General features: G+C 34.3%; 4 protein-coding genes and 2 pseudogenes across 4 annotated transcripts; 4 read left to right on the forward strand and 2 right to left on the reverse strand.

Moving 5' to 3' along the window:
• On the forward strand, positions 19,447-34,129 carry LOC104789060 (annotated as a pseudogene).
• Positions 37,997-40,853, forward strand: LOC104786314 (annotated as a pseudogene).
• On the forward strand, positions 43,937-45,742 carry LOC104789061 (probable leucine-rich repeat receptor-like protein kinase At1g35710). The gene has a single exon (XM_019245249.1). The coding sequence runs from the start codon at positions 43,937-43,939 to the stop codon at positions 45,740-45,742; it is 1,806 nt and encodes a 601-aa protein (XP_019100794.1).
• Positions 45,905-46,591, forward strand: LOC109132829 (receptor-like protein 12). The gene has a single exon (XM_019245250.1). The coding sequence runs from the start codon at positions 45,914-45,916 to the stop codon at positions 46,589-46,591; it is 678 nt and encodes a 225-aa protein (XP_019100795.1). The 5' UTR covers positions 45,905-45,913.
• On the reverse strand, positions 47,208-48,716 carry LOC104789062 (vesicle-associated membrane protein 725). The gene is made up of 5 exons (XM_019245802.1): positions 48,435-48,716; positions 48,031-48,172; positions 47,825-47,945; positions 47,610-47,672; positions 47,208-47,488 (listed from the first exon to the last, which is right to left on the reverse strand). The coding sequence occupies exons 1-5, from the start codon at positions 48,622-48,624 to the stop codon at positions 47,342-47,344; spliced, it is 663 nt and encodes a 220-aa protein (XP_019101347.1). The 5' UTR covers positions 48,625-48,716; the 3' UTR covers positions 47,208-47,341.
• Positions 54,821-55,936, reverse strand: LOC104789063. Its single transcript, XM_010514814.1, has one exon. The coding sequence runs from the start codon at positions 55,934-55,936 to the stop codon at positions 54,821-54,823; it is 1,116 nt and encodes a 371-aa protein (XP_010513116.1).

Below are 69,158 nucleotides of genomic sequence, written 5' to 3' on the forward strand. Positions count from 1 at the left end.
CTCAAAAAATATTATAATATTTAAAATTTTTAAAAGTTTAAATATTATAGATATTGAAACTTTTAAAAGTTCTTAACTTTTAAAAAGATTTAAATATTATAATTTTTTAAATTTTAATAGTTTAAAATATTATAAATATTGAAACTTTTAAAAAGATTCAAATATTATATTTGAAAACCTTTTAAAAGTTTAAAATATTATAAATATTGAAATTTCTAAAAGTCTTAGCTTTAGAAAGGTTTCAAAATATTATAATTTATAAATTTTTAAAATTTCTTAGCTTTTAAAAGGTTTTAAGAGAATTATAATTTATAAATTTTAAAAGTTTAAAATATTATAAATATTGAAACTTTTAAAAGTTTAAAATATTATAAATATTGAAACTTTTAAAAGTTTCAAATATTAAAAATATTTAAACTTCACAGAATATTTTAAAATATTATAATTACTTATCTTCCATAGAAATTTTAAAATATTATATCTATACTAATAAAAAGTTGAAGCTATAAACTCCTAAAGGTGTCCATATAGTAGTAATCTATATTATTAAGATGTTTTAGAAAAAAAAGTAAAAGTAAAATCTATATAAATAAAAGAAATATGTACAAGAATTTTAGTTTGACAAGTTTCAATATATGTGGATCTAAAACCGAATAAGTATATGGATGAAATTATCAATAATTGGGTGCATGTGTTGACTATTTTGGTCTTTATGAATTGCACAAATTTTATGAGAAAATAAATGATTTTGGTCTTAGAGTTTTATGGGTTAATAAGTTGTGTGGTAGTCTAAAAAAAAACTTTTTCAGTAGAAGAATGTGAAGAAGTTAACAAAGAAGAAGAAGAAGAGTATAACACAGAACCTGACGGTAAAAGTAACGATGACAATTACCATAAAATTTGACAATGAAAATGACAAGAAAGAATATGAAAAATAAGAAAACATTGAATAAAAAACATGAAAACATAGGTGGTAGCAATCAATTAAATATGAAAACGAGATAAATTTATGATTATAAAATTGTTTCGTTTTTCTGGTGGTCAAAGAAATGGTTTAGGATATGTGAGATCACAATTTTGATCCGTCTCACCTGGACGTCGAGTTAGATTCATGATTTTTTTGATCAGATTTGATTTTATAATACAACTGATTTTTATATTTTTCAAACTTGTGTATCTGAAATTTGTTTTTTTCCTTAATACTAATTAAAATTTTTATAAAATAATATTTCATCAAAGGTCATCAATCATATATAAGTTCATCAAAATATATCAAATAAACCCACGCGTTGCGTGGGTTCAAAACCTAGTATATTAGTACATATTCTATATTTTTAAAATTAGTCTATCATAAATGAACTTGGTTTCAATTTTTACTTTACAAGTATGAAAACTTTTTTTGTTTTAATTGGTTTGATCAGTAGTTTTATTTTTAAGTTATATGGTATATGCTTTCATTAGGAAATATATTATATGTTAGAACAAAAAGGTTGGAAGAAATATATTTTTGTAGCAATGTAAATTTTGTTTTTAAAGCGAACTATACACCATATAATATAGAAATAAAATAAAGTATACTAGGAGAGTTACCCGCACACTTGTGCGGGCAAGAATTAAATAAAAAAAATGTCAAATAAATATCCTATTTTCAAATTAGATTTGTGTTCTTTTTAAATATGTTCAAAATTGTAATTATTTTTGTATTTTAATCTTTTAATCTCACATTTCTAAATGGACAATTAAAAAGAGTATTTAATAAAATCTTAATTAAAGTCTTCAATATATGTAATCTTCTTAAAATAATTTTGAAGCCCATTTGCAAAATTTCAAGAATTTAATGAGCCCAATCCATATTATGTGGTTAATTTTAATTAGGTAGAATCTGGGTCAAAATAATTTATAATTTCGTTTAGACCAATAAGAAATCTTAGAAAGCAACCCATAAAAGGGTTTATAGTACTTGATCATACAAACTTTCAAAATAATTAAAAATTTAGCATATACAAAAAGTTTGTTAACTAATGTGCCTTCAGCTTAAACTCCTCCAGTTTACCCTTCATGCTGCATTATGTGCTTAATGTAATAACGTCCAGCAAATTCCGAGCTAAAAAATTAGAAAACACATTCATAAGTTAGACCTTAACATGATACACCACTTGATATTTATGAACATTAAAAACTTACATAGCCTTGTGATTCTCAAGTCCTTCAAACTCCGGTTTTATAAAGATCTTGGAGGAGGCCAATGTGTTTACATACACGGTTCACCTAGGGATGTTTTAAGTATTAAAAAGATTGCTAAATGAGTATACAACCTAGTCTTCAGCATTTGTTCAATCTAGCAAATTCTATTAATAGTAAATACCTTCATACTCTCCAACCCTCCAGAAACGCAGTACACAAAACACCGGTTCAGTTTGATATGTGAGATGGCATCCAGATGACTCCCATGAAGACATAAAAAGGTTAGCATAGTAATTCATTGCACGACACTTTACAGTTTCATTCCTACAGATGAATATACTTGTTACACTCTACAAAATAAAGACAAACTTATATATCTTAAAATCAGTAAAGATGGAATAAATGTGACTTACCTGCCATTTAATGTGTGACAACCCGTCCGTGGACCCCACTAGCCTCACTGCTAGTTGCCCCCATAGGCTGGCGCTGCAGGGCAACGATCCTAACCCATCACTGTAGACTAACTCACATAATCCACCAGTAGGTTATTGGTGCATCAGGCGTTCCTCGAACCCTGGTCCCTCACCCTTTAACAACCTTCCCACAGACAAGTTGCCACCAATTGACCTGCAGATCAATTGGTGGCAACTTGTCTGTGGGAAGGTTGTTAAAGGGTGAGGGATCAGGGTTCGAGGAACGCCTGATGCACCAATAACCTACTGGTGGATTGGGATATTCACAGTGATGGGTTAGGATCGATGCCCTGCAGGGCCAGCCTATGGGGGCAACTAGCAGTGAGGCTAGTGGGGTCCACGGACGGGTTGTCACATAATGTGTCAAAACAACTTCATTAACACCATTTCGATTTCCATGATTTCTTCTGTCCTCAACAGCTACTACACATCCGCAAACATCTATTTTTGGAAAAAGTCAGGAATTTTCTCTCCAAAGCTTTTAAACATTCACATGAAACTATTTTGGTAAAAGTTCAATTTGTACTTTTCTATTGGAGGGACCAATAAACAAAGTTCCAAAATTCTTTTAAAGTTTCTAGATAACTCAACACAAAGCTAGTAAACAATCCAATCCAATTTATTTATCCTATGATAACCAAAATAAATTACAAATAAATTTAGAAAAATGTACCGAAAGATATGTGATGATTGATCCTTCCATGATATATATCATCCAAATCTTTGAATCGGAAGTAATTTTTGGAGTTGATTGATTCGAGCAGGAACATGGTTGAATCATCCGTAAACTTGATCTGAAAAGGATGATGAGTATTCATCTCCCTGAGGGTTGGATTGATGATTTGAAAATTCCGAATTTCATACCATTCGCCCTCGTAAATATACTTCCGGAGCTTTTTAAGTATAGTTGGGACAAAGGCGACCTCAATCGTGTCACCCTTCAAAGTTTGTTAAAATCGTGTAAGTAATCTAATATATAAACACTACTAAAATAAAGATTTATGTAAAATCGATTTTCGATTAACTTCTCTAACCTTCGTATCCACAAGAAGAAAAACACGTTTTGTGAAGAACTCGGTGACATGCCAAGAATTCAAGACTTTAGCGTGAATAATACCATTTAGGCAACACTTCAACAGAGCAGATTGTCGCGATTGTTACACATGTTCGCGCCTGTAAAGAACAAATCAAACGTTTGTTTTCAGATAGATAAGTCAGAAGAATTTAAGGTTCACAATATCAATTTTACTTTAGAAACATTATCTCAAGTGCATAAACAATTTGGTCCATAGTACTCTTTTCGTTCACAATGAAAAACTCCTCATATAATGTCACTTTTGGTTTCTGAGGGCTTGTGTCATCATCAAGTTGTATTAAATCAACAGCATCCGTGGGCAACCTGTATAGTTATGATAATAATAAGAATATATATATAAATATATATAACATGTCTTGCAGAATAATATGGAAGGGATATATATATATATATTCATATATATATATATATACTTACTTATTTCGAAACGCGTCTACTTCAGACATAGCTGGATTTATCTGAATGTCAGTAGAGTTGAACGCATTGGAAATACTATAATTCCCTGTAACGTGGATTTAATTGGCAACGTTAGAGTTGACAATCATAAGCTTTAAGTTTTTTTCCGAAAGTCAGATATTACCTTTCCATTCCTTTAGGCATGCAAATCTTATTACACAAACAACAACAGTATCTTGATGTTCTTTTATTTGTGTATCAAAATCCTTTGCAAGTTCACCCCACACTGTGCAATTTAACCGGGTTCCACTATTTTACGAATGCATGAAATAAGAATAAAAATTAGTTATGATATTTTAAATTAATTAAAAAAAAAAAAATAAGGATCCTTACGTTAAATCTTGCAAATCCAAACTCAATTTGACATTATCCTTTCCTTTCGTTTTAACGCTGTCAAGATTTCCGACACCAACAATCTGGCCGATTACATCTACAAAAAAACATATAAATTATTATTTTTTATCGTAAAATTAACTTTTTTAAAAAAAAATTAACAACTTACCAAACAATACATTCTTGTCTAATTCTCCAGCCAAGATAGAAGTAAAAGTCTGAAAATATTTTTCTGGAACACGAACTGGAAATTCATCACATAGTTTCACAACCGTGGTTCTATAAAAGATGATTTTAAATCCCAAAGAACTTGTCTTATAATTACTATCATAATCTACTAAGTTGAATGTATCAAATATTTTAGATTCGCCGACAACGAGTTGGTTCTGAAATCTGCTGACCAAACCATCTTCAATAGATGCATGTATCCTTGTACCCTATATATAACGATTTGAAGTTATTAAGCTATTTTCGAGATTTACTGAAAATTCATAGAGAAGTCAAATAAATATCACGTTTAATTTTTTTTAAAAACTTCCATCACTGTCAATGAAGACCATCTGTAGGGACTTAAATGACTTCCAAAGTCTTATGATACAGACTCTAATCTTTTGATGGTCTAACGCAGGGTTGAGATTGCCTAACTGAACAAAAGGTCGAACATTCATATTTTTAGAAGTCATATTGAGTTGCGCATACGACTCTTTAACACATTATAGAATCAATATTTATAGAGATGTTATACAACCGTCTTGATTTTATTTTTATTTTAGAATATTTTCTTACTTTTTTTTAAAGACGATAATGATGAGGAATGTAAACATATCATTTTTGAATATTCTCGATATGCTTAATATCATTATTCAAAAAGTAAATTTACATAATTTTACTCTTTCAGATTTAATGAAAATCATCAAGCAGTTGTAAGTTACCATATGTCGATCTTTAAAATAAACGTTATTTTGTAAATTATAATAATGGTCTTAAATATTTTTAATTAAACAGATCTCTATATGTTATAATTTGCAACTATTTAAATTTATAAATAATCCGGAAAAATAATATTTTAATTAATTTATAAAATCCCAACAAATATTCAAATACAAATTCACAAAAATGTTTATCAATAATATTCAAAAAATACGGAACATCGAAGTTCGGATTTGAGCATAGTTATCAATAAGGATTTCGATGCTTCTCAAAGGAGTCCTCAACAGCAATATGAATATAAGAGTCAAGTGAATCTCTGTATTTTGCAGAAGGATAAATTCTAATCAGTATTTTTCATATTGCAGAAGGATAAATTGTAATCAGTATTTTTTCATATCAATTAATCATTAATCAAATAAAGTTAGATTTGATTATTACCTTAGGTCCATAACAAACCTATAGTCGGTATCATCCAAATCTTTGATTCTTGACTCACCATGATCAACGTAATTGTACCTAAATATTTAATGTTAGTCAGATACATCCACATATTTTTAAAATATATAATCGAAAGATGATCCAAAGTAAAACTCTGACTTACATGAACATGTAGTCTGCAAATTCTGCACTCTTTGGGTTCTCGACAATCTCCGTGCATCCATCGCCGTTGGTTAGGAGAACATTATCATCTAGCATCACCAATTTTAAATAAATAAATTATTCATTATCATAATAAACTGTATTGAACTTCTAAACTAATATTCTATAAACAAATGTAATCACCTCCGAATATTACTGCTTTCCACATCTTGAACAGACAGACCCTCTTCCTGTTACGCAGTTTGAAAGTTTTGAACATATGATTGGCATAGACCCCTGTTGCGAAGCAAGTCAAGTACATATCCCCTTTGGAAAAAGGTTTGTTGATATAATAATGTCAACCAACGTATTTTATCAAGTACTTTAAACAGTTTCTAAAAATATTACTATTCATATATAAACTTACTCAATCGACTCGATAGTGAATTTTATGTAGCGATCCATAAAGCTCCAACGATAGACACCATCTTCTTTTTTGAAACTCTTGATTTCACCCATATTGGTGATGCATCCAATCAAATTAACTGCCATTAATATGTATTAAAAATAACAAATTAATGTTTTCTAAAACAATCCATTATAAAGTCTGATTTACCGTAAGGCCATCTTCCATGAAACGCATTATCATAAACACGTTTAAAATCTAGATTATTAAAAGATTTGCAAATGATAGGATCTCTTGCAAAACTGATTACAGTTTTGTCTGTGAAGAAGATCCGATAACCGTTTTTAGTTTTCTGGATCTGTTCTTTGTCATCCTTAACTTCGAACTTCTCTATAACATAAGTTCGATCCTCCGACAAATTAAATTCCGGAACACCATTGAGTGATGCCAGGATAGTAGCATGTCCAAATGTACCCTAATTCAGAGTATGATTATCTAAAGTATTTAGACACACGAATACATATGAAGAAACAACGAAATAAATCTGTATAACATACCTCTTCGTCTACCAAGATTAGTTCTGTCGACACATCATTCGAACGATCTCTCACTCTCCATGAACGAAAAACCTTGGCACGAATCATCCATCCCATTGTCCAAGGACACAATTTGTTGAGCATCACAAATCTCGCCATTTTTTTTTTCTTAAAAAATAAAAGTATTTGAGTTAGAGAGAAGTTTCAAAAGAGAGTGAAATGTAGAAGTTGAAAAGACAATAGTTTAGTTTTAAGTTTTAAAACTCGACTATAAGAATTTATAAGGTCTTAATGGTTGCATAAAAAGTATCGACTCGAAGGGATGTTACCACTCACACCTTTTAACTAAATAACTGAAAGGTTCATGAATATGTAGACATCAGAGGGGACGACTATTTTGAATACAAAAGGGAATTAATATAATATAGATTTCGTTTTATGTATTATATAATAATTTAATAATATTATAAATCAATTTAAAATCCAATCACATTATCATAGGGGATTAAGTATCATTTTTTTTTATAAATATGAAGTATAAAAGTCATACACTTTAAAATTAAATTCAAATTTCCATATCAGCAAAGGCATCCAACATCTGTGTGACTTGAGGACATGGAGGATTGATCATGACACTGGTACAATTGTGCACCGTGGTAGCCATCCATGTATCTACATTAATAAAATTTGATAATTAGTTATCTTTTTATAAAGAAAGCAATTATAAATATATCAGCAAGAAATGGTTCGAACTTTTATTACTTTCGAGCTTGGCAAAACGTAATACACATATGATAATATCATTGTCACAATGTATCCAATGGTCATAGAAGCCGTTCGCGTAGTCTTTTGGTAAACGACATGAGAAACGTTCACCCCTACAAATTATCATCATTGAGTACTTCTCAAATCATTGAAATTTAAAATAGAAAGCTCAATAATTTAGAACAACTTACTCAATATTTTCAAGAACAACAAATAACTCATTCCATTCTTTGTATGGTGGACCTTGTTCCATGCTATTTCTAACACTAAAGACTCTTCCGATAAGATCTACTAAATTTTTTACAATAATTTAACTAATCAAGCACTTCAAACTTAACATATACTATAATAATAAATTGTTACCCTTACCTACATAATGATCAGAATCAAAATATCCACTTTTAATATTACTGAATGATACAAAAGAGTAAAATTGATCTGAAGACAAAGGAAGTATTTTCTTAAACCATGTCCCATCTCTCCAATGTATTCTGAAACGATGGTCAGTTGGCCTAAAACCGCCATCAACATTGCTTAATGAGAAACTTGATAACATAATCCATTCAACTTCTTCCAAATCGTTTAGAAAGATGTCACGATAAGGAGAACCCATCAATACATGGATTTTTGTACCCTACATAAACGTTTTACATAAGTACATAAAACTAAATTAAATTTTTAATAAAACATTATATAATGAAAATATACCTTCTCAGCTACTATGATTAAGTCTGTTGATTTGAAAAGAGGATGACGACACTCATATTTCCTCAGAATTTTTACGTTAATTTTCCACTCATGAACGAAGGGGTTTAGGTCATCCACATCGAAAAAATAGTCTCTCTTCACTATCCTTTTTTATAGCATTGGATAGGAGGTTAGCCATAATAAACTTATTTTCAAATAATTCTCAAAGAGATCTGTCTTTTAAACGTATTTATATATACATAATACAGAAATCTGTTTTGGAATATTTACATCTAAAGATATTGTCAAATATTCATTATATTTATCATCGTCAAAACTTTAATGGTATTTGTAAAAAAATCATAAATTAGTAAATCATTATTATCATGTTTCCCGTCATTTTTGTAAAATTTCTGTTTTGTATCAGTATTCAATATTTTTTAGATATCTACATTCCAAATTATGTTATCACCACAAACATTTCCGGTTAGTAAAAATTAAAATATTCTTTATTTTATACTGATTGCAAAGCTTATTAACAAAATATATTTATTTTCATAGTTATATTTTATATTATCTTCATATTTTTATGTAATTACCATAATTAGTTATCCGTATATACCATAATTAGATATTCGTATATATATATATATATATATATATATATCTAATACAATAGAATTCTTTGATTAGATCATACTATAATTATATTGCTTAGTTTAAAATTATTTAAATTAAATTCAATCAATCTTAAAGTCAATTAATCTATTAATACAAAACTCGCTGAGAATTTCCTCAAAATAAGTTCTTTATATGATAATCACCAAAACGGTTATTTCGTAAATTTAAAAATCATTGTAAAGGCCAAACTCAAATATAATAGATATTTTATGATATATCAAATTACACTTTAAATATTATCAATATCAGTTCTCCATTAAGGCAAAATCCTCAAACATCTGCGTGACTTGAGAACATTCAGGATTGATCATGACCATTGTACAATTGTGTACCGTTGTTGCCATCCATGTATCTACATTAACAATAAGTAATTAATTAACATATTTTTAATTATAAACAATAATATTTTCAACGTGTATAAATAATACAAACCTTTGATAGTCTCAAGTTTGGCAAAATGATATCAAAATCACAATTTATCCAATTATTGAAAAAGACATTCGCGTAGTCTTTTGGTAAACGACATGATAATCGTTCAAACCTACAATTATACGTTGTGTACAATTAGAGACATTAATGAATACGATTGTATTATTACTTCAAATTTCGATAATAGAACGACTTACTCAATATTTTCCAAAAGGACGTACAACTCATCCCATTCTTTATATGGTGGACCTTCATCAAAACGATTTCCAACAGTGTACACTCTTCCAATAATGTCTGTTCATAAAAATTGCATTAGAAATTATTTAACAGGTATTTTTAAAATTTTTAATATAGTTATTTTAATCTCACCTACACAATGATCATGGTCTAATTTCCCTCTTTTGATATCATTAAATGATAAAAAAGAATAAAACTGCTTGGAAGACAAAGGATGAATTTTTTTAAACCATGTTTTGTCTCCCCAATGTATCATAAAACGATGATCAGTTAACTTTAAAACCCCATCAACAATGGTTAGTGAGAAACTTGATAACGTTATCCAGTCACCTTCTTCCAGATCGTTTAAAAAGATGTCACGATAAGGAGGATGCATCATCACTTGAATTTTTTTACCCTACATTATTAAAAAATATATAAGCAACATAATATTTTTTTTTTTTGAAATTTATCATACGGGATACATACTGTAAAATTACCTTATCATCGACTACAATCAAGTCTGATGATTTGAAATTAGGATGCCAGACCTCAAACTTCCTCAGTATTTTGACGTTAATCGTCCACTCATGAATAAAAGGGTTTAGGTCATCCACATCGTAAAAATAGTCTCTCTTTCCGTTTTTTTAATAGGATCGAACAGAAGACATGCCATGCTTATAAAAGAGAAAAAAATCTTATGGTAAAACTAAACCTAAGATCTCGATTTTATAAAGTTGTTATCAGAAATATATATATATATACATTATCCTTTTTTTTGTTGGAAATCGTACATTTACGATATTGTCAAAACTCAATATTCCTTATCATTAGATAAATTCGATGGTATATATTCATTCTCAGTAATCACCAATATATTTTTATATTTACATAAACTTTAAATATTTACCTAATCTTTTAAGAAACTTACGATTTTAAAAAGTTTTAAATATTTGTATAAATATCTCATTCAATGAATATAGGAACTATATAACATGAACATTTATGGAAATATTAAAGTCCAAGACTAAATTATGTTTATTTACGATTTATGAGAATAACTTTAAACTAATTTTAGAATTCGTAATTAGGTCAATATCTCTATTTTATATTATCGCTTTAACGAATTATCGGGTTTTAGAATAATAAAATAAAGCATCGATTATATTTTACGTCAGATAATAAAAAATTTAAAATTCAAGAACAACAAACGATTAAGATAAAATTCTTAACATTGTTAACCACTAATAAAGGGAACACGAAGTTTATCCCAATCAATATTAGGAATAACACATTCTTTTTCATCTTTCTCAATAACAACCCTAACATCTTCTAGCCTGTTTCGTTCTTCAACCAAGTCGATTGGCCCCTCCAAGATATTGTTTATTAGCGAGATCTGAGCATCGATTGTTTCAAGCTGACAGCTTAAGCCGACAGATTCTTCCTTTTTGTTGATATACTCTTTCAACATATCAATAATCGCAGTGAAATGTTTCGTCGTTTCCTTTAGAACCACGTCTCTCGATTTTCTGAACGCTTGTTTAACCATGTCGATTGCTCCATCTTCCCATCCGAAAGCTGACATGGGCTCTTTCCGTTTCCTAGAACTTTCACCTTCCATCTATAATTCTGAAAAGAAAAATATAAAAATATTTAAACTTTCAAACTAAGAACTGCTGAGACGAAAAAATTAATCTAATATCGTTTGGGATCTTACCACAAGGTTATGGATGATAATAAGCTTTTATTTTTCTCTCTCTTTCTTGACAGGGGAAAACAAATGGTCACGATAATAATATAAAGACGTAAAATGCTTAAATATTAGTTCTAATAGTTGCGAAGGTTCTCAAATTGGCGTCTATTAAGGCCAGGCGCATATAGATTAACCAAGAAAAACCTTCGATCCTCTCTGTCAAATTTTATATTTAAATTTAATTAAAATCACGTGAGAATTTTGTAAAGATATTTATTATTTTAGTAAAATACTTAATAAAAGTTAAATAATCATTCCAAAACATAATTAAATAAATAAAAACAAATATTCATGCCCAAAGTTTTAACAAACTATACAAATCATTCTTCATCTTCATTATCTTCATCACTGGAATCAACATCTAGCCAGCGTCTGTAAAAATAAAACAATTCAGGATTAAACTTCCCACATAATTTTGTTTATACTATTTTTTTCAATTTATTTAAATTATGAAATTACAGCATATCGCCAGTATTAATTCCATCTACTTCATCTTCAAGAATGACCTTTGAGCATTGCAACTGAGACATCAACATTGCATACCTAGCAAAGTAGAATTTAAGTAAAATGATATTTTGGGTGGTATATGAGACTTAATATTGAACAGTACCTTCGTAAACAGAGATCCTCCAAAACAGAAGAGTACACATTATTGGTTGATTAGTAGTATAGGTAGGCGAAGACATAATTTTTTTCCGTTTCTCAAGAAATGCAGTACAAACCGAACCAACAGCAACACATTCAATCTCTTGGCCACTTTCAGAAAAAAAAAATGATTGTATATAATTTAATCAAGAACTGTTTAAAATAAAATTTGTATGTATTTATAACGTTATAGAAAGTTTTAAAAAATCTCTTACTTGTGTTCAAGGATAGTGAAGGTCATAACTTCATTCTCTGAAATGTAGCCATTTTGATTATCAAGGAAATCAATCATCTGCGGCTCGTTTATATGTATCACCATTCCTAAGACATCTAATATAGAAAATAATTCTAATGTTAAAAAAATATAGTAAAAATAAGATGCATGTATGAACATGAATTGAGTATAATAACTTACCTACACAACAATTCTTCTCGTCAGGCGTCGCATTTTGCATTCTCGGTGCATCATACATAAGAATAAAATTGTCAATACTTCGGGGATTTATTAGAACCATTTTTGTTTTTTCTTGGATCTGTATAAATGATCTCAAACGGATGGTTTGAATTTCGGAATGATTGTTGACCTTCAATCACCATAAATCTAGAAATCCCGTACCAGTCTCCTTCATTGAGCTTTCCATAGTAACGGTCTACATAAAGTCCTGCATCTATCTTGGCATCAATCCTATTTCCCTATAATATAAACATAATATAGCATTCCATTGATTTATTTTGTTGTAAATCTTGTTTGATATTTGTAAAAACGGCAAAATGGGATGAGGAAGAAAATTTACCCTTTCGTCTACCAAAATCAAACTTTGATAAAAAGGCTGTCCTTGAATAAAATGCGGTGGCCATTCTCGAAGTATTTTCACAGCAACTTTTGGGTTACGTAAAGTAGGTTTCAGATCTTTCAAGTACAGCACCATCCCGATTGGTCTTTTTTTTTTGCGTGTATTTAGAAGCAAAAAAAAAGTTTCTGAGAGAACTTACAATTTGTTGTACTTCAAATATTCATAGACAAAAAAGATAAGAATTATAAAATTACAGTTAAATATTTGTGTGGATTGTATTAAAACCCGTGCTCTACACAGGGAAAGCTGCATGAGTCTCTGTTCGATATGAATGATCAATGTTTTCGTATTTTCAGAATACTTTATTTTTTAAAAATTAAACTGGATGGTTGAAACTCTAAATTTCAGATTGCATGCCTACCTTTTTTTTTTCAACTTGCATGCTGACATCTTTTAATTATCATGCATTGGGCTATCGTTTTTTTGTTAAGATTTTGGTTGATACTTCATTGGAAACCTAAAAGTCTTCCTCTTCATATTTCTTTATAAGTAATTTATATGTAGTTAATTTTTATATTTTTGTTTAAAGGTAAAATTAATGGTTTTTTAAACCATAATTCGTCATATGTAAATAAATTAATTAGCTAATTAAATGTAAATAAATTAAAACATTCACTTTTATATCAAAGCAAGAATTTTTTTAAAATCCAACTACTAATTAAATATAAAATAATTTAAATCCCATAAAATCCCTAGAAAGCCATAAAAAATGTGGAAGTCAGTCTTCTATCCGCGAGTCCTCTTCCTCGATCTCCTATAATTCAATTAAGTAGAACATGAAAGAAGTTTATAAACAAAATTCGTTTTCATCTATTTTATAGCATGAACAGAGATGATATTCTTACAATTCCATCATTTTCGCAACCTCAGAATTGCGAGGATTGAGTGTTATTCGCGTACAAACTGTAGAAGATATACTTCTTTTTTCTACAAAGTTATAACAGAATTTATTCCTTTAAATACCCGATCAACATAAATATGCAATAATTATAATTAAATTAATTGTATACCTTGGAAATCTTCAATAACACCCCAACGAATAACACAAATTAAACGTTCATCCTGGAATGATTTTAAAGCATCGTAGAATTTTGCAGCCGTTTTTTCGAATAATTCACACCTTAGTAGGGTTCCACTAAAATTAAAAATTTAAAATTTGTATATTTCAAAATAATGGCTAAAGTTTATGATTATGTATAATATATAAATATATATATGAGTATTATAATTTACCTGAAATCACGAAGATCAAATGAGATTTTGTGGTTAATTGAGATATCCTCTCCTCATTTTTTAATTTTAAGATTATCTTCAGTACTTTGCAGCTCATCATCTTTTTCATCCTCTTCTAAATCTTGGGCATAATGTTCGTCATCTTGATCATCGTTACCACTGTTATCTGATTGGTATTCGCCATCATCATCAGTTTCTTCCTCAGTATCATCCTCTTCTTCATCCGTTGTATCATTGTAAATAAAATCTTCCTTATAATCATCATGTCCTGATCTCCAACATCACTGTCATCATCAGAGTCTTCAAAGATTGTGCAATCTGTTTCATATTGATCATGAAAAGTAATGTTTTTCTTTTGATCTGAACCATATCGAGTACAGTACTTAAATAACATACGAATATTATCACTTTGTGTGACGTCCACATGTTTCTTATTATTTTCCACCCCTTTGATTTCCTCTTTTTGTTGTAATTCTCTAAAATTACATATGATTTCGCCAACATTTACAACCTCACCAATAATGATTGTATAAAATTTTAATTAGTTCAAATATAAAGAATTACAAATAATATTTGAGATTAAATTTAAAATAACTAAAATAATCCCTCACCGACTAAGTAATCTTCACATTGGGTACCATCATGAATGAGTTTGAAATCGACGAAATCATAGAAATCTTCCCCTCCAACAATTGAATTATCTCTGATCTTGGTATTGTACAAAATAACAATTTTGTAACGATGTGTAGTAGCTAAACATGAACCATTCTGTTCAACAACCTTAAAGTCTTCGAAATCAAGCCAATCACCAACCTTGAACTTTGAGACAAAACGATCATAAACATCTCCACGAAATGAGCATTGGACCTTTACACCCTAGTAAAACATAGTATTATTAATTATCGCATAATACGATTTTATATGTCTTAACAATATTTTTAAAACCTTGTAATTTTTAACTTTCAGGTATAATTGCATATAAGCTTGTTGTTTGAAATATATAATGTGCTTATAATTAAAATAAAGTAAATACCTTAACATCAGTTAAAACCATCTCCAAACTTGGACCTTTCTCTTCCCACAGACACAAAACCTTCACACGAATTTTCCATTCATATTTTGAAGAGTTCAAACGCGAAACATCATCGAAAAGGCTATACCTAACCATAGTTTTTTGCTTTTTTTTTTTGATATTTGTTTTCTTCTTTGATTTAAGTTAAAATCAAAAGAGTCGAATAGACGTATATATATATATATGCAATTTTATATATTCACAATTTACATTTTTTTTATCGAAAGTGATATGTTTAAATTTGTGTTTAGCAATTCATTTAACTAATCTGTATAGATCTCCAGTCATTAATATCTTTATATTTCCCTTTATTTTAGAGATAAATAGTAATCTTCTTAATGTTTATCATTACGGCTTTTAATGCGTATTTACATTTTATTTTTTTAAATAAATCGTGATCTTACACTATATTCTATTCTGTTTTAAATATAGAATATCTCTTAAGATTATCCACCCTACTTTACATAATGTAAAATAACAACATTAGATTTTTCTAACAATAATCTTCAAAATTTTGAACATAATAATTATCACATTTTAAAGAATATTAGCTATCTTTATGTCATTTCATTATTTTTTCCATATTTAAATAATAATCAAGAACTTTAGTAACTGGTCGATTAGATATCATAACATTCATCATACTATTCTCTAAATATCATGCTTATCTTCTCATCACGCCTGAATATGAGCTACGACACCAAGTATTATTCTTCTATATGCAGATTATTTTCATTAATTAACAATATTATTCAAAATTTTAAACATAATATTAAATGCTTTTTGTTTTCTTAATAATAGTTATGAATATAGCATTTCATTGTTTTATTTAGTTCTTATATAATCATCAAGAACCATGGTATCCGGTCGTTTGTATTGTTTATAATTGTATTTCACGATTATTATATTTGATCATCATTTATAAAGTACAATTTTTTATTATTAAAATAAATAGTCATTGGAATATTTCTATTTCATAAAATATTCATCCATCTAAAACAATATCAATAAAAATACGATTATAAGATCTCATAACATTCATCCTACTATTCTCTAAATTTCGTCTTCCTCCTCTCTTCACGCCTGGATTTTTTCAACGACACCAATCATATCTTCTTCCAAAGCGCTTTCTATTTTTAAAATAATATTTGAAGATAATTACCGTGTAGTTTAAATGGAAAGGAAACGACTCTGATTTTTTGCGATCAATAGCTTCTTTGCAGATATTAACAAAAATAGGGTTACAATCAAAATTTACGGAAAAACGCTAGTAAAATGTTTCATTAAAATTTTAGTATCAGGATGACTTTTAAACACATATTGTTTCCGTGTTAATACCAAATAATAAAATTATTAACAAACATTAGAAGATGATCCAAACAAAGAATTAGTGTCAAAACCGCCTTTTAACATAGAATTACTACCGAACAATAGCCGAAAGACGTTGTATTGCTGACTCTGCATCTCTAATCTGTTGTTTAGTCACACTAAATGATGTTATATCCGAGAAAATAAGAGTAATTAATTTAAAACAATAAAAAAATAATTTATTTAAAAATATACCATAACTTCTGGGATTTTATTAGCACCATTCACAGTCTTTCTATAATAATAGTCAGTAACTACAAATGTTAATATGATTTTCTGAATCAAATATATATATAAATAATTTTCCTTTAAAATGTAAAATAATACCTGTTTTTCACCATACGATCATTGGTAGATTCATCTAAACAATGTTTAAATTTAATTAAATCATTAGAAATATATTAATAAAAGGAATTTTAATTTTAGTAACATACCTTTTAGCATGGATGAAGATGCAGAATTCAAATAAGAAATTTCGATAGTCCTCGCCACCTCCACCTATTCATTTATATTTATTTATTAGAGCCACAAACACATGAATAAAATTTAAGAACGATGATAGAGTAGTTTACTATTAAAATTACCAAACATCTCTCATAAATATGATCATCTTCGGAAGCTTTCCTGCAACTATAGAAATAAGCCTTTCTATTTAGCATCATCAAACTATAAAGAATAAAGTTTTAAGTATTCACAAATAAAAGACCTAGATCTCTTGTGCGGGAACATAGAACAAAGATCACGACCATTTACTAACTCACCTGAAACATAAGAATTAGTATAATCGTTTTTACAAAACGTTTAATAAATCAAAATAATATAAGAAGTAATGAAACCATACACAAAGTTTTGGTAATGCTCGAACCTGCGTTCCAAACAAATACTACAGAAAGAGGACATGAATCATTAGAACACGAACACGAGTACGAAGAACCATATAAGGGATCATCAAAACTATAATACATATATAATTTGAAGAACATGGGAGAAAATTAGGGTTTTCTCTGTTTTAAAGATTTCGGATTTTGGAGAATGATTAGGGTTGTACCTATATATATATTAGTTAACAACCTATAATTTTAGGGTTTCGAATAGGTCGGTATATTTTGGTTGGCTTTTTTATAAAGCCCATTATTTTAGGTTTTAGCGTTTTAAAATTTATAAAATCATGTTTTAACGATTATATAGATTAGATATTTAATAATTTAGACTTTTAATAATTTTCTAAATTAATTTGAAGGGTACAAACGTCCAGTTTGGATTCTCATTAATGGCAAATTAGTAATCTTAAATCTGAGGATGAATGTGGTGCGTTTCAGCAACCTAAATAGAGAACAAAAGCTTGTCCGAAAATTTTTCAGGGGCATTTTTCATTAAGGGCAAGAAAGGTCAAATTTTGTGAGATTGGCTGTGAGCCCTCTCGACTTCTCCTTTAATATATTAGATAAAAAATGTTTAGTTTAAGATTAGTGATAAAGACATGTGTCACAAATATAGAGCGCCAACTGTTGCATTGGCAGGCAAAGTTAGAAAAAAACCTTCTCATATTATATAAGATTTGGGCATTTTCGTATTCTAGTAATGAAATTTTTAGAGTGGTGACTAGAAATTTTTTAGTTCAAGAATAAAAAATCATCATGCATTGAGATTCTCATGCTTGACTCAGGGAAGGAAAGAGGTGTGTAAAGAAAAAGTGTCAATGCAAAAGTCTCTGTTCTTGAAATTTGACCAAATCTTCTCCAATTCCACAAACACGATTAATCCCATATTCTTTAATGTTTATACCACTACCAAAATTAAAGATAGGCTGTGTTTTCTTTAGTCCACCCATTAAAAAAATTAATGCCATTTCACTGTAAGGCCACAATTTCTAAAACCTAATACAATGGTATAAGGAATTTCAGTGAGGAAATAGAGTTTCAACAAAAATATAGCTAAATATATGCGGTACGTGCTTTATAAGCTGTGTATGATGATCTTCTTGTCTTTGATCATTTTAAAAAAATTATTTGATGCCAAAGTTTTATTTATCAGTTCATGTCTCACAAGTCACAACGAAGTATAATATTGCTCTGTTCTATTTCCGTTTGCAACAAGGATTACGAATGATTAAAGTTACCTTTCTGTTATGATTCAGAAATGAATCCAATAGTATCTGCTAAAGTATTTTCAAACTGATGATGTTATACGTTAGAAAAATAAACTAATTTAGGCGCACTTTTCTCCTTCCCACACAAATACTTCACTTAGCTTTAACTGATTCCAACTCAACTTGTGTTTCTGTCACATAGCACCAATGAAAAACCACATGTATCTTTGTTTATACCAATCTTCTCTCTCACAATTTTTTATCAAGCAAACTCATTCTTCTTATCTAATTTTCATGACAACCATGTCAGAATCGCATCTGCGTTTGTATTTTCTCTCGGCTCTCGCTACTCTTACTCTGTTTTGTCTCCCCTTCAAGCTTCTTCATATTATAATAATTCTATTGTTGGTCTTGTTGCTTGTCGCCCCCGCCAGATTCACGCTTTTACGCAGTTCAAGAACGAGTTTGATACTCTTAATTGCAACCATAGTGACTACTCTAATGGAGTCTTGTGCAATAACTCTACGGGTGAGGTCACAAAGATACGGCTCAACGTCCTCTCGGATTTCCCGAGCTGCGGATATTTGGGATAGCTGATAATAAGTTTACTGGAAGCTTGCCACCAAGATACTTTATCAATTGGAAAGCATCATCACTCACCATGAATGAGTATGGGGGTCTATATATAGTATATGATAAAAATTCTTTTGGTAAAGTTCACTATACCTATGGATGCTATAGATTTGCAATACAAAGGTCTATCTATGGAGCAAGAGAGGGTCCTTACTTCCTACGCCGCCATTGATTTCTCTGGGAACAGACTTGAAGGACAGATTCCTGAATCTATCGGTCTCTTGGAGGCATTGATTGCACTCAACTTATCGAACAACGCCTTCACAGGCCATATTCCTCTGTCTTTCGCCAATCTTATGAAACTCGAGTCACTTGATATGTCAAGGAATACTCTCTCTAAAACTATCCCCAATGGAATAGGGAGCCTCTCATTTTTGGCGTACATAAACGTGTCTCACAACCAACTCAAGGGTGAAATACCACAAGGACCACAAATTATTGGGCAATCTAAATCTTCCTTTGAAGGGAATTGTAATGACCCTCACCAAGGGTAAAAATCCCAAAATAAAAATTCAAGGAAATGACTCGGGAAGAACTTAAAAAGAAAGAAGATGTAAAACAAAGAAGAACGACTAGAAGAAGTCCGAGAAAATATTTGTGAGTCGGAGAATGGCCGAGCCAAGATTGGAGTTACCGGAGGTACGATCGAGGCCTTAAGATCGATCAAAAAAAAATTAACGGTTTATGTGGAAACGGCATTCGCGGAAGAATCGGGTAAATACCGAGGAAGGAAACCGAGACGTCCAAGAGATATCCGGGTAATGTCCGAGAAAAGATCAAGATGACCAAGGAAAATCAAGAAGTTCGAGGATGGTCGACAAAATTAACCGAGAGTGCCGAGAAAATTGTCCGAGACGTATCGTCGAAGCATCCGAGACATGCTGCTGAGCGAGACTGATAGCATCCGAAGGTGTTGCGCGATGACCGAGAAAAGTCGAGTTTTTGCCGGAGGAATCAAGAGATCGTTTTCTCTTGTAAAATCGACTATGTAAAGATGGAGAAGTGGAGAATTAAATTAATCAAAGGAGAGGTCGTGGAGGATTAATTTATTCAAGAAAAGTTAGTGGAATTAGTGGAATAATTAAATAAATCAAGAAGAGTTAGTGGGAGTTAGTGGAGGATTAAAGAAATCAAATGGAGTTAGTGGAGTTTAGTGGCCAAGTGTTGAAGTTAAACACAACCAAGTGTTTAAACACATGCACTAAGAAGAAAAAATTGTGCTTCATGCATTGGCTATCTCCACCGCCCAAGTTCTCTATAAATAGAGCTTCACTTCTCTCATTTTCGCACAAGACATAAAGGGGTAAGGAGAGAAAATTGAGAGAAAAGGTGAGCGAGAGAGAAAAGAAAGAAAAATGGGCGAGTTCGCAAGAGAGAAGAAGAGAGGGAGATCGTCGAGAAATATTACTTGCGCCGAGAGAAAAATGAGGGAGAGATCATCGAGAAAAGACAGAGTTCCTGTCGAAGAAGCCATCGAGAATAGACGGCGATCGTGTCAAGAGAGATCATCGATAAAAGAAGGCGGTTTTCGATTGAAGAAGATCGAGATTAGATGCGTTTTGTGATCGAAGATAACCGAGAGCGAGAAGCGGTTTACGGTTGAATAAAGCTGAGAAAGAGACGGAGTTGATGTCGAGCCGAGAAAGGAAGTTGGTGGCGGATCAAAAGCAGACGAAGAAGCGGGAAGCTGTTTGACGCAAAGAGAGAGGAAATTGTCTTATCGAGTGGTGCGGTGAAGTCTGGTAATCATCGACGCGTGAAAAGGTGAGTTCTGCGGTAATGCATGTAGGATAGATGCATGTAAAAATCGGTTTAAATTGGATGCATGCGTAATATGGTAGGATTCATACTAGTGAAATGTTTAAATGCACATCTAACATGAATCACCATGCGAATGAATTTTGATGCATTTTAAGTAAGATGGAACACTTAAAATTTGGTTAAGAGGATTGCATGCATGTTTAACTTGGTAAAGTTCATTTGAAATATTATCGCATAAATTCGTGTGAGGTTAGATTAAATGCTTAAACAAATTTTAAAGGATTTAAATGGTTAACTCAAATGAACTTGCATGCTTAATTGGACTAAGATGATTTAAGAGTTTAAATCAAATGGCCTTGCATGCGTAATTTGGACTTAAGGATTCAAAACGGTTAAATCAAATTGGTTGCATGCATATTAGAACTTGTTGCATTAATTTTGCTTAAGGTGCTTAATTTGATTGCATGCATGTAGAATAATCTTACATTGCTTGAATTGTATTTCTTGTTGTTTGTTGATTATTGCATGTCGTATTCTTGCTTGATTTTATGCATGTTTGCTTGATTAGCATTGCTTGAATTATTGTGTATTTTATTTTAGCTTAGTCTCTTGAATTTGTTTCTCGAGTCTTAGCTAGAATAGTAAAGTCGATCTCTGTTCCAAAAGCGGTTGTCACGCGTGAGTTCCCGACGACCACTCACGCGGGACACTGTCACGGCTAGCTAGCTACTAGCGTGACCGCTACATGACGATGTAGCATAATTGCGGGCTCATTGCTGGTGACCTTTGTGGTCTCGGCATGGGGGACAGTATGGAACGGAACAGATTATCGAGGGCCCTTAGGTGAAAAGAGTCTAGGGTATTCCAAGCGATCCTTGTAGTATTCTAGATGTCTTTGTTTGGTTGATAGGCGAAGGAGTCTAGGGTATTTCAAGTGTCCCTTGTTTTATTCTAGATTGTCCTTGCGAGTCGCGTATGAGTCAAGAGTCTAAAGTGTTCTTTAGTCGTCTTGTAATGCGTATAGCGAGTCTAGATCGTTGAGTCGAGTCGTCTTGATCTAACCTTTCTTGCTTGTTTGTGGTTTAAATTGCTTCCGCTATTGTTTTCGTTGAGTTGCTTTGATTACTTGCTAGTTTGTTTTACTTGCTTGTTTTCTTTGCTTGTCGGGTAGTCGGGTTGGGGAAAGTAGAATCCTGTTTAGGAGAAAGGGGTACCCAGGCTCACTGAGTAGATTACTCATGATATTATTTTGTCTTGCAGGGAAACCTAAGTGAGTCTAGAGCCGGAGCAAACATTAGGGTACCGGATAGGGTTTTCTTGTGTTCTTTGTAAAACCCTATATTTTTATAAACGATTATGTAAAATTACCCAACTATTTTTATAAACAATGTAATATTTTGTTAAAGTAATATATTCGGTTTTCGGGAAAACATGGCAAGTTGCAAATGATACTCGGCCTTGTCCGGGCTAACACAACGCACCAGGCCGCAAGGGTTGCAAAGCCTAAGTAACCTCAGTTGCGGGTGGAGTTGTGCCAGGGAGGACCGGTCGGGAAGTCTGCAGCTTCAGTCCCTCGACCGGATCACCTCGGTGCAATTCCGCAAGTAGCGTTCTGTGGCTGTCCGATGGCCTTCGTGGTCATAGAACGGTTCGGGGGCGTTACAAAGGTGGTATCAGAGCGGTGTTTTTGAACCCGCGAGCACTTGTGCATTTCAAGGTTTTATCGAGTAAATGTGTCGCAAAAACACAAAACTTTTATCCGATTGTTTGCTTGTCTAGTTTTAAGTTGAACCTTAGAGTGGACTAAGCATCTTACCATGTTTCTTGTGGGTTTTAGATGTCTTCAGGTGATTCAGGTCGCGGGGATGGTTCAGGAGATGAGGGGCCGAGACATGAGGATTGTGGGCATCACAATGGGTTCTTGTCGACGGAATCAGAAAACAGCCAAGGGCCAAATGATTCGAATGATTGGGATGAGGACGGGGTGTTTGACGCTGATGACACCAACTTGTCTATTGAGACCGATCCGTCCGAGTGTTTAGAGGAAACGGAGGAGTTGGAAGCTGATTAAGATGACCAGACAATTGTGTTGGAGATTGGAGAGCCAAGTCGTCTTCAAGTGCGAATGGATGCGCAAGGAAAGTTTGAGACTATTCCTGTTGGAGATTATGGAGACGCGGAGGTGGAGCTCGCCGACAAGTTACAGAAGTTGCTGTTGGATCTTGTGGAGGATCAGGACAAGGATATCAGTCCTGAGAATTATATGAGGGAGTACCCGGAGGTAATTGATAAAATCCTGGATTTCTTGACAGATGTGTACTTGCCGGAAGAAGAAGGAGCTGCGAGTGGTGCAAGAGTTGTACCCGAGACCGGAGGCCCTAGTGGAGAGCAACCTGCAGAGGAGAGGCCAGAGACGGTTGCGAGGATCCTTCTCATGCTGAATGAGATGCGTTCACCGGAGAGAGCGGACGAAGGCGATGGGGAAGTCGTTGTACCGGAGGCCAAGAGAGAAGAGAATCCAGCCGATGGAGACTCTAGGATCAGGGAACCCACGATGAAGAGAGAACGGTGTGTGGAGGTGATTGATCTATTGTCGAGTGATGATGAAGGGATTCCAACTTTTGTAGTGGAGCCAATGGATGACCAAGACCCGATACCAAGAGATCAAGACCAAGAAGCTGATGCGAGAATGGAGCATGGAGAGGATGCAAGATCGAGAGCTAGTACGAGTCGAGTTGCGAGAGACCAAGGAGGACCAAGTCATGTTGTGAGAGAACAAGGTGAACCAAGTCAAGTGAGACCATACCCTGTGGAGCCGAACCAGATGGTGCTGAGGCGCGACAGCCCTATTCGAGCCATACCATTGCGAATGGTGTTACCGCGGCAAGAAGAGGAACCAATAGACCCAGATTTGGAGAAGATTGCTAGGATGTATGAGTTAAGGAATTTGAACCGAGAGCGAGTAAGACTGGAGATAGGAGAGAGTAGTTCGAGTTTGAAGAGGCCGAGGATGTCGTATCACAAGTTTCAGGCAAGAGAGCAGCCAGAGACGCGGCTAGTGACCTTTCAACCGAGAGGCAGGCTGAGAGTGAGAGCCACTGCTAGGAAAAGGGTGGTTTATCCGAACCAAGTCCATATGAGGAACCAGCCTTATTGCAAGCTGTGCGAGGGCATTGGACATTGGACAAGGCATTGTTGGAGGATGGAGTTGAGGCGCATGTGTGACCCGACGAACGTGGAGTGCGAGTGGTGCGGGATGCGAGGGAACTTTGCCTATCGCTGCCCAAACCCGGATCTTATGCGATATACAAGGCCGTGTGATACGTGTGGGATGCCGGGACATCTCAACAATCATTGTTGGAGGACCAAACCACAACATCTGCCATTCCCAGAGCGTGTTGGGTGTACTGAGTGTGGAAGCGTGGAACATTACACTTACAACTGCCCATATCGAGCTGTGCGAGAGACAATGATCTCATCTAGTCAACGTGTGGAGACGGGGGAGAACCCGATAGGACGAGTTGAACGAGTGGAAGAGAACCCGACGAACCAAGCTGGAACCTCGATGTCTGCTGCCTCTACCTCAACCGAGTCTCCCGCTGAACCGCCACCTGATGAGCCAGCTAGGGAGTGCATGAGCATGTGCGAAGCGTGTACTAGGCTCAGGAACCAGTAGGACTCTGGGGAGTAAGGGAAGTTCTTTTTGGGGTGTATGTGTAAGGATTGGATAGTATTCTTTTTGTTGTTGTTTCTAGACCTAACCTTTATTGTGTTTGTCTAGGATCCGAACCCTTAGAATTATCGGCTAATTGGTGTAGAACCTTTGTATCTTTTGGAAAAGTACTTTGCGTTCTTTAGCCGTGTTTGTGTTGTTTGTTTGCTATTTAACTACTTACTAATCTTTGCTTGTTTGAATTACTTGCTTTGATTGTTGCTTGAGTTTTATAGGATGCATAGTTAATTATTTGCATAATTAACTCTCACGCAATCGATGAGGATTCACGTAATGCACCACAAAACGCGATCAGACAAAAGAGAAGAAGCTCAGGAAAGTCCAAGAGAGTTCGATCAGGACAGGGCAGCCAGTTCGGGTTAAGAATCAAAAGAAGGAGAAGAGAAAAGAAGAAGAATGATGGAGAAGGTTGAGGCAAACTCAAAGAAATCGAAAGAACGAAAGAGTAGTGCAAATAATTGACAGTGGAAAATTAAAAAGGTCAAACCAGACATGACCAAAGAGGTGCGGAAAATAGTGTGTGGACCAAGGAGTAGGACAAAGAGGATGCAAGAAGATAATGCATAAAAGAAGAAAATGGTCTGCGAATAGATAAAGAAGGTGCAAGAAAATAATAGACGGCAACGGAGAAGCATTATTATGCTAAGAGGCGAGAGTCGAGAGAAGTTACCAAATCCAATTTCATTGGTATGGAAGTTGAAGAAGGAATTCAAAGTAATTTTAAGAGAAGCTATACGAAGCCGAAGAAATCGAAGGAGGGTGAAACCTTAAGGCATGTAAGGATAAAGGAGTCGGAGGAACCAGAGAAGCAAAGTATTGTTGCTAACGAAGGAGAAAATACAAGTTGTATGAGGAGCATATCAAGATGATGGGGGTGAATCAAGATGTAAATTGGAGGAGGAGAGAAGAGTCAGGAACAAGCTGAAGAAAGAGGAGCATTGAGTCAAAGAAGTTAAGTGGTGGACAAGTCATGGTGCAACAAGGCAAAAGCCTTAGTATTTGAAAATCGTAAAGATTATGAGGAGCCAAGTGAATGCTGGAGATGAGTAAGCTTTTCAAAAACATCGCCAACGGTGGTATAAGTGTGAAGTGAGATTATGGAGACGAAACTACCAAGGAAAGGGAGGTTCCAATAAAGATATTGACGTGATAGTAATTGCAAGGCAATGGCATTTAAGATAAGGAGTAACGACATCACAAGGAGAGAAGGAGAAGGCGTGAGAATTCGGGGACGAATTCTTATAAGGGGGGGAGAATGTAATGGCCCTCACCAAGGGTAAAAATCCCAAAATAAAAATTCAAGGAAATGACTCGGGAAGGACTTAAAAAGAAAGAAGATGTAAAACAAAGAAGAACGACCAGAAGAAGTCCGAGAAAATATTCGTGAGTCGGAGAATGGCCGAGCCAAGACTGGAGTGACCGGAGGTACGATCGAGGTCTTAAGATCGATAAAAAAAAGAATTAACGGTTTATGCAGAAACGGCATCTGTGGAAGAGTCGGGTAAATACCAAGGAAGAAAACCGAGACGTCCAAGAGATATCCGGGTAATGTCCGAGAAAATATGAAGATGACCGAGGAAAATCAAGAAGTTCGAGGATGGTCGACAAAATTAACCGAGAGTGCCGATAAAATTGTCCGAGACGTATCGTCGAAGCATCCGAGACATGCTGCTGAGCGAGACCGATAGCATCCGAAGGTGTTGCGTGATGACCGAAAAAGTTGAGTTTTTGCCGGAGGAATCAAGAGATCGTTTTCTCTTGTAAAATCGACTATGTAAAGATGGAGAAGTGGAGAATTAAATTAATCAAAGGAGAGGTCGTGGAGGATTAATTTATTCAAGAAAAATTAGTGGAATTAGTGGAATAATTAAATAAATCAAGAAGAGTTAGTGGGAGTTAGTGGAGGATTAAAGAAATCAAATGGAGTTAGTGGAGTTTAGTGGCCAAGTGTTGAAGTTAAACACAACCAAGTGTTTAAACACATGCACTAAGAAGAAAAAATTGTGCTTCATACATTGGCTATCTCCACCGCCCAAGTTCTCTATAAATAGAGCTTCACTTCTCTCATTTTCGCACAAGACATAAAGGGGTAAGGAGAGAAAATTGAGAGAAAAGGTGAGCGAGAGAGAAAAGAAAGAAAAATGGGCAAGTTCGCAAGAGAGAAGAAGAGAGGGAGATCGTCGAGAAATATTACTTGCGCCGAGAAAAAAATGAGGTAGAGATCATCGAGAAAAGACGGAGTTCCTGTCGAAGAAGCCATCGAGAATAGACGGCGATCGTGTCAAGAGAGATCATTGATAAAAGAAGGCGATTTCGATCGAAGAAGATAGATATCAAGACGCGTTTTGTGATCGAAGATAACCGAGAGCGAGACGCGGTTTACGGTTGAGTAAAGCCGAGAAAGAGACAGAGTTGATGTCGAGCCGAGAAAGGAAGTTGGTGGCAGATCAAAAGCAGACGAAGAAGCGGGAAGCTGTTTGACGCAAAGAGAGAGGAAATTGTCTTATCGAGTGGTGCGGTGAAGTCTGGTAATCATCGACGCGTGAAAAGGTGAGTTCTGCGGTAATGCATGTAGGATAGATGCATGTAAAAATCGGTTTAAATTGGATGCATGCGTAATATGGTAGGATTCATACTAGTGAAATGTTTAAATGCACATCTAACATGAATCACCATGCGAATGAATTTTGATGCATTTTAAGTAAGATGGAACACTTAAAATTTGGTTCAGAGGATTGCATGCATGTTTAACTTGGTAAAGTTCATTTGAAATATTATCGCATAAATTCGTGTGAGGTTAGTTTAAATGCTTAAACGAATTTTAAAGGATTTAAATGGTTAACTCAAATGAACTTGCATGCTTAATTGGACTAAGATGATTTAAGAGTTTAAATCAAATGGCCTTGCATGCGTAATTTGGACTTAAGGATTCAAAACGATTAAATCAAATTGGTTGCATGCATATTAGAACTTGTTGCATTAATTTTGCTTAAGTTGCTTAATTTGATTGCATTAATGTAGAAGAATCTTAAGTTGCTTGAATTGTATTTCTTGTTGCTTGTTGATTATTGCATGTCGTATTCTTGCTTGATTTCATGCATGTTTTCTTGATTATCATTGCTTGAATTATTGTGTGTTTTATTTTAGCTTAGTCTCTTGAATTTGTTTCTCGAGTCTTAGCTAGAATAGTAAAGTCGATCTCTGTTCCAAAAGCAGTTGTCACGCATGAGTTCCTGACGACCACTCACGCGGGACACTGTCACGACTAGCTAGCTACTAGCGTGACCGCTACATGACGATGTAGCATAATTGCGGGCTCATTGCTGGTGACCTTTGTGGTCTCGGCATGGGGGACAGTATGGAACGGAACAGATTATCGAGGGCCCTTAGGTGAAAAGAGTCTAGGGTATTCCAAGCGATCCTTGTAGTATTCTAGATGTCTTTGTTTGGTTGATAGGCGAAGGAGTCTAGGGTATTTCAAGTGTCCCTTGTTTTATTCTAGATTGTCCTTGCGAGTCGCATATGAGTCAAGAGTCTAAAGTGTTCTTTAGTCGTCTTGTAATGCGTATAGCGAGTCTAGATCGTTGAGTCGAGTCGTCTTGATCTAACCTTTCTCGCTTGTTTGTGGTTTAAATTGCTTCCGCTATTGTTTTCGTTGCGTTGCTTTGATTACTTGCTAGTTTGTTTTACTTGCTTGTTTTCTTTGCTTGCCGGGTAGTCGGGTTGGGGAAAGTAGAATCCTGTTTAGGAGAAAGGGGTACCCAGGCTCACTGAGTAATCTTAGATTACTCATGATATTATTTTGTCTTGCAGGGAAGCCTAAGTGAGTCTAGAGCCGGAGCAAACATTGGGGTACCAGATAGGGTTTTCTTGTGTTCTTTGTAAAACCCTATATTTTTATAAACGATTATGTAAATTACCCGACTATTTTTATATATTGCTTTAATGATTTATTTACAATGTAATATTTTGTTAAAGTAATATATTCGGTTTTCGGGAAAACATGGCAAGTTGCAAATGATACTCGGCCTTGTCCGGGCTAACACAACGCACCAGGCCGCAAGGGTTGCAAAGCCTAAGTAACCTCGGTTGCGGGTGGAGTTGTGCCAGGGGGGACCGGTCGGGAAGTCTGCAGCTTTCATCCCTCGACCGAATCACGTCGGTGCAATTTCGCAAGTAACGTTCCGTGGCTGTCCGATGGCCTTCGTGGTCATAGAACGGTTCGGGGGCGTTACAGGAATGCTGGTCTTTGTGGTCTTACTTTGGAGGAGACTTGCTTTGGGAGTATTACTAATACGCCACCAACAGAACAGCCTAAAGAAGAAAACGAGGAAGAGGAACAAGTGCTGAGCTGGAAAGCAGTGGCCATAGGATATGGACTTTTTGTAAACAAAGACTTAAAGAACACAAGAAATTAAAAGAATCACTCTCTTTTATTGATCTTTAGGAAACTCTCTCAAAACCTAAAGCTTATTCTTGTTCTCTCTAAAACCTCCTAAGTTATGCCACACATTGGCATCTCCTTATATAGAGAACTCCAAACACCAAAACCTATTCCTATTAGACTTTGTATATATTTAGATAACTCCTAAATATAACATGTCATTATCCTAATCCTTTAGAACCACAACTTGGTAGGATTAGGATTCCTTATGACTCAAGCTTTCTTCAAGCTTAAGTCAACAATCTCCCTCCTAAGCTTGAAGTCATTCTCCTCCAAGTCTTGAACTCCAATTAGCTCCCTCATTTCCTTGAATTTTATTCTTCCTAAAGCCTTAGTCAAAATGTCAGCCTTTTGCTCATGTCCAGGGACATGTTCAACCTCTATTTGACCATTCTCCACACACTCTCTTATAAAGTGATACCTTGTGTGGATATGCTTGCTCCTACCATGAAAGACCGGATTCTTTGTCAAGGCAGTTGCTGATTTGTTGTCAACTCTAATTGTGACTTTCTCACTAGACACGCCTGTAACTTCTTCGTGTAAGTCTTGAAGCCATATAGCCTGTCGAGCTGCTTCTGTTTCGGCCATAAACTCGGCCTCGCAAGACAAAAATGCCACGGTATCTTGCTTTTGTGAACACCACGTGATTGGGCTTCCTCCAAGATAAAACAATATGACCGGTGGTGCTTCTTCCATCATCTGGATCTACATTAAGACTACTGTCACTATAGCCTATCAACCTTGGCACTTTTGTATCGGATCGTGTAAACACCAATCCATAATTCGTAGTACCCTGCAAATAACGCAACACCTCCTTCATCGCAGCACCATGAGAGACTTTAGGGGTCTGCATATACTTTCTTAGCACTCCTACACAGTACATTAAGTCCGGTCGAGTGTGGAGTAGATATCGAAGGCATCCAACATTTTTCCTAAAGCTTGTAGCATCAATATCCTCTTCCTCCTCTGCTTTTGCTAGCTTTAAATCGGACTCCATCGGCGTGAGAGTTCGATTGCAGTCTTTCATGCCCGCTTGCTGTAGTATTTTCTTAGCATATCGTTGTTGAGTTAGTATTATCCCACCTTCAAACTGACACACTTCGATACCTAAGTAATAGGTTAGCCTTCCTAGATAACTCGTGTCAAACTTGGTCGCCATCTCTGTTTTAAACTCATTTATAACATGACTGCTTGTTCTAGACACAAACAAATCATCTACATATACTGCAACAACAAGTAGATTCCCTTTTACTTCTTTGCGATAGATTGATGGTTCTCTAAAGCACTTTTTAAACTGCAACTCAACCAGAGTCTGATTTAACTTGTTGTTCCATGCTCTCGGGGCCTGTCTTAATCCATATAAAGCCTTGTTGAGTTTGTAAACCTTGTCCTCACTCCCTTTCACCTCAAAGCCTTCTGGTTGTGTAACATAAACTGTTTCTCTTAACTCACCATGTAAGAACGCAGTCTTAACATCAAGGTGATGGATCTCCCAACCGTTAGAAGCTGCTAGGTTAAGCAATAATCTTATAGTTTCTATCCTAGCCACTGGAGCAAATACCCCGTCGAAGTCGACTCCATACTGTTGAACATAACCTTTTGCCACTAAGCGTGCCTTGTATTTGTTGATAGTCCCATCTGAGTTCCTCTTGAGTTTAAATATCCATTTTAGACCTATGGGTTTAACTCCCGCTGGTAGGTCTACAAGGTTCCATATTTCATTTTTCTTGATCGATAGCAGCTCATCCTCACAAGCACATATCCATTCTTTAGTCTCTCTTGCTTCATAGTCTAGTCTCATGTTCAAACACATGAGCAGGAATTCTCCTTCTTCTTCAGCTAACAAGACATAATCTTGTAGATACTTTGGTTTTACTACCTGCCGTGTTGTTCGTCGTAGCACTGGTTGCTCTTGATTCTGCATCTCTTCAATTTCTTGGTCACTTAGAGAACCATCTGATACATTATCTTCGTTTTCCTCATTGTTTTCCTAATTTCGTTCCATGTTATCACCATGATCTCCAACAGAGTCTTCTTCGTCCTCTTGTTGAATGCCTCGGTTTCCAAAATCACCAAATACAACACTGAAACTTCCACTATGCTCTGTGTTTTGACTGTTAGTGCTCCAATTCCATCCCTTTGTCTCATCAAACACCACATCCCTGCTTACAATTATTCTCTGAGTATGTTGTTCTAGGAGTCTATAGGCCTGAGAGCCATGTTCTGTCCCGAGATGAACTGTGTTCTTTGATCTATCATCGAGTTTTCGGAGATGAGGTTTGTCCACCATGGCTTATCCAATGCAGCCAAATACTCGGAGGTGATCAATATTTGGCCTCTTGTTTCGCAGTGCCTCATATGGTGTTTTGTTTTCAAGCGATCTTGTTGCAATTCTGTTCAACAAGTAGGTTGAATGTCTGATTGCTTCACCCCAAAGATAGTTTGGTATCTTCATATGTTTCATGATGCTTCTTGTCATCTCTAGCAATGTCCTGTTTCTCCTTTCAACCACTCCATTTTGTTGTCGAGTGTATGGAGCTGTGAGATGTCTCTTGATTCCAAATCTTTCACAAAACGAGTTGAACTCATGAGACACAAATTCTCTCCCTCTATCTGTTCTGAAAGTTTGTATCGTAGCCCCTGTTTCTTGTTCCACATGTTGTTTAAATATCTTAAGCTTCTCGAAAGCTTCACTTTTTTCTTTGAGTAGGATTGTCCACATATATCGTGAATGATCATCTATGAGGACAAAAATACATTTGTTACCGGCAGCAGAATTTGGTGAGATGGGTCCGCATAGATCACCGTGAATGAGCTCTAACACCGTATCTGCTCTGTACGAAGTAGCTTTGGGGAGCACCCTACGTGTTTGTTTTCCAAGCAAGCATGATGAACACACCTCAGAGTTAACAATGAACCGTGGTAATCCTTGAGTTAGCTTGTTCTGCATCATTGACTTCAGAGTCTCAGAGTTTATATGTCCCAACCTTGCATGCCACTTACTTGATTCACTCATAGTCTTAGTGAATAAGCATGTAGTGTTCTTTATTCCCATGATCACCTTGTATAGCCTGTTCTTGGACCTCTCAGATTGAACAAGTAACTTTCCTTGTTGATCATGCATTGTTACATGTTTTCCTCTTATCCTTATGTCACATCCTGCTTCTGCTGCTTGTCCGAGACTGATGATGTTATTCTTGAGCTCCGGAATAAAGTATACATCTAACATTCTTCTTGGTTCTCCATTAATGTCTATGAACGAGATAGTTCTTTTTCCTTTGATGTCAATCCTGGAATCATCACCAAATCTTACCTTTCCTGTGATGGTCTCATCAATATTCTCGAAATATCGCTTATCACCTGTCATGTGGTTACTGGCTCTGTTGTCAAGGTACCACACATTCTCTCCGCTTAGCTTTGTTTCGAATTAGCTGTGTTTTCAGTGTTTCTCATTCAAATAAGCAACCTCGTGTATCATAAAGGCATCTACATCTTGTGTTTCACTATTGTTATCATCTTCATGAATCTCTTGTAATTTCAACAAACGGTCTGGACAGCTTGAGGCGTAGTGACCAGCTTGTAAGTCTCTTCCACCATTAGACCTTCCACGACCTCTTCCTCTAAAACCAAAACGTCCTCCTCATCCTCTGTTTTGAAAATCTCCACTGTAGTCACGGTTTTGTTGAGCTTCCAGGGTTGCATACATTAGCTTGTTTTGATCTTCCTGTATTGCCTCCTCCTTAGAGATTCTCTCCTCATATGCTTTCATTCGACCAACAATTTCTTCAAAGCTGGTCTTGTTAAGATCAAGAACTTGTTCTAACGATGCCACCATGTGAATAAACTTCGACCGAGGAAGACACTTGAGAAATTTCTTCATGATCTTGGATTCCTCAATGCTTTCTCCGAGTGCTGCGACCTTTGAAGATATTTCAGATAGTTTCCAGCAAGATCATCAACTTTATCTGTATCCTTCATTCTAAGTCGATCGAATTCAGACATTAAGGTCTGCAACCTTGCTTCCTTGACTCGCTCGGCTCCGACGTACCGTGCTTGAATTGCGTCCCACACCTTTTACCGTGTCTAGTTCTCCGACTTGTAGGATGAGAGATTCTGGGATTGATTGAAACAACAGAGCTGTCACCATATTATTCATGTCATTGTCATCACCAGGAGCTTCAATGATCGGCCAGACTTTATGTATTTTGAGGAGGATCCACATCTTCATAGACCAAACAGTGTAGTTTGTCGAATTCAACATTGGACACTTGAGGGAAGAAGAACCTCCTCCATCGATTGGTTTTATTGCAGTAGCTTCAACAATTTCTCCCGTAGGTTTGATATCTCCCATCGCTCTGATACCAAATATTGTAAACAAAGACTTAAAGAAAACAAGAAATTAAAAGAATCACTCTCTTTTATTGATCTTTAGGAAACTCTCTCAAAACCTAAAGCTTATTCTTGTTCTCTCTAAAACCTATTAAGTTATGCCACACATTGGCATCTCCTAATATAGATAACTCCAAACACCAAAACCTATTCCTATTAAACTTTGCATATATTTAGATAACTCCTAAATATAACATGTCATTATCCTAATCCTTTAGAACCACAACTTGGTAGGATTAGGATTCCTTATGACTCAAGCTTTCTTCAAGCTTAAGTCATGGACCTGGAGTGTTGGTTGGATTGGCAATAGCACAACTCATTGCTTCATACAAGCCCGAGTGGCTTGCAAAGATAATTGGTCCGACTAAGCGCAGAAGCCGTTAGAACTGTTTCAGTTTGAGTTTGATCCTATAATGTTGGTTAAGTAATTGTTGATGTGTTGAAGCATTTCCTTGTGTTTGTTGTGAAATCTTTATCTAATGCTTGTGTCATTTATTTTTCTATGGAGTTAAAAATGAAAAAAAAAGAATGGTTCAGTCTCTGGAGTCATCATTTGCTTTTGACATACGTTTTGTCGAGATTTAAATCAACTTCACCGTTCATCTCTTCTTTAAACAACAATCTCTTACCAACTTTTACTCAACGGTTTCTAATTAACATCCTTCAACAATCTCATATATACCAACTTTTACATTCACATTCTGTTCTGCTTCAGATTTTTTCTTCCCATAGAATTTGTGAGTGTTGTTTTGGGCTGGCATAAAAAATCCAGTTTAATGATCTTTTGTTAACTAAACCATAACATGATCACTTTACCATGCACGTCACCAACCTAGTTGGCCGGAGACTCAACATTAGATTTTAGATTACAAATTTAAGGAACAAGGTCATCACCACGAGCACAAAGACCTAGTCTTATATATGCATACCCACCAACAGCTTGATTAATTCTGAAAAATTAAAGGTTCTATTTGAAAGAGTTTGATCATCACGATTTTATCTCATACTCTGATCAAACTTATGAAATGATCATGCAAAGACTTGTTAAAACGAGATTAGCTAAATTTTATGAGTAGAAAATATGGTAACATTACAAGAAAACACGCCTATTGCGATGAAAAGATTCCTCGTTAATCCCTCGCAAAACGATAATAGTAAGAGATTTGCGAGAGAAGTGAATTCCTCGAAATACGCATCTCGCAAATTTAAAAAACGTTGCACATCCCTCGCAAATCTTGTGACGGATATTTTCTCTCGCAAATTGCGATGTACATTATTTCTGGCAAATATCTTGCAATATATGCCATACTAAATCCCTCTCTGTTTTGCAAGACTTTTGCGAAAATTTTTGTCGTTGCAATATATGAACAATATCATAAACCACGTGATATGTACTCCTCGCAAATTGGTAGCAATTTTGCGATATTGATATCCATCGCAAATCCATAGCATAAAAGTGCTACGGATTTTGGCTTTTTTTTTTTGTTTATTTTGATATTTACATTTCTAAAAACAATATTATTATAAAGAAAATATACTCAAAATCGAAAATAAAAGTCAAACATAAATATAAGTAGAACTTAAATTTTTTTCATTACAAACAAAAAATTGTCTTAAACATAAGAAACCACACGGTTTCTAAACCAACTAATTAAGAGGATTGTGATACAGAGGGAACTCTGGTTCCTGTTCCGTGACCGTGCCCATGGCTGTGCCTGTGTCGTCTTCTGTCTTAGGTATGGTTGGATTGCAGCCATGTTAAATACTTGTTGGGGTTCTGCTTCCAAACTTAGCAGCAAACTCGGGATCCTTCTCAGTAAGGTAGTCAAAGTATGCATCATAGCTATACATTCTTTGTGCATTTTCTTGTATTTGAGTGGCTTGAGTTGCAAGAGAAGCTTCAACGACAGCAAGCTTCTGAGCAAGAAAAATGATGCAATCCTAAAAATATGATTCACATACATGGAACAAATTACAAAGTAGTTTCTAGAAGGCAACCAATGCATGTATATATCAAGAAAGTGTCTAGCTAGATAAAAAGAACCCATCTCCATCAATGATGAATTGATAAATTATCTCTTGATTGATTTGTGTAATTAATTTTATTTACTTTGTATTTATGTTGATGATTTGTAAATGGAGCCTATACAAGCTCATTTTTTATTCATTGTAAATGGAAACAGTTTTTTGGAAAATAAAGAGAGAGTTTCTCACTTTTAAAGCTTATGCTTTGTTTTGCTTGTTTATTTTAGTTGTGAATCAATGTCTCTTGTGTGGATTGGTTGAGAAAAAGGTTTGTGGAATCTTTATCTTTGTGTGTGATTCACATTGTAACACCCCGGTCTTTGGAGAGGTTTAAAAGAATTGATTTGACCACCTATGTCACCAAAGTGCACTTATCTTTTCGGTCAAGGGTTCTGAGAGAACTCCAAAGTTAAGCTTTTTTGAGCTGGAGTAGTTTTAGGATGGGTGACTTTTCGGGAAGTGATTTTCGGAACTGTGCGAGTGAGGACAAAACAAAGAAAAAAATCATGTGGTGATTTGTAGGGACGGTAAACAAGTCTTTAAAGCCGGACGTAACAAACCGACCGTCAGATATGGATGGGCTCAAGGACCTAGTGAGAGGACGTGAGGTCCATTAAAGAAGGTGGACCCAAGAACTGAGAACGAACATGGGCTCACTGAGAAATGGCGGTCGGGGCGTTACACACATAGATATTGATTTGTGTTCTTATCACAAAGTCATTCTGCAACTTTGTGTGGCGAACTTCGATCCATTCAAGTCTACCGACAAGGTGGATACATTCATTTAAAACGTGTTTTGTAACTACTTCAAATATCCATCGCAATAACCTCGTAAATTTACTATGAAAATATTTATCGCACATCAGTCGCAAATTTTTGATACTTTTGCGACGGATGGCCCCTCGTTGCAATTTTGAGGGATTACTTCCTCACATATTTGCAATGGTTTTGCAAGATTTTATTTTTTCCTCGCAAACTCCTCGCAAAAGCATCCCAAATTTGTGAGGGGTATCTTCCATCGTCATAGGCGCGTTTTCTTGCAGTGTAAAACGGGATAGTATTTGGTTACTTTTGGAAACATTCAAAACGGCAAACTTATATATGTACCATGATTGATGGTGAGTTGGTGACTATATAACATTGTATATTTTAACAACGTTCAAAAATGTATCAATAGATGAATGTCTAATCCAAAAACTTAGTCTCTAAAATTGTAACACCTTGAAACAAATTGTTGTATCACATAATTTTTTTTTTTTAACAATTCAATAGTTAAACTTAAAATTTATGAGTATATAAACTTAAAACTTGATAAGTAAATTTATGGTTATAGTTGATACAGGTATAGTGTTAATCACAATAAAATCAAACTCATAGAAGCAGTCTCCCATTCAAAATTTAAATATTACCATGTTAATACCATGGACTATGAGCTTATAGTCCTCATGTTGTCAAACCAACTGTATTTCTTCTCATTTTTGTTCCTTGCGTTCTGAAATCTTAAAAATTACGAGTATCCATAGGTTAATCTTTACCAATTTCCCATCTTTACTTTTGTCCTCTTAAAATTTGTTTGTATTAAGGCCCCGTAGACTATGGGCCATGTTATCCGATGATACACTTTTAGGGTCAATAGTCAATACTAATTGGAATTTTCTGCCCTATAATTTGTGGTAGCATCTTTATGGGAAATCTTTCATAATTCATTCAATAAATAAATTTGAAACAACCATTTTCTCTGACTTTACATTCCTTGTTACATTTTAGATCGATCATCGATCATCACCGTAAATCTTTTGTTCGGTGTAATGATCTTTTGTTAACTAAACCTTAAGTGATCACTTTGCCGGTTCACCAGCTTTGAAGTTTGTATAATCTGCAAACAAATTAAAATAATGCCATTTCTTATTTGTAATACACTAAGAGCTATAGACGTCTCCAATCTACAAACGTATTACATGTGTTTGTCGTTATGCTAAGTTTCTTTCTGTAATTTTGTACATATGTGAGAATTTCCAAATTGATATGATTCCAGTCCCAAGTTATACGTTAGAAATTTTAACTATCATGATTCATGGACTTCTCTACATGACTTCTCCAAGCCCGAATACAAAGACTTCAGTTATTAGGTGTAACTTCGTCCAAGTCAAGTTGTCCTGCCTCCTATGCAAAACCACATATCTCTATTTATAAATACCAAACTCCCCTCTCACTTTTCTTAAACCAAAATCATTCTTCTTAAAAGGATTTCATAACGACAATGTCGGCTTTGCATCTGCGTTTTCTTTTTCTCTCGCTACTCTTACTCTGTTGTGTCTCTCCTTCAAGCTTCTTAAATATACCCTCCAGATTCACTGATCCGATTGTTGGTCTTGCTGCTTGTCGTCCCCACCAGATTAAAGCTTTTACGCAGTTCAAGAACGAGTTTGACACCCGCCATTGCAACCACAGTGACGACTTCAATGGAGTCTGGTGCGACAACTCAACTGGTGCGGTCACGAAGCTACAACTCAGGGACTGTCTCAATGGAACTCTGAAGCCCAACAGTAGCCTCTTCGGGTTTCATCAGCTTCGTTACCTTGATCTCTCCCAAAACCACTTCACATCCGCTTCACTCCCTTCCGAGTTTGGAAATCTCAACAAATTAGAGGTTTTATCTCTTTCCTCTAACGGCTTCATTGGCCAAGTTCCTTCCTCATTTAGTAACCTCAGCATGCTTTCCACGTTAGACCTTTACCAAAACGAGCTCAGTGGTAGTTTCCCACTTGTGCGGAATTTAAGCAAGCTCACAGGTTTAGACCTTTCCTATAATCACTTGTCTGGAAAACTGAATCCCAACAGTAACCTCTTTGGGTTGCACCACCTTCGTTACCTTGATCTCTGTTTCAACAACTTCAGTTCCTCACTCTCTTCCGACTTTGGCAATCTCAACAAATTAGAGGTATTTGGGCTTTCCTCTAATAGTTTCTTCGGTCAAGATCCCCCCACATTTAGTAACCTAACTTTGTTGAGACAGTTGTGGCTTGACCAAAACATGCTCACTGGTAGTTTACCACAGGTACAAAATCTAACCAAGCTCTTCGTTTTAGCACTTTTTCATAATCACTTAACTGGAACCATTCCTTCTTCTCTCCTCACTATGCCTTCCTTATCAATGTTGAAATTGAATGAGAACCATCTCACCGGTTCTATTGAATTTCCCAATTCCTCTTCTTCATCGAAGCTAATGTCCCTCGAACTTGCCAATAACCATTTTGAAGAACAAATATTAAAGCCTATCTCAAAGCTCATCACCCTCAAATATCTAGACATTTCTTTCCAAAACACAAGCTACCCAATTGACTTAAGCTTGTTATCACCTCTCAAGTCTTTGGTATCCCTCGATCTTTCCGGAAACAAAATATCTCAAGCCAGTTTACGTTTAAGTTCAAGTTCAAACATAATGTCGAGCCTAGAAACGTTGACCTTGGAGCACTGCGGCATCAACAAGTTCCCAAACATCTTAAGGACCCTTCAGAAGTTGGAATTTATAAACTTATCCAGCAATAGAATGAAAGGGAAAATTCCCGAGTGGTTATGGAGCCTTCCTCATCTCAGCGCAGTGTATTTTGCAAATAACTCGTTAAATAGTTTCGAAGGTTCAGCGGAAGTTTTATTAAATTCAGCAGTGCGGACATTAGATTTGGAGTTAAACAGTTTTGAAGGAGCACTTCCGGATCCACCACTCTCTATCAATATCTTTTCTGTGGCTCACAATAATTTTACAGGGGAGATACCTCTTTCAATATGCAACCGAAGCTCTCTCGATGTTCTTTTCTTTTCCTACAACAACTTCAGTGGCCCAATTCCACAATGTCTGAGTAATTTGACAATTGCGTCTCTCCGGAAGAATAACTTGGAAGGAAGTATTCCGGACGCATTCTATGTCGGTACCTCTCTATTGACGCTCGACGTTGGCTTCAACCGATTAACCGGGAAGCTTCCAAGATCTCTTCTCAATTGCTCATCTCTAAAGTTCCTAAGCGTTGACAACAATGGAATCAAAGATACATTTCCTTTCTGGCTCAAGGCTTTACCAAATTTGTGTGTCCTTACCCTTCGTTCAAACCAATTCTACGGTCCTATATCTCCTCCTCATCAAGGTCCACTCGGATTTCCTGAGCTGCGGATATTTGAGATAACTGATAACAAGTTTACTGGAAGCTTGCCACCAAATTTCTTTGTGAACTGGAAAGCATCATCTCTCATGTTGAATCAAGGTGGGGGTTTATATATGATACACGAGACCGTTCCTTACGGGTCAATTGGATCTTCTACCTATATAGATCATATAGATTTGCAATACAAAGGTCTACACATGGAGCAAGCGAAGGTTCTCACTTTCTTTGCCACCATTGATTTTTCTGGGACAGACTTGAAGGACAGATTCCTGAATCTATTGGTCTCTTGAAGGCATTGATTGCACTCAACTTATCAAACAACGCTTTCACAGGCCATATTCCTTTGTCTTTGTCCAATCTTAAGGAGATAGAGTCACTAGATATGTCAAGAAACCAACTCTCAGGGACTATTCCTAATGGACTCGGGAGCCTCTCGTTTCTGGCGTTCATAAATGTGTCTCATAACCAACTCAAGGGTGAAATACCACAAGGAACACAAATCACTGGGCAACCTAAATCCTCCTTTGAAGGGAATGCAGGGCTTTGTGGTCTCCCTCTGGATGAATCTTGCTTCAGCACTAGTGCACCTCCGATGCAACACCATAAGCAAGAAGACAATAAAGAACAAGAAGAAGGAGTGTTGAACTGGAAAGCAGTGGCAATAGGGTACGGGTCTGGAGTGTTGCTTGGATTGGTAATAGCACAAGTCATTGCTTCATACAAGCCGGAGTGGCTCGCCAAGATGTATTGTCTGAATAAACGCAAAAACCGTTAGGACTATATTTTGTTTTTTAGTTTTTATCCTTTGGTTGTCTGTCAAATTTTTGTTGGTCTTGTAATTGAAGTTTCTTCTGTGTTTGTTCTATCTTTGTCAGATGCTCTGCTCTATTTGTTTTCCTATAAAGTATGGTGAATTATCTGTTTACGTGTGATTTGTTACACTAATAAAAATGTCTTTTGATGTAAAATTTTTTTAAAAATGTGATTTTGAATAATATATGCATCATATTAACTCACAAACGTCTCTGCATAGTACTATGAGATTTATCCTCCGTGTTAATTTGTTTTCACACGGTAGATAATATGCATAACTGTAACAGTCTAACAGAGATATATATAGTAGGTTAATCTATATATAATAGCAATCCGAATAAATGTCACCAAAGGTTATGTTTTTTCAATCGTATCTTTTGGATAATTTTCGAAAAAATCTGTAGAAATTTTAAATTGTGTGTTTTACAAAAAGTTACGATTGTTCATTGTAATAGACTTTTTGTAAAGTTGCAACTGTTCATTGTAGAGTTATGTCTATTTGAATATTCATATCTTTTGAAATCTATATATAGTCTCTTTGAACTGTTTTCATTTTTTTGCCATGACACAAAATAATATAAAATTTCAATCTCAATAGTATTTACAGCTCTCTAAATTATTTTCTAGCATTCATTTTTTTAAATGTAAAGATATTCCTCCAATTCTTGATTTAACAAAAGATTTTTGCAATGATGAAACTAATTTACAACCTTTAGTTAATTTTATATATAAAAATTTAATGAAAATACCTAGAGTTTTTTCCAAGAGTTAGATGGATTATATAGTGAGCTTTTGGATTTGACTTTTGAATATGGTAATAAAGATGTATTCTATTTAAAGCAGTTTGTAGGTATAATCAATTGCAGGCACAACATTTACGATTTTTCGTAGTACCTTTTCGTAATAAAATTATTTTTATTTGTTTTTTTTAATTCAAACGGTTGTATCTATTCATTGTAGAGTTGTGTCTTTTCACTATATTTTATTTATATTTTTTTATCACAACTTTTCGTTCTAATAGGTGTGTCTATTTAAATATTCATGCTTTTGAACTCTCCTTATATTTGTCTCTTCATTACTAACTAACAAGTTCGTTGAAACAAATTTTCTATTTTATGTTGAATCTAAATAATTGAATATTAATATCTAATATTCAACGCTATTCTATAATCTAAACAAAATTTCAGAAATGATTATAGCAATAGAGAAGTTTTATACAACTTAATATAGAATTTACAGTTGCGTCTATTTATCATAACTTTTCATTAAAAAAATATTTAAATATAACAATCTGAAAAAATGAGAACAACAATTGCGACTTTTCGTAGTACTTTTTTGTAAAAAATTGGTTTTTTTTTTAAACTCAAACAGTTGTATTTGTTCATTGTAGAGTTGTGTCTTTTCACTATATTTTATTTATAATTATTCATCACAACTTTTTGTTCTAATAGGTTTGTCTATTTAAATAGTCATATCTTTTGAACTCTCTATATATTTATCTTTTCATCAATAACTAACAAATTATTGTTCGTTGAAACAAGTTTTCGTTTTATGTTGAATCTAAATAATTTGAATATTAATATATAATGTTCAATGTTATTTTATAATCTAACTAAATTTTTTGAAATGATTATAGTAATATAAAATTTTAAAAAACTTAATATAGAATTTACAGTTGCGTATATTTATCGTAACTTTCCTTTCAGAACTATTTTAATGTTTAAATTTCTTTTATTTTGTTTTTAAGAGTTGTGTATTTTAATTTTAATTTTCATTGATACAGTTTCACTCATTATTAAATATATTTTTAATTATAGTTATTTAATAGAAAATTACATTTACTCATTACAACCATTAGTTCAATATTTTCAGTTAGGATCACTTTGTCATAATGATTTTTTTAATTGTAACTCTTTACCGTAATTCTTCATAAAAATATCTTATATTTATAATACTTTAAACAATATGTTTTACAAAATTGCGTTATTCTATATAATATATTTTTTTATAAGTTTTCATTTTGATGATTGTGTTTTTAGTAACAGTTTATGTATTCAAACTATTCTATTACATTCAAATAATTTTCTAATGTATAATTTTAAATTTAATTTATTTATTTTGTCTAAAATACTTCCTCCGCGACATTGCGGGGGGTTCTGAGTCCTAGTTAATTTAGTTAGCATCATGAAAGAAGCAAAAATTAGGAGACTGAAAGAAACAGCACAAACTCAACAGTAGATCTTTGATTAAAAGTAAAAGAATTTCAGGTCATAACCACGAGCACAAAGACCTAATGTACATATGCAATCCCCAACAACTTGATTGATTCTGGTAAGTGGGTCTATTTGAAAGAGTTTTGATCACAATTTAAATCTTAGCCTCTTAATTAGAGCTTTTGTTGAGGCTCTTAATATTTTCTTGAATAGCTTAAAGAGGCCCGTAGACTATGCCATAATAGTCAGTAGTCAAGTCAGCCCACAAAACTAAACACAAAATCCTCGAAACTCCCTCTCCTTACCTTACTCACACGGAACGTGTGTGACACGTCTATGGTCAATATCAATCGGTAAGTAACTTATGCTCCAGAATTTGCGGCAGTGACAGTATCTGTAAATGTGGTTATCCTTATATATATGGAGAATTTCGATAAAGAAATTTGAAAAAAAAAAAATCATCTCGATCATGTTTTTATTTAGTTCTTTTGCTTAGCAAAAGCTTTTTCTTCCGTTTATAGCGATCTTTTGTTACCTAAACCACAACGTGATCACTTTACCAATACCAATACACAAAAAAAAAAAAAAAATACAATGACAGTTTTTTTTTTGTGCACAAATACAATGACAGTTCTTCTTCGTAAATCAATCACTATAAGCTAAGTACATACGTCTCGGATCCACAAGCTGACAAACGTATCCCCGTGTTTTTCGTTATATTAATTAGTTTATTTCTGTAATATGAACACATGTGAGGAGCTTTGACCTGATAAATTAGTTTATTTCTGTAATATGAACATATGTTAGCTATTGCGGTTATTTTCTTCAAGGCCGATCTAATACAAAGACTTAACTGTCATAGCTCTAACTTTTTCTGAGTCAAGTTGTGCACTTGTGCTAAAATGCAATACTAAATCTCTTTATTTATACCAATCACTTCTCTCTCCCTTTTCTTAAACCAAAAATATAATATGACGACCATGTCAGAATTACATATGCGTTTGTTTTTTCTCTCGCTAATCTTTCTCTGTTGTGTCTCCCTTTCAAGCTTATCCACTTTAAATAAACATGTTGGTCTTGTTTCTTGCCGTCCCCACCAAATTAAAGCCTTTACGCAGTTCAAGAACGAGTTTGACACCCGTGGTTGCAACCATAGTGACCCCTCTAATAGCATCTGGTGCGATAGCTCAACGGGTGCGGTCACGAAGCTACGACTCAGAGCCTGTCTCAGTGGAACTCTGAAGCCCAATAGCAGCCTCTTCCGGTTTCGTCAGCTTCGTTTTCTTGATCTCTCTAAAAACAACTTCATCTCCACTTCACTCCCTTCTGAGTTTGGCAATCTCAACAAATTAGAGGTCTTGTTTCTTTACTCTAATGGCTTCCTTGGTCAAGTTCCGTCCTCATTTAGTAACCTAAGCATGCTTTCCATTTTAGACCTTAGCGATAACAAGCTCACTGGTAGTTTTCCACCTGTACAAAATCTAAGCAAGCTCTCCTCTTTAGACCTTTCCAGTAATTACTTGTCTGGAAAATTGAGTCCCAACAGTAGCCTCTTTGAGTTGCACCACCTAAGTTACCTTGATCTCAGTTACAACAACTTCAGTTCCTCAGTCCCTACCGAATTTGGCAAGCTCAACAAATTAGCGTTTTTGGATCTTTCCACTAATAGCTTCCTCGGCAAAGTTCCTCCCACAGTTAGTAACCTAACCGGGTTAACTGATTTGTACCTTGACCAAAACAAGCTCACTGGTACTTTCCCATATGTACAAAATCTAACTAAACTCTTCTATATAGGACTTTCCTATAATCAATTTACTGGAACCATTCCTTCTTACCTCCTCACTTTGCCAATCTTATCAACTCTTGATCTTCGTGAAAATCATCTCTCCCATTATATTGAAGTTTCTAACTCCTCTATCTCATCCTCTAGCCTCGAGAATCTGCACCTTGGGAACAACCAATTTGAAGGAAAAATCCTAGAGTCTATCTCAAAGCTCACCAACCTCAAACTTCTCGACCTTTCATTCCAAAACGCAAGATACCGGTACCAGATTGACTTAAACCTCTTATCTTCTCTCAAATCATTGGTGAAACTCGATTTTTCCGGTAGCAGTATATCTCAGGCCAGTTTAAGTTTAGAATCATATATCCCATTGACCTTGGAATACTTGTCTTTGGCAGACTGTGACATCAGCGAGTTCCCAAACATATTGAAGAACCTTGAGAGGTTGAAGCATATAGATGTATCCGACAATAGAATCCAAGGGAAAATTCCTAAGTGGTTATGGAGCCTTCCTCGTCTGGAATCATTGATTATTACAAATAATTATTTCAATGGTTTCCAAGGTTCCGCAGAAGTCTTAGAAAATTCATCACTGCATGTTTTATTTCAAGATTACAACTATTTTGAAGGATCACTTCCTAATCTACCACCCTCTATTGAACTCTTCTCTGCGAGTTATAATAGTTTCACAGGAGAGATACCTCTTTCAATCTGCAACATTAGCTCTCTCTTTGCTCTTGACCTATCCTACAACAACTTCACCGGAAAAATTCCTCAATGTTTGAATAATTTGGCAATTGTGAAATTGCGGAAAAACAACTTGGAAGGAAGTATTGCTGACGCGTTCAGTGTTGGCGCTTCTCTACGGACACTCGATATTGGCTTCAATCGATTAACAGGGAAGCTTCCAAGGTCTCTTGTAAATTGTACATCTCTAAGGTTTCTAAGCCTAGATAACAACAACATCGAAGACACGTTTCCTTTCTGGCTCAAGGCTTCATAGGATTTGCAAGTCCTTACCCTCCGTTCAAACAAATTTTATGGTCCAATATCTCCTCATCATCAAGGTCCTCTTGGCTTTCCAGAGCTTCGGATATTTGAGGTTGCTGACAATAAGTTTACTGGAAGGTTGTCACCAACTTACTTTGTCAATTGGAGAGCATCATCACTCACAATGAATGAATATGAGGGTTTATATATGGAATACGAGGAAAAGCCACATGGTGTAGTCAGCTATGATTATACGGATACTCTAGATTTACAATACAAAGGTGTACACATGGAGCAACAGAGGATCCTCACTTCCTACGGCACCATTGATTTTTCTGGGAACAGACTCGAAGGACAGGTTCCTGAATCCATTGGACTCTTGAAGGCACTGATTGCACTCAACTTATCAAACAACGCCTTCACAGGCCATATTCCTATGTCTTTGGTCAATCTTAAGGAGCTCGAGTCACTAGACATGTCAAGAAACAAACTCTCAGGAACTATTCCTAGTGGACTCGGGAGCCTCTCGTTTTTAGAGTACATAAATGTGTCTCATAACCAACTCAAGGGTCAAATACCACAAGGAACACAAATCACTGGGCAATCTAAATCCTCTTTTGAAGGGAATGCAGGGCTTTGTGGCCTCCCTCTCAAGGAAACTTGTTTTGGGAGTAATAAGCCACCAACACAGCGACGCAAAGAAGACGACGATGAAGAGGAACAAGTGTTAAGCTGGAAAGCAGTGGCAATAGGGTATGGATCTGGAATCTTGTTCGGATTGACAGCAGCACAAGCCATTGCCTCATACAAGCCGGAGTGCCTCACCAAGATAATTGGTCCGAATAAACGCAGAAGATGTTAAGAATGTTTCCGTTTGAGTTTGATCCTTCAATGTCAAGTGGTTGTTGGTTTTGTATTAAGCATTTCTTTGTGTGTGTTGTGTAATCTCTATCTTATTAAGCATTTTAGTCATACATATCAGTTTTTTTTCTAATAAGAAAAACGACTGAGGTGGGCAGACGAGGATCAGTAATACATAATTTTCACAGAGAAAGAACATGGTTTCATTCATTTGGTTAGCAACAACAAAGGCAAAACAAAATGAGATTGAAAGCAGAAACTCAACATTCGATTTTTTAGATTACAAAAAAAAAAACATATCTTCACCAACAGCACAAAGACCTAATCTATATATGAGCAAACCCCAACAGCTTACAACATGTCTTTCCAAACATTCATACCCTAAATAATCATTTCTCAATACTACTCAAGTAATAATATTTCTCTTCCCTAACAAAATCAAATGAAAAAAAAAATTATATAAAGAGAGATTGCGAAAACAGAAAGAAAAAGAAGGGCATATACCGGGGGAAGTTCCAATCAGCTTAGTAGAGCAATATGGGACTTGTAATCTCGCAACATATTCTTCGGAATCTTTTTAATTATGTTTTAGGCGNCCTAACGAAATCAAATGAAGATATGTAGACAGACTGCATTAACAAAACGAAAGGGAAGGGCATATACCGGGAAAAGTTCCAATCAGCTTAACGGAGCAATATGGGGCTGGTAATCTCGCAACATATATATTCTTCTTAATCTTTTTAATTAAGATTTAGGTACACTTGAAGCCAGGACAAACCGAGAGGATGATGATGAGAACCAAGGCCATGATGATACCAAAGACAATGAGCTTAATCTTCATGTTGTCATACCACATCTTTCTTTTCAGTTTCGTTCCTTGCGTTCTGAAATCTTGTGCCTGTAGAAAATTGGAAATATAAGAGNTATAAGAGCGTTAGAACTTGGCAGCCATTTCATGCTTATGTTCATCAAAAAAAAAAAGAGGATCAGACACATTTGAGTGAATGGTAACTAGTGACCTGTGAACGAAGGTCCTCAGTTTTGTCAACTAGAAGCTCAATTTTCTCACCACGGTCAAGGACCTGCAAATGAATGAATTACATGAAGCTCTAAGTCAGTTTCGCAGAAGCGTGTCACTTGTAAGTGGCAGAGGAAGTTCAAGCCAGATATGACAAAATATACACAAAATTAATGATATAGAATCGTGAGATTGTCATGGATACACAAATCTGACCTTCTCAATATTCTCCATCATGACACCCTTCACCTCAGTCACTTGAGCCTTAACCTTGGCAAGTTTGCTAATTTCTTCAGGATGATCCACACAGTACTGCATGTGCTCCTTCAGTTTAGACCTGAATGTACATCAAACTTAGTTAAATAAAACCATATCCACAAGGAAGTTTTTTTCTTCTTCGTATTCTGATGGCTATAAAGTACCCAAACTCTCTGTTCAAGCTGTTGGCTTTAGCAGTGGTAGCTTTACCACCACCATATCTTTTGCTAAAATCCTCCTTGACTCTCTCCAAGAAAGCCATTGGAATCTGCCTCCCAACAGATTCAACAGCAACAACACAATAGGCTACACCACAAATAAAGACAAATATAAGATATCGCCATTACAAAACAAAAATCAGTAGAGTATTTGATCATAATGTATAAAAAGCTCAACCAAATCAAAACACCAAAAACAGAGATCCAAATAAAAAAACATTAACCGAAGCAGAATGATCATATAATTTTATACACGCGAATAGATCCAAAGTAACGCCTACCAAAAGAGCGAAACCGAAACTAAATTGTTACGTGTGATGTGAAGAGAGGGAGACGAAGAAGAGACTCACTGAAGCCATTTACGACGAGGTAATTGAAGGTATGACCATCGCAGTTGTATGTAAACTTGTTGTTGGAAGAAGGAAGCTTCTGAAGGCATTGTGCAGCGACGGAAGTGAAATTTCCTTTGAATTCGGTATACTCGACGAGGATCACCGTACCACGAGCCACGAAGCTGTATATCAAATTCTGTTGTCCCATTGCTTTTTGTGACCCAAACGAAGAAGAAGGGAAAAAAAAAAAGCCCTAACGCAACCACAAATCGAATTTGTGTCGATGAAAGAGAGAGAAGAGTTTTGTTTGTTTGGCTTTGTGTGTACCGAAGTGAGAAAGATCCAAAAATAGAAGGGGAAACCAAATGTAAGGAAGAGAGAGATCTAGGGACGACGCTGCGGCTAATATTTTTTCTATTTTTTCGTTACTTTTTTAGTTAATGCAGTAATTTAGTAATTTAATTAATTGAAATTTTGTTTCTATTTTCTAAAAAGGTTGTAAATTCAATGGACCTTTATAAAAAGAAGTGAAACATCAGAATTATTAAGATTTGTTTATATGTAACCATCTTTATATATTAAGTGTGGATGCTTAAAGTTTGAATCCATGATTTTGACTAATTAAGACCTAATTGTTCCATATAAATTTATTGTACTAACATGAAATGAACTATCTGTTTTAGGTAAGAATTTTTCCTAACTAAAATAACTACATTGTTTGCGCCACACGTATGTGTTTGTTTTCTATTATAAGCAAAATCTATGATCCATAGAGGTCAAAATAGTGTTGCATTATATATATATAATATGAGAAAGTTTTTTCTAACTCTTACTCACATTGCGACATTTGACATTCTCTTTTAGTGACACCTGTCATCCTTTATTTCTATTTTTTTCAACAAATTTATATCATTTTTAATTCAAATAATCATACTTCTCTTATCCAGTTGGTACAATTGACATATATTTTTAAATCCACTTTTATATCTTAAGTTCTTTTGTCAAACAAAATCAGATTGTTTTATAATAAAATCTCATATTATATATTTGATACAATCCGGTTGGTACAATTGACATATATTTTAAAATCCACTTTTATATCTTAAGTTCTTTTGTCAAACAAAATCAGATTGTTTTATAATAAAATCTCATATTATATATTTGATACAAAATACAATATTCTATAACATTTATTAATAAATAACTGATAATTGATACATCTGTTTCACACATTTTCTTACATTTTATTTAATTTGTCTTTCATTCTTTAAAGTGAAAAAAATACACACTATTTTATAATAAAAGAAAATGTCATAATAAAAACTATATCTTGGATGAGAAATGAAATAGTTTAAATACATGATTATGATTATGCTTTTATGTAATTTTATAAACCTTAATTATTACACATTTTAAAATCATTCTTTCATTAATTGAGTAGGCAATAAAGTTAGTCAGTTCCACTTAAATCCTATTAAATTTAGATAAATTACATAATAATGTATAAATTACACAATAATAGCTTTTCCTTTCATATCAATGCACATATCAACATAAAATCGATCTGTCAAGAGCATTTCAGAATTGTTGTCATGTTCAAAATCATATATATAAACTGTATTTTAATCTAATGAAAAGATTTTCGTTGCAAATATATATGTTACAAAACTTATGACACCAAATTCCATAATTCCCAAATTTGTAACTGTCAATAATGTATTTTGAACCTAAGAGTAACATATATCTACCATTCAAATAGTGTACGTATATATAGCCATAGGTAGACATTTACTTAAATACTTGGACTCAAATTTACTCTCAAATTCTAGACCTGTTCTAACGTATTATCATTGATGCAAGAGGAAAACAGATTGTCAAGTTTCTTGATATGATGGTACTCTTCTCCAATCCTCGATGATCAAACAGAGGTTTGATGTTTAGCAAGGGGTCCTTATGATTAATCAAAATATATTTACTCTTTTTCTCCATAATCAAGATGTATGTCATGTGTTTTGTGTTTCACAGATGAGAAGAAGATTGAAAAACATGGCCAAGTCTCTTCCAACTTTTATAGTTACGTAGACACATTTTTTTTTGGGTAGAATAGTTATATAGATGCATTGACAAGGTATATTTTGTAAAATAATTTTGTCCCATTAAACAATATGTTTTCCTCACTAAAATCTACTCCATCCAATCCTTATTAATCCATATTCTAGAGAAAAAAAATGTTGCACAAAAAAAACAAATTTTAGGTTTTCTATATATTTTAAATAAGTAATTAATGACAAATTGTAAACTTCAAAAAAGAAACTGAATATTATTGATTGAAATTTGTTAATCGAAAAAAAAAAATAATGCAACTAAAGTCAGTTTCTAATATGTTTTCTTAATATGTTTGAAAATCCTAAAATATGGATTAATCAGGAACAGAGGGAGTATTGTCTAATATAACCATTTAATACAGTCCCACATAATTTTTAAACTAATGTACTGTTTAAAAATTTCAATGATAAATGGAAAGAAGGTCAGATTATGATTTATGGCAACATTTTCATTTTGTTGGATGAAAGGGATTTTGTTTCATATTACAATATTGGCCAGGCTGGATTGTGGAGAATCACTATCCATGAAGATGGAGGCATATCAAAGGCACTTCAAACATTTATAGACCGAGCAAAATAAAAGTTAATTATACAGAGGTGAGTCGTAAAAAAAGCAAGCAATAGAAAAAATGGTACATCAATACTCCATAGTATGAAATTTATAAAAGTTAAACTTTTTATCTACGAAATCATTCACAAAACAAAAAAAAAAAGTTGAGGCAAGTTCATTCAAGAGCGATGGAGAGATAATGTTTAGCATTTGAAGTTTAGGGTTTAGAATTTAGTTATTTTGTATATATATATATAAAGATATTATTGAAAATAGATTACAAGAGAGGATATTTCTTTTAAAATTATTTGTTGTTAAGTATTACTTTTAGATGATGAAAGTAAAATTAATATATAGAACAACAATAAATTATCTATCAAAGTAATTATATAGTAAGGTCTTACAATTTTCTTTTTAGACTACTTATCAGTTTTTTCCAAAAAAGATAAAAATGTAAAGAAATATAATTTATCTTAATTACTTAACGAAAAGACCAAATTAAATTGATTTTGCGGTAACTAAAACAATGGTCCTGTTATTATAGTAACATATTGTCTAAATATTTTCAACAATTCTGTGTAGTTTAACTTTTTTCTCTATCTCAAAATGGCTCTTTTATGAAGCATCATATAACATTTATATATTAAAATATTATAGTTAAACCGTATTCCGGTCTCAGAAGTTTAGTTTATTGATTGGATGAATTTAAGTTGATCTGATTTTTTCCTCACATATTGTGTTTTGAAATCACCAATCATCAAAATCTGATGGAAAAGTCAGCATACAGATATTATAAGTTCAAGAATAGTTAATTAAAAAATACATTTACATGTAAGTTAAAATAAATTAAAAATGTAGTTATGTCAGAAAATTAATTGGAATGTATCTATTGTTGAAATCAACTTTCCTGATTTTGTCTTTCCTTCCATTACACCGATTGACATGTTGGAGAGTTAATTTTTTTTGATAATTAAGAGAACATAGTGAATAAAAATATAGTCTAAGGACCGAGAAATAGCCCACCATCATAGAACTATAACCCATTTTCAGCATTTATATAAAGTTTCTAATTCACAAGAAATTTGTTATGAGGCTAATTGAAGAAAATCAAACGGTAGCAACATATTGTGGAGTAAAACAAAAATCAAATATTAAGATTGAGTTAAATAATATACAAAGTTGTAATACCACTTGCAAAAAGATCAATATTTTATCAATTACTTTTCTTTACTATTGGGACTAAAACATAAATTTATTTATTTCTTTTCATCGGTACATAGTTTCATAATAATTTTCTGGTTATAGAGATCTAGCGAATAATCATATAAGTCTTGATCACATCCATATATTAAAGCTTTGGAAAATATGTAGGGCAAGATGAGATTTATCTGGTAATATTTGTAAATAATTTTTAATACTCAATTTTTGTTTTAAATGTTTGATATATGGTCTCTATACAAACTTTATGTGTGCTAAGACTATCTCCAATATATATTCTATTTTTTACTCTAAAATAGGGCATAGTTTTTTTTTCAATGTATCACTCTATTTTGACTCTAAAATAGAGTTAGTGTAAAAAATAAAGTTGAATATAGAGTAATCCTACCATTTACTCTAATTTAGAGTAAGATAGAGAGTAGAGTCGAAGCAAATGTAACTCTATAATAGAGTATTGACTTTAAAATAGAATGGGGTTGGAGATGCTTTTATCACAAAACAATAAAATCCAAAATAACAGAACTTTGAGGGATTTATTTACTTTAATTAAAAATATTTCTGATATGTTTTGTTTATTTTATTTTGCGTCAAAACATTAAGAACCATATATATAAAGGAACACATATTAAATATTTTAAAAAATAAATTTTTCATATTAAAAAAAAATCTATTTCAAAAATATTTTTCTAAATTTACTATAGAGTTAATTAATAAAAATGCCATAAACAGTAAAAAACTTTAGTTAAAATGCCACTTTTTCTTTTTCTTTTCCACAATGCCACAACCTCTATTTAAAAAGACATAAATACCTCTGATAAACACTATGTTGTTGATAGACAAAATACGGATGATGGACAAGATACGCATGATGGACAAGATGCGAATGATTTACAAAATGAGGATGATGGACAAGATGTGGATGATGGATAAGATGCCAATGATCAACAAGATGTGGATGATAGACAATATGCGGATGGCAGACAAGATGCGAATGATGAACAAGATGTGGATGATGGACAAGATGTGAATGATGGATAAGATGTGGATGATGGACAAGATTATATGGAGAAAGATGCCGGCAAGAAACCCAATCCTCGACATCATCTTTTGGTCTACCCTCATCCACATTATCCTCTTTTGGTCCATCATTCTCTTTTAGTTCATCATCCTCAACATCTTCTTTTGGTCTACCATCCTCTTTTGGTTCATCTTCCTCGACATCTTCTTTTGGTCCACCATCATTTTTTTGTTCATCTTCCTTGACATCTTTTTTTGGTCCACTATCTCCACAACTTTACCCATTTTGTTTAATTATCTTTCATAGACAACTTATTTTTAATAATATAGATAACTAATTTGAACTCGTAGACAACTTCGTTAATATAATTCTTGTAGACAAGTTATAAAAATAAAATTCGTGGACAAGTCTATGACTTACTCTAGTAACTTGTCCATCAGATCTCGTCCACGACAATCACTCTCTTTCATACAAGGGTATTTTTGTCTTTTAATCACATGTGAACAGTAAAAATATGGCATTTTTAGAAAGATGAAACAAATGTGGCATTCCCCAAAACTTTTTTAAAAAATAGGGCATATTTGGCAACAATCCCTTTAATATATATTATACTTAATAAAAAATTTTAATATATCTCGCGCATCGTGCGAGCCTATTTCTTGTATATATATATATAGGCTAGCTGTCATGAAAATTTTGTGATCGGTTTGTCATGTGTCATAACGAATACCATTTTTCTTATATGTCATGTGATTGGTTTGGATGTAAATACTTTCGAAAATTTTGGTTTTTCGGTTTCTAGAAAATATAATGGAACTGGACTAAAATAGAAATTTGGTTCGGTTTGCTTTGGTTTGGTTTGAAAATGATTAAAATTTGGGTCTGTTTCTGAATTCAATTTTGTCAAATTGAAACCGAAGTTCAGAATCGATTCGGTTTAGATTAGATTTCCATAAAAGAACAAATGCTTGGACTTTCTTACCCATTACAAATAGTTTTAAAACACTTTTTGTTAGTGCATGGAAAATATTAAATATGAACGTAGAATATTTGAGGTACACGGGAAGAAGGAGCTTCGCTGGGTACTACTACTATCTCAGAACATTAAAGCATCATTAAACCAACGTAACCCTCGTGTGAGGTTTTAATCTGAACTGTGTGTATATGTAATATGTGAATGTTTTGTTTTGGAGACATTCATCATCATTGGTTCTTGAGTACTTCTTCCTCTCTCCATCACTTGTGTGTTAGTGTAACAAAACAAAAGCAAAGAAACGTAAAAGACATGGAGAATTTTACGAGTTCAGGTTCCAACGTGGAACCCTACATCTCGTCGGGATGATGAAAAACATCTGGTATCCACTAATATACTTGTTTGAAACTCAACCACGCAAACAAATGATATATATCATCTTTTTCTTTTCCTGACACAAAGATTTCACACAACCTTTTGAACCCATCAGAGATTTTGTTTTTTTTTAAAGCTATGATCTTCATATCTTTGCAGATTCTTCTAACGAACTTTACGGGAGTTGGTAGGAAACGTCGTCTTGGTCACAGACTCTTGATCTCTGATCCTCTGTCTCCAAAGGTGAAGAAGGGCTGATGCCACATGGCAAATTTTGCGGTCTTTATGCTTTGTAAGTCCCTCAAGCTTTTCCATCATCCTCCTTGGCTCTTTAGGTTTTGGAGTGATATTTATTTTCTTGAGTAACTCTAGTGCGTCAATGCAGCGAGAGGCCCCTAGTTTACCCGAGAGAATGCCCTTAGCGTTGGCCACATCAGCAGCTTTCTTTGCTGCTTCGAACAGCTTCACCATCTCATCCACTTTCTTGTTCTTCAGCTCCTTTTCTGTTGTAGTCTTCTTTGTCAATGAACCGGAACTTGGTACGTAGCCAATATCTTCACGTGGCTTCTTCACCGTACCATCCTCCAAAGCGTCACATCTTCTCTTTACGTTGAGCTGCTTTAGATCATTCTTTGTATCTTTCTTAAAAAATTTCTCGTCCCAAGTCTCAGATTTATGATCCTCTTTCTGTTTCAGCACCAAAACGTCGTTCCTTGCTTCTTTCTTAATATTCTCTGTTTCACGAGTCAATGATCTATGATCTTCTTTCTTATCCAATTCCGAGAGTTTGATCGTTTTCTTAATCTCTACCGCTTCAAGAGTTTGATAACTCTCGTCTTTTTTATTCTTCAACAGCGAGATGGTGGTGGCTTCACGAGACATAGATCTCCGTTCTTCCCTCTTCTTCAACTTTGAACACCTTATTAGAACATGCTTCTTCCTCTCTAGACGAGCCTTGGTAAGAGTAGCTTGGAAAGAGTTGTCGCTTCCTTGGGTGTAGATTGTCTTTAACCACGAATGAAACAAGCCTTGCGCTGCCTCCCGGATCTTAGGGTTCCTATGACTTCTCAAAGCCTCCAGCTTAGCTATTGATTCAGAATGTTCCATATCCTTCACGGAAAGAGACAGAGACTTCAAGTGCTTCAACATATCGATGCATCGCTCGACTTCGCCTGGCTCCCGTGTATTGTACGTAGCCTTAATTGCATCAGCACTCAAGTCACGTAAGTCAGATCTCTCTTTGGTAATCCTTACTCTCATCTTTTCTTCGTTCTTGATCATCATGAGTGGCTAGGGTTTCAGTGTATGTTGAAATCGAAATATGGAGGAGATTATGAGAAATAGTGGGAATATATATCTAACTTAGCCTAACCAAATCAGGTTTAGTTTTTTTCTTTTAAGACAAATCATATAAATCGGATAACATGAAATCGTAACAAATCCAACAAAAAAAGGAAACATGTAAGAAAAATCCTAATTAACCATACCAGTTTTTCAACCTTTTTTTTCTTTCTAATACGCGAGTCGGTTCCGTTTAAGGAAAAAAAAGTACAAGGAATAAATAATTTTCTTACAAAATGTATTATTTTCCTACAAAATATGTGGCATTGCAATATACAGTAAAACCTCTATAAATTAATAAAGTCGTTACCATGAAATTTTATTAATTTATAAAGGTTTTAATTTATCGATAAATTAATTAGTTATTAATTTATAGAGAGACTTTCCAAATTTGATAAAAAATATTAAAAATAAGATTTAATCTTTATAACTAATATTTTTATAAAATCAATTACAATGAAAATAACAATTATCATGTTTTTGAAGATAGCATTCAAAGATTTTTATATAGTAAAAATATTAAAAATGAACTCTAATAAAAATTAATGTGTAGATATATACATATATTTAGATAGTTTTATATAATTATTAGTTTATATTATTGATGGGACCATATATTTACAAAGAAATTTCAAAAAATTTATTATTTATTATATTATTGAATAGTGTCCAAAATTACACTAGTCCCAACTTGGAACCGGAGAAATTTATTAATTTATAGAGATTATTAATTTATCGAGTATTAATTTATAGAGGTTCTACTGTACATTTTAACTGAGAGCGACATTCAAATAAAAATATAAACTTTTTTTGGACAAACTCAAATCAATATATTTAATGTGACGTTTATATTAGAACGTAAACAAATATATTTTAGAAAAATGTTATCAGTTTAATTAATCCACTTACTCTATGTATAAAAAACTACAAACTTGATATTCGATATATTTTATTTTTGTGTGGTAAAATATCTACATATTGGTCTTAATCTTAATTAGAAGACATGAAGGGATTACGTCATCTTAGTTAGGGTAAATCAATACTATAATTCCATAAAAAAAGGTTAAGTAAATACATATTAAATAGTTTAACATTTTATCAGAAAATAAAAATGGTTAAATATGCATAATCTCTCTTTTGCACGGAAAAAAAAAGTTAAACAATCATGACATGATAAATACATAATGTTACATATATTATCGAATAGTGTCCAAAATTACACTAGTCCCAACTTGGAACCGGAGAAATTTATTAATTTATAGAGATTATTAATTTATCGAGTATTAATTTATAGAGGTTCTACTGTACATTTTAACTGAGGGCGACATTCAAATAAAAATATAAACTTTTTTTGGACAAACTCAAATCAATATATTTAATGTGACGTTTATATTAGAACGTAAACAAATATATTTTAGAAAAATGTTATCAGTTTAATTAATCCACTTGCTCTATGTATAAAAAACTACAAACCTGATATTCGGTATATTTTATTTTTGTGTGGTAAAATATCTACGTATTGGTCTTAATCTTAATTAGAAGACATGAAGGGATTACGTCATCTTTAATATGTAATCATCAAATTGTTTAACAGATGCATTTACCAGATTATAGTTAGGGTAAATCAATACTATAATTCCATAAAAATGGTTAAGTAAATAAATATTAAATAGTTTAACATTTTATCAGAAAATAAAAATGGTTAAATATGCATAATCTCTCTTTTGCACGGAAAAAGAAAAGTTAAACAATCATGACATGATAAATACACAACGTTACATATATGTAACTAGGTGGTAAAATGGTCTTCATTTTTTACGTGTATCAAAGTTCATATGGGGAGTAATAATCATAGTTAGCTTTTTCTCAAATATCCTCAAATTAGGCTCAAACTAAGAGGGGGTATTCAACTTGTTTATTTTAGGATTTGATAGGATTTTAAAATTTCAGAATTCTGAATGATTTTAGGAGATTTGATTATGTTTCAGAGTTATTCTATTAAAAAAAAAAAGTGATTTTATGAGATTTCATTAGATTCTATGAGATTTATTAGTAAACTTTGAATGATTTTAAAATATTTTATAAAACCAAAAAAAGAAAACTCTATACCATAATATAACTAATCGCTTTGTGTTTGTGAAGGTGCTGGAAAGACGTAACTTTCGTCGCCACCACTATAGTACCTAATCTGGTCAAGCTAATTAACCTAATAACATATTTGATTGTTAACTTCAACAAAGAAAAAAAAAGCTTCAAGTGAGATGAAGTACAAAAGAAGAAGCTAAAGGAAGAAGATGAGCAAAAGGAAGAAGAGGGTCAACGACACATGAGGAACCAATACTAGCTGCCACGTGTAGAGGTGTGTCTCCATTGTTGTTCTCTTTTAGGAGGAGTGATGGGCAAAGATCAAGTAAGGCAGCGGTGAAATCCAGCCTCTGATGCTAGCTGCAACATGAAGAACGTTGTTGTTATAATGTGAAGAAGTCTCAAGAATGAATCTAAATCAAGTAAAGTTACCAAAATATACATGTGAAGAGGAATTCTTGGAGAGGAAGAACAAAAGAGAAGTCAGATTGAGGCTTTCTACCACATTACATTTCGAGTATCCTTTATAAACACTAACCGGAGGATCAAACACCTGCCATTATAAACAAACAACAACCATATTCCCATCCAAGAGAGAAACTACATATATATACACAAGAGACTATAAAGCAAGAAGTATTCTCACAGATGATCCAACTTGAGCTTGACAATTACTCAAATCCTTGTAAATGCCAATGACATCACCCTTCCGAACAACGAAAAACGTGTCCTTTACTTTATCCATAGCAGAAACAACGGTTGAGGAAGACATCTTGGATTTACCATACTTTGGTTCCTTTGGTTGATAAATAATGTTCAAAATCGGGAATTCATCTCTTGTGCCCCTATACCAGAAATTCATTTCTGCATACCCTCATTTATTCTCACTACCCCTTTTTCTAATGAAAGGACGAAACTACCCCTCTAACAATTTTTAAAGAATATTGAACATTCTAGTCGTACATACCCAACTTCTAGTTGTACCAGTTGCACCTCGCATAGTTGTACCATATATCCCCTAGTTGTACCAGTTGCACCATAGTTGTACCAGTTGCACCTCGCATAGTTGTACCATATATCCCCTAGTTGTACTAGTTGCATCCTAGTTGTACCAGTTGTACCCCGCATAGTGGGATTCGAACCCTGGGCGCGCGCGCGTGCGCATGGAGCTCGCAACCACGAAGCTACTGTGTTTTTCGTTGAACAATTACTGATTTAATTATATTTAACCTAAAACAATCTTCATTAAGGGTAATATTGTCCTTTTACCATTGAGGGAGTTTTGAGAAATTGTTTTGATAGAAAGGGTGTTATGAGATTTTAGCTCGTTCAAAATCTCACCTAACTATTTTCTTTGTATCTCGATCTTGTTAGCTGTAAATACAACTCTCCGGAAGCTCAGGTTATGTACTCTCTCCGTTTGATGTTTTAAGCAAAACACGCAAATTAAGAAGTTTTTACTTTAACAAGTTCAATCAATCAGAAACAATACTGCATAATATAAAATACTAAATTAATCTAAAATTTACATTGAAATTTAAAATCATTTTATTTTATGAAACAACAAACTTCTCCAAAACATCTTATATTTTGAAACGGAGAGAGTATTGATTGCTCGAGTAATTACCCGATACACTTAACCGCAAGGCAGTATATACGGGGTCGAATCCACAAGGACCAATGGTACACTAAAGATTTGCGAGAGTTGTAAATAGCTAAAGCGAACGAAAGATAGTTTGTTTGGTTTCAGAATTGTAAATAAAAATGCAAGAAATAAAAATCGATTAGCTTATAAGATTAAAACATTGGGTCATAGGGTATTTCAGAGATCAATGACTAATGAGAAAATGAAATATGGAATTCAATAATTAAGAACCGTTCTAGAACATGAACACAATAACAGACTAACCCTCTTTCAAGGCATTAGAACCTAAACTTGACTACTAGTTTGCTAAACTTTCATTTGCAACCTCCTAGCCAAATTTGCATTACAATCAAGTTTATTAAGTTCACAATGCGTCCCAACATCAACTTTCGCAGGCTATAAATACATTGCTCAATTCACACTCATTCAGGCATTCTATCGAACACTTTTGATGCATAGAAAAACCTAGAGTCTAAAACAAGGTGATCAGTCCTATTTTAGCATTAAGATCATGTGAATCAAAGAACCTAAGGATTAAGAACTCCAAACAATAATTAAAACATCAATTCATTGAATCTCCTAATTGGAACCCTAAAACCCAATTGGAGAACTACTCACACATAGCAAAAGAGGAAACAAAAATCACAGATGATGAAAACATGATTAATTTGCAGAAATAATAAGAAAGGGTTTAGAAATCTTCTCCAAATTGTCAATGAGGATCAATCTCTAGAATCCCAAAATAGTGGCTTACAAAAAGTCTCAATTAGCAGAAAGAAAGCGTAGAATAAAACTTAGAATAAAACTTAGAATAAAACTTAGGGTTTTTCTCCCAGCAAATAAAAGGTATTTATAAAGCTCTCAAAATAGGGTAAAAAAAGGTAACGGCCTGGTTAAGACATTTCTCAGCCAGGCGGGTATCTTAGGTAGGCGGGTTTTGATGTGAAACTTGCCGGTTCAGACTTTGCTTCTCAGCCAGGCGGGTTCCTCAGATAGGCGGGTTTTAACGTGAAAGTTGCCGGGTCAGACTTCGCTTCTCATCCAGGCAGGTTCCTCAGATAGGTGGGTTTTGACGTGAAAGTTACTGGGTTAGACTTTGTTGCTTAGCCAGGCGGGTTCCTCTGATAGGCGGGTTTTCACGTGAACCAACATTCATCTCATATGCTTGTTTGTATCCAGAATAGCTCATTTTCCTCCAATTTCCTCCAAAGTGTCCTAAAACCTGTAAAGACTCGATAAAGAACTAAAAGACTCCAAAAACACACTTTGACTCAATAAAAAGTGTAAAATAAGAGAGAAAACAAAGACTCAAAACCGATAAAAACACCATATATCAACTTCCCCCGACTTAGATCTTTGCTTGCCCTCAAGCAAAACAAAAACCTTTGCCAAGGAAAGAGGTTTGAAAACGCGAGAATTCACATATTCTTCTGGGATCATGCTATCTAACAATTGCCTGCAAACCACTATCACAAAGCTCATATCAAACCGTACTAAATCGTACTTTGCCATGACCGTAGCAGCTTCATAAATCCTATGATCACAAATACTTTCAGACTCAGATAGCTTAACCTTTTAACATTCATTAGTAAATGCGTACACTCTCACAAAGGGGATATCGAACACATTATGGTCTAGGTGTAAGGACAATTTCAAGGTGGCTCAAGTGTTTAAGGTTTCCAGCAATCTGAACGGATGCAAATCATTATGCAAAATCAAAGTGAGACACAGACCAATTAGGAGGTACACAGCTTCCCTCTAACTCGGATCAAACCAACCAACGCTAAACCCCAAACAAATCATTATTGTTCTAGATGCTTTTGATAAATAAATAAGAGCACTCTGACTTTTCCGGTTCCATTCTTACTCCTTTCCCATTTTCTTCTTTTTTTATTTTTTATTTTCTTTTCTTTTCTATATGGGGGAGTGGAACCAGTTCTCGTCTCACAAAATTGCATCAGAAGAACTGAATCATGGAAACTCAACACATGCTTATGAACATAACCACACAACCACAAAAACTCAATATCAATCACCCAAACAAACTACAACGACAATCCTAACTAGAGGAAAGCTATGTCGGTCTGTATACTCCGTATTTTTTGCACATGAATGCACATGATGATGATGATCAAGAATGTGAGTGGTATGAAGCAAGGATATGGGTAAAGGTGTGGTAATAGACTAAAGACGAGTCTAGCCATTCATAATTTACAAAGAGTGGTAAAAATGGTGTAAACTAAACTCTGAATGTATGATCCATTACATGATTCTCAACCCCCTAAGTGAGATATAATAAGTTCATATTAAGTCCAAATAAGCAAGGTCAAGCTCAAACCATCCAAATTTCAGAGTGACAGGAATTATTGAAGTGATCAAGTCATGATTTTTTCTAAACTTCCAAGTCATCCTTAAACAATGTTAAATGGTCCCAAGGCAATGAATCAAGCATGGTACAATTCCCTAAGAAAAGCTCATAATTCTCAACCAGCATTTTGACTAAATAAAACACACTTTTGACTCGATAAAACAAATTGACTGACTCAAAAGAAAACAACAAAGGAAAAACAACCAAAGCAAAAAAGATTAGTAGACATATGACACCTTCCCCCAGACTTGCTTCACACCGTCTCGGTGTGAAAACAAATCCAAGAAAAGAGGTCAAACAGATTCGAAAGAAATTTAAAAGAAAAAAAATTAGTAAAAAGTGAAATACCTGGTGGGTTGCCTCCCACAAAGCGCTTGTTTTATGTCATTAGCTTGACCCCATGAGCCATTAGGCATGATCGGGATCCGTTAGAGGAACCACAGTGCCCTCTTCTAGAGTTGAATCCCCAAGATATAGTTTGAGTCGCTGACCATTCACTGTAAACGGATTACCATTGGGGTCCCAAAGAACAACTGCACGTGAGGTTTCACTTCCTTGATGGTGAATGGACCGGACCAGCGTGATCGAAGCTTTCCTGGAAATAACTTGAGACGAGAGTTGAACAGTAGTACCTTGTCATTCTCTGCAAACTTTTTAAGGATAATCTTCTTATCATGAAGTGCTTTGGTCTTCTTTTTGTAGATTCTGGAGCTCTCATAAGCCTTCAACCGAATCTCATCTAACTCGTTAAGCTGAATAAGTCGTCTCTCTGCGGCAGCCTTAATATCAAAGTTCATCAGCTTTGTTGCCCATAATGCCTTGTATTCCAGTTCCACAGGTAGATGACATGCTTTGCCATAGATAAGGTTGAACGGTGTTGTTCCTATGGGGGTTTTAAAGGCGGTCTTATATGCCCATAGAGCATCATCAAGCTTCGCAGCCCAATCTTTCCATGACTTACCCACTGTTTTCTCCAAAATCTCTTTAATCTCTCGGTTAGAGATCTCTACTTGACCACTTGTTTGAGGATGATAGGGTGTAGCCACCTTATGCTTTACACCATGCTTCGCCAACAGGTTCTCAAAAACTTTATTGATGAAATGTCGTCCACCATCACTAATCACCACCTGAGGAACTCCAAATCGAGGAAAGATAATTGTCTTAAACATCTTAAGCACCACTTTCGCATCATTGGTTGGACTAGCAATAGCTTCAACCCACTTAGAAACATAATCCACAACAACCAGGATATACTCGTTTCCATAGGATGATGGGAAAGGCCCCATAAAGTCAATGCCCCACACATCAAACACTTCAACTTCAAGGATGAAATTTTGAGGCATCTCATTCCTCTTACTGATATTACCCTTCCTCTGACAAGCATCACACTTGGAGACAAACTCATGTGCATCATGGAACAATGTAGGCCACCAAAAACCAGCTTGGAGAACCTATGTGGCTGTCTTGAAAGAAGCAAAATGCCCTGCATAAGCTGAAGCATGACAATGCTGGAGGATGCCATTTACCTCGCCTTCAGAAATACATCTCCTGAACAGTCCGTCTTTACACTTCTTATACAGATATGGTTCATCCCAATAGTAATGTTGAACATCTTTAAGGAACTTCTTTTTAGCATAGCCTGTTAATTCTGCTGGTGGAACATCATGTGACTAGTAGTTTGCAAATTCTGCATACCAAGGCAATTTACTTTTCACAGTGTGTACTGTCATGAGCTCAGCTATAGTTGAATAATGAGCCTTTTCCACCTCATCTAAGTAACCATCCTCAATTGAAGCAAGTTCTTCACCTGGAAGAGCATCATCCATTGGAACTCCTTCCTCTACTCTCAGCCTTGACAAGTTATCTGCTACTCCATTCTCAATGCCCTTTTTGTCTTTTATCTCCAAATCAAACTCCTGCAGCAGGATAATCCATCTCAACAATCTCGGCTTGGCATCTTTCTTATTCAACAAGTGCCTCAATGCAGCATGATCAATGTGCACAATCACCTTAGACCCAACAAGATATGATCTAAACTTCTCAAAGGCAAATACAATTGCAAGAAGTTCTTTCTCTGTTGTGGCATAGTTGAGCTGTGCTCCATCAAGAGTGCGACTAGCATAATAAATAACATGCAACTTCTTGTCTTTTCTCTGACCCAAAACAGCACCCACTGCATAGTCACTAGCATCACACATTACCTCAAAAGGTAGCTCCCAATCAGGTGGTTGAACAATTGGAGCACTCACAAGAGATTCTTTGATAGTTTAGAATGCTTTGAGGCAGTCATCATCAAACTCAAACTTCTGATCCTTGCACAGCAACTAAGTCAACGGTCTAGCAATCTTATAGAAATCCTTGATGAATCTCATGTAGAAACCAGCATGTCCTAGAAAACTTCTGACTTCCTTCACTAAAGATGGTGGTTGCATACTGGTCATGACCTCAATCTCAGCTTTGTCAACCTTGATACCCTTCTCTGAAATCTTGTGCCCAAGAACAATTCCATCCCTAACCATGAAATGACATTTCTCCCAGTTCAGAACCAAATGCTTGTCCTCGCAGCGCTGAAGTACCCTGCACAAATTAGACAAACAAACAGAAAAAGATGTGCCATGCACAGAGAAGTCATCAATGAAAACCTCCATAATATCCTCAATCATATCAGTAAAGATAGACATCATACAACGCTGAAAAGTAGCTGGAGCATTACATAATCCAAATGGCATCTTTCGATATGCAAAGGTACCATAGAGACATGTAAAGGTGGTTTTCTCTTGATCTACCGACAACGGCGCCAACTTGATTGCTCGAGTAATTACCCGATACACTTAACCGCAAGGCAGTATATACGGGGTCGAATCCACAAGGACCAATGGTACACTAAAGATTTGCGAGAGTCGTAAATAGCTAAAGCGAACGAAAGATAGTTTGGTTTCAGAATTGTAAATAAAAATGCAAGAAATAAAAATCGATTAGCTTATAAGATTAAAACATTGGGTCATAGGGTATTTCAGAGATCAATGACTAATGAGAAAATGAAATATGGAATTCAATAATTAAGAACCGTTCTAGAACATGAACACAATAACAGACTAACCCTCTTTCAAGGCATTAGAAACTAAACTTGACTACTAGTTTGCTAAACTTTCATTTGCAACCTCCTAGCCAAATTTGCAGTACAATCAAGTTCATTAAGTTCACAATGCGTCCCAACATCAACTTTCTCAGGCTAGAAATACATTGCTCAATTCACACTCATTCAGGCATTCTATCGAACACTTTTGATGCATAGAAAAACTTAGAGGGGGGTATTAAACTTGTATTTTAGNTCCTCAATCATATCAGTAAAGATAGACATCATACAACGCTGAAAAGTAGCTGGAGCATTACATAATCCAAATGGCATCTTTCGATATGCAAAGGTACCATAGAGACATGTAAAGGTGGTTTTCTCTTGATCTACCGACAACGGCGCCAACTTGATTGCTCGAGTAATTACCCGATACACTTAACCGCAAGGCAGTATATACGGGGTCGAATCCACAAGGACCAATGGTACACTAAAGATTTGCGAGAGTCGTAAATAGCTAAAGCGAACGAAAGATAGTTTGGTTTCAGAATTGTAAATAAAAATGCAAGAAATAAAAATCGATTAGCTTATAAGATTAAAACATTGGGTCATAGGGTATTTCAGAGATCAATGACTAATGAGAAAATGAAATATGGAATTCAATAATTAAGAACCGTTCTAGAACATGAACACAATAACAGACTAACCCTCTTTCAAGGCATTAGAACCTAAACTTGACTACTAGTTTGCTAAACTTTCATTTGCAACCTCCTAGCCAAATTTGCAGTACAATCAAGTTCATTAAGTTCACAATGCGTCCCAACATCAACTTTCTCAGGCTAGAAATACATTGCTCAATTCACACTCATTCAGGCATTCTATCGAACACTTTTGATGCATAGAAAAACTTAGAGGGGGGTATTAAACTTGTATTTTAGAAGATTGTAGAGTATTCTTAAAATCACTTGTTATTCAATTGATGATTTTTAAAAATCTTTTAAAATCCTATGTTATTCAACTTAGATTTATGTAAAATCATTTAAAATAATTCAAAATCCCTTGTTATTCAATCAAGATTCATAAAACTTATTTGAAATCTACTGTTATTCAAAATATCAATTTTTTTTTAAAAACTGCTACTTTAAATGATTCTAAGAGATTTTGGTTTGTTTTTTAGTTGAAAATACTCTCCCTCAAAATCATACCCTTTGAGGTAGAATTTTACAAGATTTTAGAAGAAAAAAAAAACTGTATTTTCTGGGAAATCAAAACTGAAAAAGGTCTCACCTCTTCACGTCCTCTAGCTATACATATTTCTTTGTTTTTTTTTCCTCTTTCGTTGAGAACCTTCCCTTGGGTGGTTTAAATCTTGGATGGTCCTAGAATTTTCGTTTACACTAATAGTGTAATAATGTACGTTGCTGATTGTTTGGAGAAGATGCTCACGAGCAGTAGTACTAAGAGCAACTTTTGAAACCACACAGAAGTAAAGGAACCAAAAAAAAGTGTCTTTGTTTTTGAATTATTTATCAACCAAAGGAACCAAAGTATGGTAAATCCAAGATGTCTTCCTCAACCGTTGTTTCTGCTATGGATAAAGTAAAGGACACGTTTTTCGTTGTTCGGAAGGGTGATGTCATTGGCATTTACAAGGATTTGAGTAATTGTCAAGCTCAAGTTGGATCATCTGTGAGAATACTTCTTGCTTTATAGTCTCTTNTAAAACATTGGGTCATAGGGTATTTCAGAGATCAATGACTAATGAGAAAATGAAATATGGAATTCAATAATTAAGAACCGTTCTAGAACATGAACACAATAACAGACTAACCCTCTTTCAAGGCATTAGAACCTAAACTTGACTACTAGTTTGCTAAACTTTCATTTGCAACCTCCTAGCCAAATTTGCAGTACAATCAAGTTCATTAAGTTCACAATGCGTCCCAACATCAACTTTCTCAGGCTAGAAATACATTGCTCAATTCACACTCATTCAGGCATTCTATCGAACACTTTTGATGCATAGAAAAACTTAGAGGGGGGTATTAAACTTGTATTTTAGAAGATTGTAGAGTATTCTTAAAATCACTTGTTATTCAATTGATGATTTTTAAAAATCTTTTAAAATCCTATGTTATTCAACTTAGATTTATGTAAAATCATTTAAAATAATTCAAAATCCCTTGTTATTCAATCAAGATTCATAAAACTTATTTGAAATCTACTGTTATTCAAAATATCAATTTTTTTTTAAAAACTGCTACTTTAAATGATTCTAAGAGATTTTGGTTTGTTTTTTAGTTGAAAATACTCTCCCTCAAAATCATACCCTTTGAGGTAGAATTTTACAAGATTTTAGAAGAAAAAAAAAACTGTATTTTCTGGGAAATCAAAACTGAAAAAGGTCTCACCTCTTCACGTCCTCTAGCTATACATATTTCTTTGTTTTTTTTTCCTCTTTCGTTGAGAACCTTCCCTTGGGTGGTTTAAATCTTGGATGGTCCTAGAATTTTCGTTTACACTAATAGTGTAATAATGTACGTTGCTGATTGTTTGGAGAAGATGCTCACGAGCAGTAGTACTAAGAGCAACTTTTGAAACCACACAGAAGTAAAGGAACCAAAAAAAAGTGTCTTTGTTTTTGAATTATTTATCAACCAAAGGAACCAAAGTATGGTAAATCCAAGATGTCTTCCTCAACCGTTGTTTCTGCTATGGATAAAGTAAAGGACACGTTTTTCGTTGTTCGGAAGGGTGATGTCATTGGCATTTACAAGGATTTGAGTAATTGTCAAGCTCAAGTTGGATCATCTGTGAGAATACTTCTTGCTTTATAGTCTCTTGTGTATATATATGTAGTTTCTCTCTTGGATGGGAATATGGTTGTTGTTTGTTTATAATGGCAGGTGTTTGATCCTCCGGTTAGTGTTTATAAAGGATACTCGAAATGTAATGTGGTAGAAAGCCTCAATCTGACTTCTCTTTTGTTCTTCCTCTCCAAGAATTCCTCTTCACATGTATATTTTGGTAACTTTACTTGATTTAGATTCATTCTTGAGACTTCTTCACATTATAACAACAACGTTCTTCATGTTGCAGCTAGCATCAGAGGCTGGATTTCACCGCTGCCTTACTTGATCTTTGCCCATCACTCCTCCTAAAAGAGAACAACAATGGAGAGACACCTCTACACGTGGCAGCTAGTATTGGTTCCTCATGTGTCGTTGACCCTCTTCTTCCTTTTGCTCATCTTCTTCCTTTAGCTTCTTCTTTTGTACTTCATCTCACTTGAAGCTTTTTTTTTCTTTGTTGAAGTTAACAATCAAATATGTTATTAGGTTAATTAGCTTGACCAGATTAGGTACTATAGTGGTGGCGACGAAAGTTACGTCTTTCCAGCACCTTCACAAACACAAAGCGATTAGTTATACTATGGTATAGAGTTTTCTTTTTTTGGTTTTATAAAATATTTTAAAATCATTCAAAGTTTACTAATAAATCTCATAGAATCTAATGGAATCTCATAAAATCACTTTTTTTTAATAGAATAACTCTGAAACATAATCAAATCTCCTAAAATCATTCAGAATTCTGAAATTTTAAAATCCTATCAAATCCTAAAATAAACAAGTTGAATACCCCCCTCTTAGAGTCTAAAACAAGGTGATCAGTCCTATTTTAGCATTACGATCATGTGAATCAAAGAACCTAAGGATTAAGAACTCCAAACAATAATTAAAACATCAATTCATTGAATCTCCTAATTGGAACCCTAAAACCCAATTGGAGAACTACTCACACATAGCAAAAGAGGAAACAAAAATCACAGATGATGAAAACATGATTAATTTGCAGAAATAATAAGAAAGGGTTTAGAAATCTTCTCCAAATTGTCAATGAGGATCAATCTCTAGAATCCCAAAAGAGTGGCTTACAAAAAGTCTCAGGTAGCAGAAAGAAAGCGTAGAATAAAACTTAGAATAAAACTTAG

This window comes from Camelina sativa, chromosome 5 (genome assembly GCF_000633955.1).
Source record: "Camelina sativa cultivar DH55 chromosome 5, Cs, whole genome shotgun sequence".
NCBI classification, from domain to species: domain Eukaryota; kingdom Viridiplantae; phylum Streptophyta; class Magnoliopsida; order Brassicales; family Brassicaceae; genus Camelina; species Camelina sativa.

Excerpts from the sequence above, each read along its gene's own strand:
- LOC104789061 (XM_019245249.1), top strand. The coding sequence starts at position 43,937 with ATGTCAGAATTACATATGCGTTTGTTTTTTCTCTCGCTAATCTTTCTC.
- LOC109132829 (XM_019245250.1), top strand. The coding sequence starts at position 45,914 with ATGAATGAATATGAGGGTTTATATATGGAATACGAGGAAAAGCCACAT.
- LOC104789062 (XM_019245802.1), bottom strand. The coding sequence starts at position 48,624 with ATGGGACAACAGAATTTGATATACAGCTTCGTGGCTCGTGGTACGGTG. Across the intron at positions 48,173-48,434 it reads CCTCGTCGTAAATGGCTTCA|CCTATTGTGTTGTTGCTGTT; the intron begins GTGAGTCTCTTC and ends TTTGTGGTGTAG. Across the intron at positions 47,946-48,030 it reads AGCTTGAACAGAGAGTTTGG|GTCTAAACTGAAGGAGCACA; the intron begins GTACTTTATAGC and ends ATGTACATTCAG.
- LOC104789063 (XM_010514814.1), bottom strand. The coding sequence starts at position 55,936 with ATGATCAAGAACGAAGAAAAGATGAGAGTAAGGATTACCAAAGAGAGA.